The 53,765-nt window shown below is 43.2% G+C and overlaps 6 non-coding genes across 6 annotated transcripts; 2 read left to right on the plus strand and 4 right to left on the minus strand.

Annotated features, from left to right (window-relative positions):
- Positions 1 to 3,664: 3,664 nt before the first annotated feature.
- Positions 3,665 to 3,855, minus strand: LOC140285784 (U2 spliceosomal RNA). Its single transcript, XR_011910736.1, has one exon. It is a non-coding gene; the product is annotated as a U2 spliceosomal RNA (small nuclear RNA).
- Positions 3,856 to 4,171: 316 nt separating this feature from the next.
- Positions 4,172 to 4,285, minus strand: LOC140285819 (U5 spliceosomal RNA). Its single transcript, XR_011910767.1, has one exon. It is a non-coding gene; the product is annotated as a U5 spliceosomal RNA (small nuclear RNA).
- An 18,450-nt stretch (positions 4,286 to 22,735) lies between these two features.
- LOC140285813 (U5 spliceosomal RNA) lies at positions 22,736 to 22,849 on the plus strand. Its single transcript, XR_011910761.1, has one exon. It is a non-coding gene; the product is annotated as a U5 spliceosomal RNA (small nuclear RNA).
- A 308-nt stretch (positions 22,850 to 23,157) lies between these two features.
- LOC140285792 (U2 spliceosomal RNA) lies at positions 23,158 to 23,342 on the plus strand. Its single transcript, XR_011910743.1, has one exon. It is a non-coding gene; the product is annotated as a U2 spliceosomal RNA (small nuclear RNA).
- Positions 23,343 to 28,457: 5,115 nt separating this feature from the next.
- LOC140285788 (U2 spliceosomal RNA) lies at positions 28,458 to 28,641 on the minus strand. Its single transcript, XR_011910740.1, has one exon. It is a non-coding gene; the product is annotated as a U2 spliceosomal RNA (small nuclear RNA).
- Positions 28,642 to 28,949: 308 nt separating this feature from the next.
- On the minus strand, positions 28,950 to 29,063 carry LOC140285814 (U5 spliceosomal RNA). The gene has a single exon (XR_011910762.1). It is a non-coding gene; the product is annotated as a U5 spliceosomal RNA (small nuclear RNA).
- Between the last annotated feature and the right edge of the window lie 24,702 nt (positions 29,064 to 53,765).

Below are 53,765 nucleotides of genomic sequence, written 5' to 3' on the forward strand. Positions count from 1 at the left end.
ATGATGTATGGTTGGGCATTCACACCTTTTTTTTACCCATTTTTCAGGTATTATGGGTGGACATTCACACCTTCTTGCAGCTGAACACCTCCTCTCCCACTTATGATCATGTGTGGTTTGATTTTCGAAAATTTTCTTTCATGTTTTCTAGCAATTATTGATGGACATTTAGACCTTCTTGCAGCTGAACACAACCTCTCCCGATTTTGATTATGTATGGACCGGCATTTTTACCTTTTCTAACACATTTTTCAGCAATTATGGTTGGAGATTCACACCTACTCACAGCCGAACAACTCCGCTACCGCATTTGATGGTGTATAGTCGGGCATTCTCACCCTTTCTCATCAGCTTTTTGCAAATTATGATCTGACATTCACACCTACTTGCAGTCGAACAGCTCTGCTCCTGCTTTTGATTATGTATGGTTGGATATTCTAACCTTTTCTTAACTGCTTTTTACAAACTTTGGTTGGACGTTCACACCTTCTTGTAGCCGAACACATGCACTCCTGCTTTTGATGATGTATGGTTGGGCATTCGCACCTTTTTTTTACCCATTTTTCAGGTATTATGGGTGGACATTCACACCTTCTTGCAGCTGAACACCTCCTCTCCCACTTATGATCATGTGTGGTTTGATTTTCGAAAATTTTCTTTCATGTTTTCTAGCAATTATTGATGGACATTTAGACCGTCTTACAGCGGAACACCTCCTCTCCCGCTTATGATCATGTACGGTTTGATATTCGAAAATTTACTTTCTTGTTTTAAAGCAATTATTGATGGACATTCAAACCTTCTTTGGTGTATAGTCGGGCTTTCGAGCCTTTTCTTCCCGGTTTTTACAAACCATGGTCGGACTTTCACACCTTCTTGTAGCCGAACAACTGCGCTCCTGCTATTGATTGTGTACAGTCGGGTATTTTAACCTTTTCTTACCCGCTTTTTACCAACTATGGTCGGACATTCACACCGTCTTACAGCGGAACACCTCTGCTCCCGCTTTTGATGGTGTATAGTCGGGCATTCGAACCTTTTCTTACCCGCTTTTTACAAACTATGGTGGGACATTCAAACCTTCTTGTATCCGAAAACCTCCGCTCCCTCTTTTGATGGTGTATGTTCGGGTATTCAAACCTTTTCTTACCCGCTTTTTCCAAACTATGGTCGGCTATTCACAGCTTTCTCTCCACCATACTTGTATGGTTGGATATTCACACCCACTTGCATCCGAAGACCTCTGCCCCAAATTTTTTTGATATTTAGTCGGACATTCGCACCTTACCCGCTTTTGGCAAACTATGGCCTTCTTGCAGCCAAACACCTCTGATCTCGCATTTGATGATGTAAGGTTTGGCATTCAGACCTTGCTTCACCTGCTTTTCACCAAATATAGTCGGACATTCACACCTTCTTGCAGCCGAACACTTCCGCTCCACCTTTTAGTGTTCTATCACACCTTTTTTTCACCGCATTTTATACATTATGGTCGGAAATTTTGACATCTGCCTTACATGTAACAGATTAGCGGTTTAGCAGTTTTAATTTAGTTTGAGTGAAGGAATTCATTTTATAGCAAAATCCGAAATCGTGAAGAACTCATGAAAGTAAGCTTATTCTCGGATTCCTGAAACTTTAGATTTGCTATTTCTTTTACTGCAAAGTACAACGTTGGTTTTTTTGTTTAAATCTTTCAAGACATGGTAAATATGATTTTTATATATATAATAAATATATTTATTTCTGTTTACAATATATGACATGTAATAGAACTGAACCGGACCGGGGGACAAGGAAAGAAGAAGAAGAAGAAGAGGAAAGAAGAGAAAAACAGAACATACATCGCATACAACACAGCTGTGGATATAGATGACCTGAGACGACATGATAATACATCAACTGCTTAGCGACCATGCTACTGGACTAATGAATGTGGTTGTGTGTGTATGAGAACATGCAACACCCATGGCACAGGACCTACATGATAACCGTGCTTAGTTATGAGTGTATAAGCGTACAGGGCCACAATCCACAGCCCCCCCAAGCAATCAGAAGCAGGCAGAGAAGGCCACAAGACCCAGGCCACCAGCAGCCCCCACAGAGCACAGAACCCAGGAAGCCCACCGCAGGGGCAACCACGCATCCACCCAGAAGACTGCAGAGGAAGCCCCCGGAAAGAGCCCCCATAAGCATAGGGCAGAGGCCTTCCGGGAGCCAGGGGCAACAGCCCACCGACGTCGCCAGGCCCCAGCCGCCCAGACATGGGCCGTGTACTGGATCCGGGCCCCAGGAGCCCGAGCGCCCCCAAACCCCCCGGCAGAGGCCCCACCCAATACCCAGGAGGGCCAAGCGCCCCAGACAGCCACACAGTGGGTCAGTGCCTGCCCCAGCACCCCTGGCCAAGTGCCCTGGGAGTCAAGACGTGCCCACAGGTGGGTGAAGTCGCGAGCAGCGGAGAGAGGCCACGCCGCCCCCCCCATCGGGAGAAGCACAGGCAGGCCAGGCGACAGCAAGTCCAAGATCCAGGCCCAATCATTACCACACACACTTTCATGTCCCATACATCCACACGTCCTCCCTCCCTCGACTCCGCTGGGGTGTAGTGCAGCGGGCACACCAGGGGGCCAGCAGCCCCCCAGCCACCACAGACCCCAAACCAGCAGAACAATTAATTAATCCTCCTGGCCCCTCCCGCCCCGAGCAGCAACCAGGAAGCAGGGGTGTGCGAAGAAGACCCCTCCCCTCACCCTTCTGGCTCTTCAATATTTTCTAATAGTGAGCAATTAAAATTGAGGGGCAGCCAAACTTGTAGAACTGGGAGCGTGGCCCTCTGGGCAGCCTACATACCCAAAGAGCCCCGCCCACCAGATGCCACTCAGTGTAACCACCCCCCAAGACCTAATGTGTGTGTGTGAGTGTGTTTGATAAGTAGTAATGTCTAAGGTGTAATTAAAACAGGGGTGGGAACTGCAGAGGGCAACTACTGCAGAGTCCACTACACCCCACCGAACACACACGCCCCCAAAACCCTTCATGTGTGAGTGTGTGCTGTGTACAGGAGCCAGAAGGGAGAGGGGTATGGGGATATACACTGGGGGCAGCCAGGGACTGGCTGCAATAGGCATCCCCGCTACCAGGGAGCCAACACAGGACAGGAGGGCCTGATGTCCACCAGGCTCGGGGCCTGCAGCGACCATATTCTGGGAGCTACTGTACCCCCAGAAGGTACCCATCCCGCCCCACCCCACTCAACCCAACCCCACTCCGGAGGACCTCTACAAAAAACAAACAAACAACAACAAAAAACAAACAAACAAACCACCCGGTCACACCAGTCGCAGCAGCCCGGGCCTGAGACCCACCATCACCCAGGCCCCCCCAGGCCCCCCCTCAACAGGTGCGCTCTTGTGAAAAAGCAAACAGCGGCAGCAACAAAAACACAACGGGAACACCGTATTGAGGCTTTGTTCTGACCGCTCATTTGGTATGGCGTTTCTTTCAAGCAATTCTCCCGGTTAGCCCGCACTCGGCTCGCTCCCAGAGCCGTGTTAAAGTCTACTTCGCATTCACTCTCTTTTCTCCGCAGACTAAAAGAAAGTTTCATCTTGGGCTCCCTGAAACTTGCATCCTGCACCGCTGTTTGCTTTTTCACAAGAGTAGAGAAGAGCGCACCGTTCCCAGCGGCACTGCAGTACGGGGTCAATGCTTGGAGTGAACGGAGCAAGCTAATTTTTCAACTCCTATTGCTAAAAATCCATTTAATATGTAGTCCTCGTATAGAGGACATATCAGATATTAAACTGATAAGAACAGATACTACACTTGATCTTAGCCAAAAGGCCGAGAAGCGACAACTGTCCACTGGTTCACGTCCGAGGGCCCTTCCTGGCACAATGCGCACTTGTCCGCTAACACCCCTGTTCTTTTTATGGCCATAGGTGGCCAGAGTGTCACTTTGCACCTCCGCCCACCTGCTGCACTGAGCACTCTTCAGCCCTTTTAAATGGTATAACTTTGCACTCCCGCACGCTCCAGCAAGCACCATTCAAGCAACAACTTTGCACTCCAGCTTCGAACATCGGCACAGTCGCAACAAGTAAGGCGACTCTACTCAGAGAAGTCACTCTGCACAGTAACAAGATTTCTTTTGCACAGACAGAAAGGGCTTCACCCGCAAAGGTAAAGCCTGCCAAAAATAGAAACAACTCATTAGTGCTGCTCTCCACAGATGTCTTTAGTAAAAGGCGAAAGACTTGTACGTTATGAAGAGAAACCAGAGTACGATTATCCGTCACTGCGGGAGCAGGGCATCAGGCTAGTTGGCATAGCCACCTTCCCCATGGTGAGCTTTGCTTGGTTGAGACGCATGCCCCCCCCCCCCCCCCCCCCCCCCACCCCCCCACCCCCACACCCCCTTGCTCCTCGGCTGACCAAGTAGGAACAATCGGGCCCTATTCGATGGCTGCCTTGTCTTTTACTCTGTGCAAAAGACAAGGCAGCAACAAAAACACCACGGGAAAACCGTATTGAGGCTTTGTTCTGACCGCTCATTCGGTGTCGCGTTTCTTTCAAGCAATTCTCCCGGTTAGCCCACACTCGGCTCGCTCCCAGAGCCGTGTTAAAGTCTACTTCGCATTCACTCTCTTTTCTCAGCAGACTCTTGGGATTTTATCTATAAAATGAATTCCTTCACTCAAACTATGTTAAAACTGCTTTGTCCTTCATATTTACCATGTCTAGAAAGATTTAAACAAAAAAAAACAACGTTGTACTTTGCAGTAAAAGAAAGAGCAAATCTAAAGTTTCAGGAATCCGAGAATAAGCTTACTTTCATGAGTTCTTCACGATTCCGGATTTTGCTATAAAATGAATTCCTTCACTCAAACTAAATTAAAACTGCTAAACCGCTAATCTGTTACATGTAAGGCAGATGTCAAATTCACCGAAATAGGATCTAAGGGTATTCGGCCAATCGAGCTGTAGCAGCTTTGGTAAAAGAGTATAAGTTTAAGAGTTTGTGAATAAAGGTGTGCGCACACATAGTGAGCTGTAGGAAAATAGGCAGGGAGCAATGCCGGCTGGGGTATATGTTCTTGTATGTTGTCTGACTGTTTGATTTGAATGTGTTGTGTAAGTGTCCTGTTGAATGTTACATGTTTGGGCTTTGACACTTCACTGTGGTTGTTAACTGTGTGGTGTGTCCTGAAATGTTATAGGTTTGGGCTGTGTGACATGCTTAATGCTTGTCAGTAGCTACCCACTTATTCATATATAGCAACTGACAACATAAGAAGTCTGGACATACTTTGATAGTAGTTGTAGAAGTATCCTTATTGATAATAGATAAACTAATTCATAGTGATAGAACAGTAGATGAACAGGTGCCTGCACAGGTCTCACGAAAATAAAATGGGTGTATGATTGCTGACGGCAGAGCAATACTGCCAAACTTATGAGTTCTTGTGGCAAACTTGATTCAGTGTCTTGACGTGTATACGCTGTTTCGCTGACTTGATTGTCACAAGAAACAAAGTGTGTTTGATAAGATCCGACCATTTTATTACGGGAGGATCAGTATGTATGGATTCTGATGTGACTGATAAACCCATTCGTATCGTAAGCATAATCTAATACGTGAGACAACGCCCTGGCACACAATCAAAAAAAAAAGAGAGAGCGGTTTTGTGTCCCCACAGTCCATAATGTAGAAAAGAGAGAAAAAAAGCCTTTCTGATTTGGTGTGTGTAATCACAGTGCAGAGTGTAGAGAAAAGAGAGAAAAGAAAGCCGTTTTGGTGTCACGGGTGTTGTGACTTACACACACACATTTCTGAATTGAGAAAGGAAATTATTTTAGAGGAAGCACTAGAGTTTAGATCCCACATTTGTTGATAGGCATTCATTTATTTCTTCACTTCTGATGAAGTTTCAACAATAAACAACAAACTTTGTATTATGAGAAAGAACCAGACTCATTCTTCAGGAATCCGAAAATAAGCTCTATTTTACGAGTTATGCACGAATTCGGATTCTCCAATAAAACGAATTCCTTAACTCTAACCAAGTTAAGACTGCTTTGTCCTTCATATTTATTCATGTCTAATCAAGTTTCAACGATAAACAACGTTGTACTTTGTAGAATGAGAAAGAACTTCTTCAGCAATAAGCATCTCTCGACATATGACGAAATACAGATTTTGCTATAAAATTAATTCCTTCTATCAGCCTGACTTAAAACTGTTTGTCCTCCTTATTTATCCACTTCAAATCAAGTTTCAACAATTAAAAAAATTTTGTAGTTTGAGACAAAACAACTTCATCTTAAGCAATCAGTAGGGTAAGAAAGGGTAAGAAAAGGTGCAAATGCCAACCATCCATCCATCCATCCATCATCTGCCGCTTATCCGGGGGTCGGGTCGCGGGGGCAGCAGCTTGAGCAGAGAAACCCAGACGTCTCTGTCCCCGGCCACTTCCTCCAGCTCTTCCGGGGGGACCCCGAGGCGTTCCCAGGCCAGCCGAGAGACATAGTCTCTCCAGCGTGTCCTGGGTCTTCCCCGGGGTCTCCTCCCAGTGGGACGTGCCCGGAACACCTCCCCAGGGAGGCGCCCAGGGGGCATCCTAACCAGATGCCCGAGCCACCTCATCTGACTCCTCTCAATGCGGAGGAGCAGCGGTTCTACTCCGAGCCCCTCCCGGATGACTGAGCTTCTCACCCTATCTCTAAGGGAGAGCCCAGACACCCTGCGGAGGAAACCCATTTCGGCCGCTTGTATTCGCGATCTTGTTCTTTCGGTCACTACCCACAACTCGTGACCATAGGTGAGGATGGGAACGTAGATTGACCAGTAAGTAGAGAGCTTCGCCTTCTGGCTCAGCTCCCTCTTCACAACGACGGGTCGGTGCAGAGCCCGCAACACTGCAGACGCCGCACCGATCCGCCCGTCAATCTCCCGCTCCATTCGTCCCTCACTCGTGAACAAGACCCCGAGATACTTGAACTCCTCCACTTGGGGAAGGATCTCATTCCCGACCCGGAGAGAGCATTCCACCCTTTTCCGGCTGAGAACCATAGTCTCGGATTTGGAGGTGCTGATTCTCATCCCAGCCGCTTCACACTCGGCTGCGAATCGCTCCAGTGAGAGCTGAAGGTCACGGCCTGACGACGCTAACAGAACCACATCATCTGCAAAAATGCCAACCATACATCACTAAAAGGTGGAGCGGAAGTATTCGGCTGCAAGTAGGTGCGAATGCCTGACAATGTATGATTAAAAGAGGGAGCGGAGGTTTTCGGCTGCAAGGTCTGAATGTCCAACCATAATTTGTAAAAACTGGGGAAGAAAAGGCTCGAAAGCCCGACTATACACCATCAAAAGCGGGAGCGGAGGTGTTCGGCTGCAAGTAGGTGTGAATGTTCGACCATAATTTGTAAAAAGCGGGTAAGAAAAGGTTTGAATGCCCGACTATATATTAACCAAAGCAGGAGGAGAGGTCTTCGGATACGAGTGGGTGAGAATTTACAACCATAATCTATAAAATGCGGTGAAAAAAAAGGTGTGAATACCCCATAGAACACTAAAAGGTAGAGCGGAAGTGTTCGGCTGCAAGAAGGTGTGAATGTCTGACCATAGTTTGTAAAAAGCGGGTAAGAAAAGGTTCGAATGCCCGAACATACACCATCAAAGGAGGGAGCGGAGGTGTTCCGCTGTAAGAAGGTGTGAATGTCCGACCATAGTTGGCAAAAAGCAGGTAAGAAAAGGTTAAAATACCCGATTGTACACAATCAATAGCGGGAGCAGAGTTGTTCCACTACTAAAAGGTGTGAAAGTCCGACCATGGTTTGTAAAAAGCGGGTAAGAAAAGGTGTGAATGCCCGACAATGTATGATCAAAAGAGGGAGAGGAGGTTTTCGGCTGAAACAAGGTCTGAATGTCCATCCATATTTTGTAAAAATCTGGGAAGAAAAGGCTCGAAAGCCCGACTATACACCTTCAACAGCTGGAGCGGAGGTGTTCAGCTGCAAGAAGGTCTGAATGTCCATCAATAATTGCTAGAAAACATGGAAGAGAATTTTCAAATATCAAACCGCACATGATCATAAGCGGGAGAGGAGGTGTTCAAATGCAAGAAGGTGTGAATGTCCACCCATAATTACTGCAAAAATGGGTAAGAAAAGGTACGAATGCCCAACCATACATGATCCTAACAGGGAGCGGAGGTGTTTGGCTGCGACAAGGTGTGTATGTACACCCATAATTAATGAAAAGCGGGCAACAAGTAGGTTTGAATACCCATCATCAAAAGTAGGAGTGGATGTGTTCGGCTACAAGAAGGTTTGAATGTCTGACCATAGTTTGTAAAAAGCGGGTAAGAAAAGGTTCGAATGCCCGAACATACACCATCAAAGGAGGGAGCGGAGGTGTTCCGCTGTAAGAAGGTGTGAATGTCCAACCATAATTGGCAAAAAGCAGGTAAGAAAAGGTTAAAATACCCTATTGTACACAATCAATAGCGGGAGCAGAGTTGTTCCGCTACTAAAAGGTGTGAAAGTCCGACCATGAATTGTAAAAAGCGGGTAAGAAAAGGTGCGAATGCCCGACAATGTATGATCAAAAAAGGGAGCGGAGGTTTTCGGCTGAAAGAAGGTCTGAATGTCCATCCATAATTTGTAAAAATCGGGGAAGAAAAGGCTCGAAAGCCCGACTATACACCATCAACAGCTGGAGCGGAGGTGTTCAGCTGCAAGAAGGTCTGAATGTCCATCAATAATTGCTAGAAAACATGGAAGAGAATTTTCGAATATCAAACCGCACATGATCATAAGCGGGAGAGGAGGTGTTAAAATGCAAAAAGGTGTGAATATCCACCCATAATTACTGCAAAATGGGTAAGAAAAGGTACGAATGCCCAACCATACATCATCAAAAGCAGGAGTGGATGTGTTCGGCTACAAGAAGGTTTTAATGTCCGACCATAGTTTGTAAAAAACGGGTAGGAAAAGGTTTGAATGCCCGAACATACACCATCAAAAGAGGGAGCGGAGGTGTTCCACTGTAAGAAGGTGTGAATGTCTGACCATAGTTGGTAAAAAGCGGGTAAGAAAAGGTGAAAATACCCGACTGTACACAATCAATAGCGGGAGCGGAGTTGTTCGGCTACTAAAAGGTGTGAAAGTCCGACCCTGGTTTGTAAAAAGCGGGTAAGAGAAGGTGCGAATGCCCGACAATGTATGATCAAAAGAGGGAGCGGAGGTTTTCGGCTGCAAGAAGGTCTGAATGTCCAACAATAATTTTGTAAAAACCGGGGAAGAAAAGGCTCGAAAGCCCGACTATACATCATCAAAAGCGGGAGCGGAGGTGTTCAGCTGCAAGAAGGTCTGAATGTCCATCAATAATTGCTAGAAAAAATGAAAGAAAATTTTCGAATATCAAACCACACATCATCATAAGCGGGAGAGGAGGTGTTCAGCTGCAAGAAGGTGTGAATGTCCGACCATAGTTTGTAAAAAATGGGTAAGAAAAGGTGCGAATGCTCAACCATACATCATCAAAAGCAGGAGTGGATGTGTTCGGCTAAAAGAAGGTTTGAATGTCCGACCATAGTTCGTAAAATGCGGGTAAGAAAAGGTTCGAATGCCCGAACATACACCATCAAAAGAGGGAGCGGAGGTGTTCCGCTGTAAGACGGTGTGAATGTCCAACAATAGTTGGTATAAAGCGGCTAAGAAAAGGTTAAAATACCCGACTGTACACAATCAATAGCGGGAGCGGAGTTGTTCGGCTACAAGAAGGTGTGAAAGTCCGACCATGGTTTGTAAAAAGTGGGTAAGAAAAGGTTCGAATGCCCGAATATATACCATCAAAAGCGGAAGCGGAGGTGTTCGGCTGCAAGAAGGTGTGAATGTCCGACCAAAGTTTGTAAAAAGCAGTGAAGAAAAGTTTCGAATATCCAACCAAACATAATCAAAAGCGGGAGCGGAAGTGTTCGGCTGTGAGTAGGTGTGAATGTCAAACCATAATTGCTGAAAAATGTGTTAGAAAAGACTAGAATGCCGGACCATACATCATCAAAAGCGGGAAAAGTGGTGTTCGGCTGCAAGTAGGTGTGAATGTCCAGCCATAATTACTCACAAACCGGTAAGAAAAGGTAGTATTGCCAGACCATACATTATCAAAACAGGGAGCGGAGGTGGTTCAGCTGCAAGGTGTGAATGTCTGACTAAAGTTTATAAAAAGCGGGTAAGACAAGGTGCGAATGCCTGACAATGTATGATCAAATGAGGGAGCGGAGGTTTTCGGCTGCAAGGTCTGAATGTACAACCATAATTTGTAAAAACTGGGGAAGAAAAGGCTCGAAAGCCCGACTATACACCATCAAAAGCGGGAGCGGAGGTGTTCGGCTGCAAGTAGGTGTGAATGTTCGACCATAATTTGTAAAAAGCGGGTAAGAAAAGGTTTGAATGCCCGACTATATATTAACAAAAGCAGGAGGAGAGGTCTTCGGATAAGAGTGGGTGAGAATTTCCAACCATAATCAATAAAATGCGGTGAAAAAAAAGGTGTGAATACCCCATAGAACACTAAAAGGTGGAGCAGAAGTGTTTGGCTGCAAGAAGGTGTGACTGTTCGACTATATTTGGTGAAAAGCAGGTGAAGCAAGGTCTGAATGCCCAACCTTACATCATCAAAAACGAGATCAGAGGTGTTTGGCTGCAAGAAGGCCATAGTTTGCCAAAAGCGGGTAAGCTGCGAATGACCGACTAAATATCAACAAAAGTGGGGGCGGAGGTCTTCGGATGCAAGTGGGTTTGAATATCCCACCATACAAGTATGGTGGAGAGGAAGCTGTGAATGGCCGACCATAGTAAAAAGCGGGTGAGAAAAGGTGCGAATGTCCAATCATACATGATCAAAACAGGGAGCGGAGGTGTTTGGCTGCGACAAGGTGTGTATGTCCACCCATAATTAATGAAAAGCGGGCAACAAGTAGGTTTGAATACCCATCATCAAAAGCAGGAGTGGATGTGTTCGGCTACAAGAAGGTTTGAATGTCTGACCATAGTTTGTAAAAAGCGGGTAAGAAAAGGTTCGAGTGCCCGAACATACACCATCAAAAGAGGGAGCGGAGGTGTTCCGCTGTAAGACGGTGTGAATGTCCAACAATAGTTGGTAAAAAGCGGGTAAGAAAAGGTTAAAATACCCGACTGTACACAATCAATAGCGGGAGCGGAGTTGTTCGGCTACAAGAAGGTGTGAAAGTCCGACCATGGTTTGTAAAAAGCGGGTAAGAAAAGGTGCGAATGCCCGACAATGTATGATCAAAAGAGGGAGTGGAGGTTTTCGGCTGCAAGAAGGTCTGAATGTCCAACCATAATTTGTAAAAACCGGGGAAGAAAAGGCTCGAAAGCCCGACTATACACCATCAAAAGTGGGAGCGGAGGTGTTCAGCTTCAAGACGGTGTTCAGCTTCAAGACGGTCTGAATGTCCATCAATAATTGCTAGAAAACATGAAAGAAAATTTTCGAATATCAAACTGCACATGATCATAAGCAGGAGAGGAGGTGTTCAGCTGCAAGAAGGTGTGAATGTCTACCCATAATTACTGAAAAATGGGTAAGAAAAGGTGCGAATGCCTAACCATACATCATCAAAAGAGGGAGCGGAGGTGTTCCGCTGTAAGACGGTGTGAATGTCCGACCATAGATGGTAAAAAGCGGGTAAGAAAAGGTTAAATTACCCGACTGTACACAATCAAAAGAGGGAGCGGAGTTGTTCAGCTAAGAGAAGGTGTGAAAGTCCGACCTTGGTTTGTAAAAAGCGGGTAAGAAAAGGTTCGTATGCCCGAATATACACCATCAAAAGCGGAAGCGGAGGTGTTCGGCTGCAAGATATTGTGAACGTCCGACCAAAGTTTGTAAAAAGCAGTTAAGAAAAGGTTTGAATATCTAACCAAACATAAGAATGATTCTTTTCCGCTGTAGAATGCCCGACTATAGACCATCAAATGCGGGAGCGGAGTTGTTCGGCTGTGAGTAGGTGTGAATCTCCGACCATAATTGCTGAAGAATGTGTTAGAAAAGGTAAGAATGCTGGACCGAACATCATCAAAAGCGGTAGAGGTGGTGTTTGGCTGCAAAAAGGTGTGACTGTTCGACTAAAGTTTGTAAAAAGTGGGTAAGACAAGGTGCGAATGCCTGACAATGTATGATCAAAAGCGGGAGCGGAGGTGTTCAGCTGCAAGAAGGTCTACATGTCCATCAATAATTGCTAGAAAACATGAAAGAAACTTTTCGAAAATCAAACCGCACATGATCATAAGTGGGATAGGAGGTGTTCAGCTGCAAGGTGTGAATGTCCACCCATAATTCCTGAAAAATGGGCAAAAAAAAGGTGTGAATGCCCAACCATACATCATCAAAAGCAGGAGTGGAAGTGTTCGGCTACAAGAAGGTGTGAACGTCCAACCAAAATATGTAAAAAGCAGTTAAGAAAAGGTTCGAATATCCAACCAAACATAATCAAAAGCGGGAGCAGAGCTTTTCGACTGCAAGTAGGTGTGAATGTCAGATCATAATTTGCAAAAAGCTGATGAGAAAGGGTGAGAATGCCCGACTATACATCATCAAATGCGGGAGCGGAGTTGTTCGGCTGTGAGTAGGTGTGAATCTCCGACCATAATTGCTGAAAAATGTGTTAGAAAAGGTAAGAATGCCGGTCCATACATCATCAAAAGCGAGAGAGGTTGTGTTCGGCTGCAAGTAGGTGTGAATGTCCAGCTATAATTACTCACAAACGGGTAAGAAAAGGTAGTATTGCCAGACCATATATGATCAAAACAGGGAGCGGAGGTGGTTCAGCTGCAAGAAGGTTTGAATGTCCGACTAAAGTTTAAATATATTAAAGAAAGCGGGAGGAGAGGTCTTCGGATGAGAGTGGTTGAAAATTTCCGACCATGATGTATAAAATGCGGTGAAAAAAAGGTGTGATAGAACACTAAAAGATGGAGCGGAAGTGTTCGGCTGCAAGAAGGTGTGAATGTCCGACTATATTTGGTGAAAAGCAGGTGAAGCAAGGTCTGAATGCCCAACCTTACATCATCAAAAGCGAGATCAGAGGTGTTTGGCTGCAAGAAGGCCATAGTTTGCCAAAAGCGGGTAAGGTGCGAATGTCCGACTAAATATCAACAAAATTTGGGGCAGAGGTCTTCGGATGCAAGTGGGTGTGAATATCCAACCATACAAGTATGGTGGAGAGGAAGCTGTGAATAGCCGACCATAGTTTGGAAAAAGCGGGTAAGAAAAGGTTTGAATACCCGAACATACACCATCAAAGAGGGAGCGGAGGTGTTCCGCTGTAAGACGGTGTGAATGTCCGATCATAGTTGGTAAAAAGCGGTTAAGAAAAGGGTAAAATACCCGACTGTACACAATCAAAAGAGGGAGCGGAGTTGTTCGGCTAAGAGAAGGTGTGAAAGTCCGACCATGGTTTGTAAAAAGCGGGTAAGAAAAGGTTCGTATGCCCGAATATACACTATCAAAACCGGAAGCGTAGGTGTTCGGCTGCAAGAAGGTGTGAACGTCCGACCAAAGTTTGTAAAAAAGCAGTTAAGAAAAGGTTCGAATATCTAACCAAACATAATCAAAAGCGGGAGCAGAGCTGTTCGACTGCAAGTAGGTGTGAATGTCAGAGAATAATTTGCAAAAAGCTGATGAGAAAGGGTGAGAAATCCCGACTATACACCATCAAATGCGGGAGCGGAGTTGTTCGGCTGTGAGTAGGTGTGATTCTCCAACCATAATTGCTGAAAAATGTGTTAGAAAAGGTAAGAATGCCGGTCCATACATCATCAAAAGCGGGAGAGGTGGTGTTCGGCTGCAAGTAGGTGTGAATGTCCATTAATAATTGCTTTAAAACATGAAAGAAATTCGAATATCAAACCTTACATGATCATTAGCGGGAGAGGAGGTGTTCAGCTGCAAGAAGATGTGAATATCCACCCATAATTACTGAAAAATGGGTAGGAAAAGATGCGAATGTCCAACCATAAATCATCAAAAGCAGGAGTGGAGTTGTTCAGCTACAAGAAGGTATGAAAGTCCAACCATGGTTTGTAAAAAGCGGGTAAGAGAAGGTTCGAATACCCGAATATATACCATCAAAAGCGGAAGCCGGGGTGTTCGGCTGCAAGAACGTGTGAACGTCCGACCATAGTTTGTAAAAAGCAGTTAAGAAAAGGTTTGAATATCCAACCGAACATAATCAAAAGCGGGAGCAGAGTTGTTCGACTGCAAGTAGGTGTGAATGTCAGATCATAATTGCTGAAAAATGTGATAGAAAAGACTAGAATGCCGGACAATACATCATCAAAAGCGGGAGAGGTGGTTTTTCGGCTGCAAGTAGGTGTGAATGTCCAGCCATAATTACTCACAAACGGGGGAAGAAAAGGTAGTATTTCCAGACCACACATGATCAAAACAGGGAATGGAGGTGGTTCAGCTGCAAGGTGTGAATGTCTGACTAAAGTTTGTAAAAACCGTGTAAGACAAGGGGCGAATGCCCGACAATGTATGATCAAAAGAGGGAGCGGAGGTTTTCGGCTGCAAGGTCTGAATGTCCAACCATAATTTGTAAAAATCGGGGAAGAAAAGGCTCGAAAGCCCGACTATACACCATCAAAAGCGGGAGCAGAGGTGTTCAGGTGCAAGAAGGTCTGAATGTCCGACCAATAATTACTGAAAAATGGGTAAGAAAAGGTGCGAATGCCAAATCATACATCATCAAAAGCAGGAGCGGATGTGTTCGGCTACAAGAAGGTTTGAATGTCCAACCATAGTAAGTAATAGGTGGGTAAGAAAAGGCTCGAATGCCCAACTATACACCATCAAAAGCGGAAGCGGAGGTGTTCGGCTGCAAGACGGTGTGAACGTCCAACCAAAGTTTGTAAAAAGCATTAAGAAAAGGTTCGAATATCCAACCGAACATAATCAAAAGCGGGAGCAGAGCTGTTCGACTGCAAGTAGGTGTGAATATCAGATCATAATTTGCAAAAAGCTGATGAGAAAGGGTGAGAATGCCCGACTATACACTGTCAAATGTGGGAGCGGAGGTGTTCGTCTGTGAGTAGGTGTGAATGTCCGACCATAATTGCTGAAAAATGTGTTAGAAAAGGTAAGAATGCCGGACCATATATCATCAAAAGCGGGAGAGGTTGTGTTCGGCTGCAAGAAGGTGTGAATGTCCAGCCATAATTACTCACAAACGGGTAAGAAAAGGTACTATTGCCAGACCATATATGATCAAAACAGGGAGCGGAGGTGGTTCAGCTGCAAGAAGGTTTGAATGTCCGACTAAAGTTTGTAAAAAGCGGGTAAGACAAGGTGTGAATGCCCGACAATGTATGATCAAAAGAGGAGCGGAGGTTTTCGGCTGCAAGAAGGTCTGAATGTCCACCCATAATTACTGAAAAATGGGTAAGAAAAGGTGCGAAAGCCCAACCGCACATGATCATAAGTGGATGAGAAGGTGTTCGACTCCAAGTAGGTGTGAATGTAAGATCATAATTTGTAAAAAGCGGGTAAGAAAAGGTAAGAATGCCCAACCATAAATTATCAAAAGCGGCAGCAGAGTTTCGGCTGGTATTTATCAATGTCTAGATAGATTTCAACAAAAAACAACGTTGTACTTTGCAGTAAAAGAAAGTGCAAATCAAAAGTTTTAGGAATCCGAGAATAAGCTTATTTTCATGAGTTCTGCACGATTTTGGATTTTATGTATAAAATGAATTTCTTCACGCAAACTAAGTTAACACTGCTTTGTCCTTCATATGTATCCATTTCTACATATATTTCAAGCATAAACTTCCTCATATTACCCTGAATGAGAAAGAGCCACACTTGTGATTAAGCCATACCTCCCTTTTGAGGAGTTCTGCATGATTTGGGATTTTATCTATAAAATTAATTCCTTCACTCAAACTATGTTAAAACGGCTTTTACCTTCATATTTATCAATGTCTCGATAGATTTAAACAAAAAAACAACGTTGTACTTTGCAATAAAAGAAAGAGCAAATCAAAAGTTTTAGGAATCCGAGAATAAGCTTATTTTCATGAGTTCTGCACGATTTCGGATTTTATGTATAAAATGAATTCATTCACTCAAACCAAGTTAAAACTGCTTTTTCCTTCATATTTATCAATGTCTAGATCGACTTCAACAAAGAACAACATTGTATTTTGCAGTAGAAGAAAGAGCAAAACTGAAGGATCAGGAATCCGAGAATAAGCTTCTTTTCATACGTTCTGCATGATTTGGGATTTTATGTATAAAATGAATTCCTTCACTCAAACTAAGTTAACACTGCTTTGTCCTTCATATGTACCCATTTCTACATATATTTCAAGCATAAACTTCCTCATACTACCCTGAATGAGAAAGAACCACACTTGTGATTAAGCCATACGCCCCTTTTGAGGAGTTCTGCATGATTTGGGATTTTATCTATAAAATCAATTCCTTCACTCAAACTATGTTAAAACGGCTTTTACCTTCATATTTATCAATGTCTCGATAGATTTAAACAAAAAAACAACGTTGTACTTTGCAGTAAAAGAAAGAGCCAATCAAAAGTTTTAGGAATCCGAGAATAAGCTTATTTTCATGAGTTCTGCACGATTTCGGATTTTATGTATAAAATGAATTCATTCACTCAAACCAAGTTAAAACTGCCTTTTCCTTCATATTTATCAATGTCTAGATCGACTTCAACAAAGAACAACATTGTATTTTGCAGTAGAAGAAAGAGCAACACTGAAGGATCAGGAATCCGAGAATAAGCTTATTTTCTTATGGGCAAGTGGGAACTGCTTTGTCCTTCATATTTATCAATGTGTAGATGGATTTCAACTTCTTCTACTGCAAAGTCCAATGTTTTTCTTTGTAGAAGTCAATCTAGACATTGATGAATATGGGAGGACAAAGCAGTTTTAACTTGGTTAAAAACCATGGTCGGACTTTCACACCTTCTTGTAGCCGAACACCTCCGCTCCCGCTATTGATTGTGTACAGTCGGGTATTTTAACCTTTTCTTACCCGCTTTTTACCAACTATGGTCGGACATTCACACCGTCTTACATCGGAACACCTCCGCTCCTGCTTTTTATGGTGTATAGTCGGGCATTCGAACCTTTTCTTACCCGCTATTTACAAACTATGGTAGGACATTCAAACCTTCGTGTATCCGAAAACCTCCGCTCTCTCTTTTGATCATACATTGTCAGACATTCGCACCTTTTCTTACCCGCTTTTTACAAACCATGGTCGGACTGTCACACCTTCTTGTAGCCGAACACATCCGCTCCCGCTATTGATTGTGTACAGTCGGGTATTTTAACCTTTTCTTACCCGCTTTTTACCAAGTATGGTCGGACATTCACACCTTCGTACAGCGGAACACCTCCGCTCCCTCTTTTGATGGTGTATGTTCGGGCACTCGAACCTTTTCTTACCCGCTTTTTACAAACTATGGTCAGACATTCAAACCTGCTTGTAGCCGAACACATCCACTCCTGCTTTTGATGATGGGTATTCAAACCTACTTGTTGCCCGCTTTTCATTAATTATGGGTGGACATACACACCTTGTCGCAGCCAAACACCTCCGCTTCCTGTTTTGATCATGTATGATTGGACATTCGCACCTTTTCTCACCCGCTTTTTACTATGGTCGGCCATTCACAGCTTCCTCTCCACCATACTTGTATGGTGGGATATTCACACCCACTTGCATCCGAAGACCTCCGCCCCCACTTTTGTTGATATTTAGTCGGTCATTCGCAGCTTACCCGCTTTTGGCAAACTATGGCCTTCTTTCAGCCAAACACCTCTGATCTCGTTTTTGATGATGTAAGGTTGGGCATTCAGACCTTGCTTCACCTGCTTTTCACCAAATATAGTCGAACAGTCACACCTTCTTGCAGCCGAACACTTCTGCTCCACCTTTTAGTGTTCTATGGGGTATTCACACCTTTTTTTTCACCTTATTTTATTGATTATGGTTGGAAATTCTCACCCACTCTTATCCGAAGACCTCTCCTCCTGCTTTTGTTAATATATAGTCGGGTTTCAAACCTTTTCTTACCCGCTTTTTACAAATTATGGTCAAACATTCACACCTACTTGCAGCCGAACACCTCCGCTCCCGCTTTTGATGGTGTATAGTCGGGCTTTCGAGCCTTTTCTTCCCCGGTTTTTACAAATTATGGTTGTACATTCAGACCTTGCAGCCGAAAACCTCCGCTCCCTCATTTGATCATACATTGTCAGGCATTCGCACCTTGTCTTACCCGCTTTTTATAAACTTTAGTCAGACATTCACACCTTGCAGCTGAACCACCTCCGCTCCCTGTTTTGATAATGTATGGTCTGGCAATACTACCTTTTCTTACCGGTTTGTGAGTAATTATGGCTGGACATTCACTCCTACTTGCAGCCGAACACCACTTTTCCCACTTTTGATGATGTATGGTCAAGGATTCTAGTCTTTTCTAACACATTCTTCAGCAATTATGGTTTGATAACCTACTCACAGCCGAACACTTCCGCTCCCGCATTTGATGGTGTATAGTCGGGCATTCTCACCCTTTCTCATCAGCTTTTTGCAAATTATGATCTGACATTCACACCTACTTGCAGTCGAACAGCTCTGCTCCCGCTTTTGATTATGTTTGGTTGGATATTCGAAACTTTTCTTCACTGCTTTTTACAAACTTTGGTCGGACGTTCACACCTTCTTGCAGCCGAACACCTCAGCTTCCGCTTTTGATGGTATATATTCGGGCATTCGAACCTTTTCTTACCCGCTTTTTACAAACCATGGTCGGACTTTCACACCTTCTTGTAGCCGAACAACTCCGCTCCCTCTTTTGAAGGTGTATGTTCGGGCATTCGAACCTTTTCTTACCCGCATTTTACGAACTATGGTCGGACATTCATACCTTCTTTTAGCCGAACACATCCACTCCTGCTTTTGATGATGTATGGTTGAGCATTCGCACCTTTTCTTACCCATTTTTTACAAACTATGGTCGGACATTCACACCTTCTTGCAGCTGAACACCTCCTCTCCCGCTTATGATGATGTGTGGTTTGATATTCGAAAATTTTCTTTCATGTTTTCTAGCAATTATTGATGGACATTCAGACCTTCTTGCAGCTGAACACCTCCGCTCCCGCTTTTGATGATGTATAGTCGGGCTTTCGAGCCTTTTCTTCCCCGGTTTTTACAAAATTATTGTTGGACATTCAGACCTTCTTGCAGCTGAAAACCTCCGCTCCCTCTTTTGATCATACATTGTCGGGCATTCGCACCTTCTCTTACCCGCTTTTTACAAACCAGGGTCGGACTTTCACACCTTTTAGTAGCCGAACAACTCCGCTCCCGCTATTGATTGTGTACAGTCGGTATTTTCACCTTTTCTTACCCGCTTTTTACCAACTATGGTCAGACATTCACACCTTCTTACAGTGGAACACCTCCGCTCCCTCTTTTGATGGTGTATGTTCGGGCATTCGAACCTTTTCTAACCCGCTTTTTACAAACCAGGGTCGGACTTTCACACCTTTTAGTAGCGGAACAACTCTGCTCCCGCTACTGATTGTGTACAATAGGGTATTTTAACCTTTTCTTACCTGCCTTTTGCCAATTATGGTTGGACATTCACACCTTCTTACAGCGGAACACCTCCGCTCCCTCCTTTGATGGTGTATGTTCGGGCATTAGAACCTTTTCTTACCCGCTTTTTACAAACTATGGTCAGACATTCAAACCTTCTTGTAGCCGAACACATCCACTCCTGCTTTTGATGATGGGTATTCAAACCTACTTGTTGCCCGCTTTTCATTAATTATGGGTGGACATACACACCTTGTCGCAGCCAAACACCTCCGCTCCCTGTGAGGATCATGTATGGTTGGGCATTCGTACCTTTTCTTACCCATTTTGCAGTAATTATGGGTGGACATTCACACCTTCTTGCATTTGAACACCTCCTCTCCCGCTTATGATCATGTGCGGTTTGATATTCGAAAATTCTCTTCCATGTTTTCTAGCAATTATTGATGGACATTCAGACCTTCTTGCAGCTGAACACCTCCGCTCCAGCTGTTGATGGTGTATAGTCAGGCTTTCGAGCCTTTTCTTCCCAGATTTTTACAAAATATGGATGGACATTCAGACGTTGTTTCAGCCGAAAACCTCCGCTCCCTCTTTTGATCATACATTGTCGGGCATTCGCACCTTTTCTTACCCGCTTTTTACAAACCATGGTCGGACTTTCACACCTTTTAGTAGTGGAACAACTCTGCTCCCGCTATTGATTGTGTACAATCGGGTATTTTAACCTTTTCTTACCTGCTTTTTGCCAACTATGGTCGGACATTCACACCTTCTTACAGCGGAACACCTCCGCTCCCTCCTTTGATGGTGTATGTTCCGGCATTCGAACCTTTTCTTACCCGCTTTTTACAAACTATGGTCAGACATTCACACCTTCTTGCAGCCGAACACCTCCGATCCCGCTTTTGATGGTGTATAGTCGGGCTTTCGAGCCTTTTCTTCCCCGATTTTTACAAATTATGGTTGGACATTCAGACCTTGCAGCCGAAAACCTCCGCTCCCTCTTTTGATCATACATTGTCAGGCATTCGCACCTACTTGCAGCCGAATACTTCCGCTCCACCTTTTAGTGATGTATGGTTGGCATTTGCACCTTTTCTTACCCTTTCTTACCCTACTGATTGCTTAAGATTAAGTTGTTTTTTCTCAAACTACAACATTTTTTTAATTGTTGAAACTTGATTTGAAGTGGATAAATAAGGAGGACAAACAGTTTTAAGTCAGGCTGATAGAAGGAATTAATTTTATAGCAAAATCTGTATTTCGTCATATGTCGAGAGATGCTTATTGCTGAAGAAGTTCTTTCTCATTCTACAAAGTACAACGTTGTTTATCGTTGAAACTTGATTAGACATGAATAAATATGAAGGACAAAGCAGTCTTAACTTGGTTAGAGTTAAGGAATTCGTTTTATAGGAGAATCCGAATTCGTGCATAACTCGTAAAATAGAGCTTATTTTCGGATTCCTGAAGAATGAGTCTGGTTCTTTCTCATAATACAAAGTTTGTTGTTTATTGTTGAAACTTCATCAGAAGTGAAGAAATAAATGAATGCCTATCAACAAATGTGGGATCTAAACTCTAGTGCTTCCTCTAAAATAATTTCCTTTCTCAATTCAGAAATGTGTGTGTGTAAGTCACAACACCCGTGACACCAAAACGGCTTTCTTTTCTCTCTTTTCTCTACACTCTGCACTGTGAGCACACACACCAAATCAGAAAGGCTTTTTTCTCTCTTTTCTACATTATGGACTGTGGGGACACAAAACCGCTCTCTCTTTTTTTTTTTGATTGTGTGCCAGGGCGTTGTCTCACGTATTAGATTATGCTTACGATACGAATGGGTTTATCAGTCACATCAGAATCCATACATACTGATACTCCCGTAATAAAATGGTCGGATCTTATCAAACACACTTTGTTTCTTGTGACAATCAAGTCAGCGAAACAGCGTATACACGTCAAGACACTGAATCAAGTTTGCCACAAGAACTCATAAGTTTGGCAGTATTGCTCTGCCGTCAGCAATCATACACCCATTTTATTTTCGTGAGACATGTGCAGGCACCTGTTCATCTACTGTTCTATCACTATGAATTAGTTTATCTATTATCAATAAGGATACTTCTACAACTACTATCAAAGTATGTCCAGACTTCTTATGTTGTCAGTTGCTATATATGAATAAGTGGGTAGCTACTGACAAGCATTAAGCATGTCACACAGCCCAAACATATAACATTTCAGGACACACCACACAGTTAACAACCACATTGAAGTGTCAAAGCCCAAACATGTAACATTCAACAGGACACTTACACAACACATTCAAATCAAACAGTCAGACAACATACAAGAACATATACCCCAGCCGGCATTGCTCCCTGCCTATTTTCCTACAGCTCACTATGTGTGCGCACACCTTTATTCACAAACTCTTCAACTTATACTCTTTTACCAAAGCTGCTACAGCTCGATTGGCCGAATACCCTTAGATCCTATTTCGGTGAATTTGACATCTGCCTTACATGTAACAGATTAGCGGTTTAGCAGTTTTAATTTAGTTTGAGTGAAGGAATTCATTTTATAGCAAAATCCGAAATCGTGAAGAACTCATGAAAGTAAGCTTATTCTCGGATTCCTGAAACTTTAGATTTGCTCTTTCTTTTACTGCAAAGTACAACGTTGTTTTTTTTTGTTTAAATCTTTCTAGACATGGTAAATATGAAGGACAAAGCAGTTTTAACATAGTTTGAGTGAAGGAATTCATTTTATAGATAAAATCCCAAGAGTCTGCTGAGAAAAGAGAGTGAATGCGAAGTAGACTTTAACACGGCTCTGGGAGCGAGCCGAGTGTGGGCTAACCGGGAGAATTGCTTGAAAGAAACGCGACACCGAATGAGCGGTCAGAACAAAGCCTCAATACGGTGTTCCCGTGGTGTTTTTGTTGCTGCCTTGTCGATTGCACAGGGGCAAGCGTTTCAACCAAGCAACGCTCACCATCGGGAAGGTGGCTATGGCAACTAGCCTGATGCCCTGCTTCCGCAGTGACGGATAATCGTACTCTGGTTTCTCTTCATAACATACAAGTCTTTCGCCTTTTACTAAAGACTTTCGTGGAGAGCAGCACTAATGAGTTGTTTCTATTTTTGGCAGGCTTTACCTTTGCGGGTGAAGCCCTTTCTGTCTGTGCAAAAGAAATCTTGTTACTGTGCAGAGTGACTTCTCTGAGTAGAGTCGCCTTACTTGTTGCGATTGTGCCGATGTTCGAAGCTGGAGTGCAAAGTTGTTGCTTGAATGGTGCTTGCTGGAGCATGCGGGAGTGCAAAGTTATACCATTTAAAAGGGCTGAAGAGTGCTCAGTGCAGCGGGTGGGCGGAGGTGCAACGTGACACTCTGGCCACCTATGGCCATAAAAAGAACACTGCTACAAGTGCGCATTGTGCCAGCAAGGGCCCTCGGACCTCAAACAGTGGACAGTTATCGCTTCTCGGCCTTTTGGCTAAGATCAAGTGTAGTATCTGTTCTTATCAGTTTAATATGTCCTCTATACGAGGACTACATATTAAATGGATTTTTAAGAATAGGAGTTGAAAAAGAAGCTTTGCTCCGTTCACTCCAAGCATCGACCCAGTACTGCAGTGCCGCTGGGAACGGTGCGCTCTTCTCTGCTCTTGTGAAAAAGCAAACAGCGGTGCAGGATGGAAGTTTCAGGGAGCCCAAGATGAAACTTTCTTTTAATCTGCTGAGAAAAGAGAGTGAATGCGAAGTAGACTTTAACACAGCTCTGGGAGCGAGCCGAGTGTGGGCTAACCGGGAGAATTGCTTGAAAGAAACGCGACACCGAATGAGTGGTCAGAACAAAGCCTCAATACGGTGTTCCCGTGGTGTTTGTGGCTGCCTTGTCTTTTGCACAGAGTAAAAGACAAGGCAGCCATCGAATAGGGCCCGATTGTTCCTACTTGGTCAGCCGAGGAGCAAGTGGGGGGAGCAAGCGTCTCAACCAAGCAAATCTCACCAAGTAGGAACAATCGGGCCCTATTCGATGGCTGCAACACCTGAAAGAGATATTGATGCGAGACCCGATCAAAAGCTTTTTCAAAGTCTAAATTTAAGATGACAAGCCGGGTGTTTCTGTCTCTAGCGTAATCAATGATGTCTCGAATCAGTACGAGGCTGTCGGTGAGTTGTCTCTCTGAGATGGCACAAGCCTGGTCTGGGTGAATTACCTCCTCTAAAACAGAGGACATCCGTGTCGTTAAAACCTTGCTAAAAAGTTTACAGTCAAAGTTTAAAAGTGTGATGGGCCTCCAATTCTTTAGGTCAGTCTTATCATTTTTATCAGAAGTGAAGAAATAAATGAATGCCTATCAACAAATGTGGGATCTAAACTCTAGTGATTCCTCTAAAATAATTTCCTTTCTCAATTTAGAAATGTGTTAGAAAAGGTAAAAATGCCGGTCCATACATAATCAAAATCGGGAGAGGTGGTGTTCAGCTGCAAGAAGGTCTAAATGTCCATCAATAATTGCTAGAAAACATGAAAGAAACTTTTCGAAAATCAAACCGCACATGATCATAAGTGGGATAGGAGGTGTTCAGCTGCAAGGTGTGAATGTCCACCCATAATTCCTGAAAAATGGGCAAAAAAAAGGTGTGAATGCCCAACCATACATTATCAAAAGCAGGAGTGGAAGTGTTCGGCTACAAGAAGGTGTGAACGTCCAACCAAAATATGTAAAAAGCAGTTAAGAAAAAGTTCGAATATCCAACCAAACATAATCAAAAGCGGGAGCAGAGCTTTTCGACTGCAAGTAGGTGTGAATGTCAGATCATAATTTGCAAAAAGCTGATGAGAAAGGGTGAGAATGCCCGACTATACATCATCAAATGCGGGAGCGGAGTTGTTCGGCTGTGAGTAGGTGTGAATCTCCGACCATAATTGCTGAAAAATGTGTTAGAAAAGGTAAAAATGCCGGTCCATACATCATCAAAAGCGAGAGGGGTTGTGTTCGGCTGCAAGTAGGTGTGAATGTCCAGCCATAATTACTCACAAACGGGTAAGAAAAGGTAGTATTGCCAGACCATATATGATCAAAACAGGGAGCGGAACTAAAGTTCAAATATATTAACAAAAGCGGGAGGAGAGGTCTTCGGATGAGAGTGGTTGAAAATTTCCGACCATAATGTATAAAATGCGGTGAAAAAAAGGTGTGATAGAACACTAAAAGGTGGAGCGGAAGTGTTCGGCTGCAAGAAGGTGTGAATGTCCGACTATATTTGGTGAAAAGCAGGTGAAGCAAGGTCTGAATGCCAAACCTTACATCATCAAATGCGAGATCAGAGGTGTTTGGCTGCAAGAAGGCCATAGTTTGCCAAAATCGGGTAAGGTGCGAATGTCCGACTAATTATCAAAAAAATTTGGGGCAGAGGTCTTCGGATGCAAGTGGGTGTGAATATCCAACCATACAAGTATGGTGGAGAGGAAGCTGTGAATAGCCGACCATAGTTTGGAAAAAGCGGGTAAGAAAAGGTTTGAATACCCGAACATACACCATCAAAAGAGGGAGCGGAGGTGTTCCGCTGTACGAAGGTGTGAATGTCCGACCATAGTTGGTAAAAGGCGGGTAAGAAAAGGTTAAAATACCCGACTGTACACAATCAATAGCGGGAGCGGATGTGTTCGGCTACAAGAAGGTGTGAAAGTCCGACCATGGTTTGTAAAAAGCGGGTAAGAAAAGGTGCGAATGTCCGTTAATGTATGATCAAAAGAGAGAGCGGAGGTTTTCGGATACAAGAAGGTTTGAATGTCCCACCATAGTTTGTAAAAAGCGGGTAAGAAAAGGTTCGAATGCCCGACTATACACCATCAAAAGCGGGAGCGGAGGTGTTCCGCTGTAAGACGGTGTGAATGTCCGACCATAGTTGGTAAAAAGCGGGTAAGAAAAGGTTAAAATACCCGACTGTACACAATCAATAGCAGGAGTGGAGTTGTTCGGCTACAAGAAGGTGTGAAAGTCCGACCATGGTTTGTAAAAACCGGGAAGAAAAGGCTCGAAAGCCCGACTATACACCATCAAAAAGAAGGTTTGAATGTCCATCAATAATTGCTTTAAAACAAGAAAGTAAATTTTCGAATATCAAACCGTACATGATCATAAGCGGGAGAGGAGGTGTTCCGCTGTAAGACGGTGTGAATGTCCGACCATAGTTGGTAAAAAGCGGGTAAGAAAAGGTTAAAATACCCGACTGTACACAATCAATAGCGGGAGCGGAGTTGTTCGGCTACTAAAAGGTGTGAAAGTCCGACCCTGGTTTGTAAAAAGCGGGTAAGAAAAGGTTCGAATGCCCGAACATACACCATCAAAAGAGGGAGCGGAGGTGTTCCGCTGTAAGACGGTGTGAATGTCCGATCATAGTTGGTAAAAAGCGGGTAAGAAAAGGTTAAAATACCCGACTGTACACAATCAAAAGAGGGAGCGGAGTTGTTCAGCTAAGAGAAGGTGTGAAAGTCCGACCATGGTTTGTAAAAAGCGGGTAAGAAAAGGTTCGTATGCCCGAATATACACTATCAAAACCGGAAGTGTAGGTGTTCGGCTGCAAGAAGGTGTGAACGTCCGACCAAAGTTTGTAAAAAAGCAGTTAAGAAAAGGTTCCCCCACAGAGCACAGAACCCAGGAAGCCCACCGCAGGGGCAACCAGGCATCCACCCAGAAGTCTGCAGAGGAAGCCCCCGGAAAGAGCCCCCATAAGCATAGGGCAGAGGCCCTCCGGGAGCCAGGGGCAACAGCCCACCGACGTCGCCAGGCCCCAGCCGCCCAGACATGGGCCGTGCACTGGATCCGGGCCCCAGGAGCCCGAGCGCCCCCAAACCCCCCGGCAGAGGCCCCACCCAATACCCAGGAGGGCCAAGCGCCCCAGACAGCCACACAGTGGGTCAGTGCCTGCCCCAGCACCCCTGGCCAAGTGCCCTGGGAGTCAAGACGTGCCCACAGGTGGGTGAAGTCGCGAGCAGCGGAGAGAGGCCACGCCGCCCCCCCCCATCGGGAGAAGCACAGGCAGGCCAGGCGACAGCAAGTCCAAGATCCAGGCCCAATCATTACCACACACACTTTCATGTCCCATACATCTACACGTCCTCCCTCCCTCGACTCCGCTGGGGTGTAGTGCAGCGGGCACACCAGGGGGCCAGCAGCCCCCCAGCCACCACAGACCCCAAACCAGCAGAACAATTAATTAATCCTCCTGGCCCCTCCCGCCCCGAGCAGCAACCAGGAAGCAGGGGTGTGCGAAGAAGACCCCTCCCCTCACCCTTCTGGCTCTTCAATATTTTCTAATAGTGAGCAATTAAAATTGAGGGGCAGCCAAATTTGTAGAACTGGGAGCGTGGCCCTCTGGGCAGCCTACATACCCAAAGAGCCCCGCCCACCAGATGCCACTCAGTGTAACCACCCCCCAAGACCTAATGTGTGTGTGTGAGTGTGTTTGATAAGTAGTAATGTCTAAGGTGTAATTAAAACAGGGGTGGGAACTGCAGAGGGCAACTACTGCAGAGTCCACTACACCCCACCGAACACACACGCCCCCAAAACCCTTCATGTGTGAGTGTGTGCTGTGTACAGGAGCCAGAAGGGAGAGGGGTATGGGGATATACACTGGGGGCAGCCAGGGACTGGCTGCAATAGGCATCCCCGCTACCAGGGAGCCAACACAGGACAGGAGGGCCTGATGTCCACCAGGCCAGGGGCCTGCAGCGACCATATTCTGGGAGCTACTGTACCCCCAGAAGGTACCCATCCCGCCCCACCCCACTCAACCCAACCCCACTCCGGAGGACCTCTACAAAAAACAAACAAACAACAACAAAAAACAAACAAACAAACCACCCGGTCACACCAGTCGCAGCAGCCCGGGCCTGAGACCCACCATCACCCAGGCCCCCCCAGGCCCCCCCTCAACAGGTGCGCTCTTGTGAAAAAAAAAACAGCGGCAGCAACAAAAACACAACGGGAACACCGTATTGAGGCTTTGTTCTGACCGCTCATTTGGTATGGCGTTTCTTTCAAGCAATTCTCCCGGTTAGCCCGCACTCGGCTCGCTCCCAGAGCTGTGTTAAAGTCTACTGACCTAAAGAATTGGAGGCCCATCACACTTTTAAACTTTGACTGTAAACTTTTTAGCAAGGTTTTAACGACACGGATGTCCTCTGTTTTAGAGGAGGTAATTCACCCAGACCAGGCTTGTGCCATCTCAGAGAGACAACTCACCGACAGCCTCGTACTGATTCGAGACATCATTGATTACGCTAGAGACAGAAACACCCGGCTTGTCATCTTAAATTTAGACTTTGAAAAAGCTTTTGATCGGGTCTCGCATCAATATCTCTTTCAGGTGTTGCAGCCATCGAATAGGGCCCGATTGTTCCTACTTGGTGAGATTTGCTTGGTTGAGACGCTTGCTCCCCCCACTTGCTCCTCGGCTGACCAAGTAGGAACAATCGGGCCCTATTCGATGGCTGCCTTGTCTTTTACTCTGTGCAAAAGACAAGGCAGCCACAAACACCACGGGAACACCGTATTGAGGCTTTGTTCTGACCACTCATTCGGTGTCGCGTTTCTTTCAAGCAATTCTCCCGGTTAGCCCACACTCGGCTCGCTCCCAGAGCTGTGTTAAAGTCTACTTCGCATTCACTCTCTTTTCTCAGCAGATTAAAAGAAAGTTTCATCTTGGGCTCCCTGAAACTTGCATCCTGCACCGCTGTTTGCTTTTTCACAAGAGCAGAGAAGAGCGCACCGTTCCCAGCGGCACTGCAGTACTGGGTCAATGCTTGGAGTGAACGGAGCAAGCTTCTTTTTCAACTCCTATTCTTAAAAATCCATTTAATATGTAGTCCTCGTATAGAGGACATATTAAACTGATAAGAACAGATACTACACTTGATCTTAGCCAAAAGGCCGAGAAGCGATAACTGTCCACTGTTTCAGGTCCGAGGGCCCTTGCTGGCACAATGCGCACTTGTAGCAGTGTTCTTTTTATGGCCATAGGTGGCCAGAGTGTCACGTTGCACCTCCGCCCACCCGCTGCACTGAGCACTCTTCAGCCCTTTTAAATGGTATAACTTTGCACTCCCGCATGCTCCAGCAAGCACCATTCAAGCAACAACTTTGCACTCCAGCTTCGAACATCGGCACAATCGCAACAAGTAAGGCGACTCTACTCAGAGAAGTCACTCTGCACAGTAACAAGATTTCTTTTGCACAGACAGAAAGGGCTTCACCCGCAAAGGTAAAGCCTGCCAAAAATAGAAACAACTCATTAGTGCTGCTCTCCACGAAAGTCTTTAGTAAAAGGCGAAAGACTTGTATGTTATGAAGAGAAACCAGAGTACGATTATCCGTCACTGCGGGAGCAGGGCATCAGGCTAGTTGCCATAGCCACCTTCCCCATGGTGAGCGTTGCTTGGTTGAAACGCTTGCCCCTGTGCAATCGACAAGGCAGCAACAAAAACACCACGGGAACACCGTATTGAGGCTTTGTTCTGACCTCTCATTCGGTGTCGCGTTTCTTTCAAGCAATTCTCCCGGTTAGCCCACACTCGGCTCGCTCCCAGAGCCGTGTTAAAGTCTACTTCGCATTCACTCTCTTTTCTCAGCAGACTCTTGGGATTTTATCTATAAAATGAATTCCTTCACTCAAACTATGTTAAAACTGCTTTGTCCTTCATATTTACCATGTCTAGAAAGATTTAAACAAAAAAAAAACAACGTTGTACTTTGCAGAAAAAGAAAGAGCAAATCTAAAGTTTCAGGAATCCGAGAATAAGCTTCCTTTCATGAGTTCTTCACGATTTCGGATTTTGCTATAAAATGAATTCCTTCACTCAAACTAAATTAAAACTGCTAAACCGCTAATCTGTTACATGTAAGGCAGATGTCAAATTCACCGAAATAGGATCTAAGGGTATTCGGCCAATCGAGCTGTAGCAGCTTTGGTAAAAGAGTATAAGTTGAAGAGTTTGTGAATAAAGGTGTGCGCACACATAGTGAGCTGTAGGAAAATAGGCAGGGAGCAATGCCGGCTGGGGTATATGTTCTTGTATGTTGTCTGACTGTTTGATTTGAATGTGTTGTGTAAGTGTCCTGTTGAATGTTACATGTTTGGGCTTTGACACTTCACTGTGGTTGTTAACTGTGTGGTGTGTCCTGAAATGTTATATGTTTGGGCTGTGTGACATGCTTAATGCTTGTCAGTAGCTACCCACTTATTCATATATAGCAACTGACAACATAAGAAGTCTGGACATACTTTGATAGTAGTTGTAGAAGTATCCTTATTGATAATAGATAAACTAATTCATAGTGATAGAACAGTAGATGAACAGGTGCCTGCACATGTCTCACGAAAATAAAATGGGTGTATGATTGCTGACGGCAGAGCAATACTGCCAAACTTATGAGTTCTTGTGGCAAACTTGATTCAGTGTCTTGACGTGTATACGCTGTTTCGCTGACTTGATTGTCACAAGAAACAAAGTGTGTTTGATAAGATCCGACCATTTTATTACGGGAGGATCAGTATGTATGGATTCTGATGTGACTGATAAACCCATTCGTATCGTAAGCATAATCTAATACGTGAGACAACGCCCTGGCACACAATCAAAAAAAAAAGAGAGAGCGGTTTTGTGTCCCCACAGTCCATAATGTAGAAAAGAGAGAAAAAAGCCTTTCTGATTTGGTGTGTGTGCTCACAGTGCAGAGTGTAGAGAAAAGAGAGAAAAGAAAGTCGTTTTGGTGTCACGGGTGTTGTGACTTACACACACACATTTCTGAATTGAGAAAGGAAATTATTTTAGAGGAAGCACTAGAGTTTAGATCCCACATTTGTTGATAGGCATTCATTTATTTCTTCACTTCTGATGAAGTTTCAACAATAACCAACAAACTTTGTAGAATGAGAAAGAACTTCTTCAGCAATAAGCATCTCTCGACATATGACGAAATACAGATTTTGCTATAAAATTAATTCCTTCTATCAGCCTGACTTAAAACTGTTTGTCCTCCTTATTTATCCACTTCAAATCAAGTTTCAACAATTAAAAAAATGTTGTAGTTTGAGAAAAAACAACTTCATCTTAAGCAATCAGTAGGGTAAGAAAGGGTAAGAAAAGGTGCAAATGCCAACCATACATCACTAAAAGGTGGAGCGGAAGTATTCGGCTGCAAGTAGGTGCGAATGCCTGACAATGTATGATCAAAAGAGGGAGCGGAGGTTTTCGGCTGCAAGGTCTGAATGTCCAACCATAATTTGTAAAAACCGGGGAAGAAAAGGCTCGAAAGCCCGACTATACACCATCAAAAGCGGGAGCGGAGGTGTTCGGCTGCAAGTAGGTGTGAATGTTCGACCATAATTTGTAAAAAGCGGGTAAGAAAAGGTTCGAATGCCCGACTATATATTAACCAAAGCAGGAGGAGAGGTCTTCGGATACGAGTGGGTGAGAATTTACAACCATAATCTATAAAATGTGGTGAAAAAAAAGGTGTGAATACCCCATAGAACACTAAAAGGTAGAGCGGAAGTGTTCGGCTGCAAGAAGGTGTGACTGTCTGACCATAGTTTGTAAAAAGCGGGTAAGAAAAGGTTCGAATGCCCGAACATACACCATCAAAGGAGGGAGCGGAGGTGTTCCGCTGTAAGAAGGTGTGAATGTCCGACCATAGTTGGCAAAAAGCAGGTAAGAAAAGGTTAAAATACCCGATTGTACACAATCAATAGCGGGAGCAGAGTTGTTCCGCTACTAAAAGGTGTGAAAGTCCGACCATGGTTTGTAAAAAGCGGGTAAGAAAAGGTGTGAATGCCCGACAATGTATGATCAAAAGAGGGAGAGGAGGTTTTCGGCTGAAACAAGGTCTGAATGTCCATCCATATTTTGTAAAAATCTGGGAAGAAAAGGCTCAAAAGCCCGACTATACACCATCAACAGCTGGAGCGGAGGTGTTCAGCTGCAAGAAGGTCTGAATGTCCATCAATAATTGCTAGAAAACATGGAAGAGAATTTTCGAATATCAAACCGCACATGATCATAAGCGGGAGAGGAGGTGTTCAAATGCAAGAAGGTGTGAATGTCCACCCATAATTACTGCAAAATGGGTAAGAAAAGGTACGAATGCCCAACCATACATGATCCTAACAGGGAGCGGAGGTGTTTGGCTGCGACAAGGTGTGTATGTACACCCATAATTAATGAAAAGCGGGCAACAAGTAGGTTTGAATACCCATCATCAAAAGCAGGAGTGGATGTGTTCGGCTACAAGAAGGTTTGAATGTCTGACCATAGTTTGTAAAAAGCGGGTCAGAAAAGGTTCGAATGCCCGAACATACACCATCAAAGGAGGGAGCGGAGGTGTTCCGCTGTAAGAAGGTGTGAATGTCCAACCATAATTGGCAAAAAGCAGGTAAGAAAAGGTTAAAATACCCTATTGTACACAATCAATAGCGGGAGCAGAGTTGTTCCGCTACTAAAAGGTGTGAAAGTCCGACCATGAATTGTAAAAAGCGGGTAAGAAAAGGTGTGAATGCCCGACAATGTATGATCAAAAGAGGGAGAGGAGGTTTTCGGCTGAAACAAGGTCTGAATGTCCATCCATATTTTGTAAAAATCTGGGAAGAAAAGGCTCAAAAGCCCGACTATACACCATCAACAGCTGGAGCGGAGGTGTTCAGCTGCAAGAAGGTCTGAATGTCCATCAATAATTGCTAGAAAACATGGAAGAGAATTTTCGAATATCAAACCGCACATGATCATAAGCGGGAGAGGAGGTGTTCAAATGCAAGAAGGTGTGAATGTCCACCCATAATTACTGCAAAATGGGTAAGAAAAGGTACGAATGCCCAACCATACATGATCCTAACAGGGAGCGGAGGTGTTTGGCTGCGACAAGGTGTGTATGTACACCCATAATTAATGAAAAGCGGGCAACAAGTAGGTTTGAATACCCATCATCAAAAGCAGGAGTGGATGTGTTCGGCTACAAGAAGGTTTGAATGTCTGACCATAGTTTGTAAAAAGCGGGTCAGAAAAGGTTCGAATGCCCGAACATACACCATCAAAGGAGGGAGCGGAGGTGTTCCGCTGTAAGAAGGTGTGAATGTCCAACCATAATTGGCAAAAAGCAGGTAAGAAAAGGTTAAAATACCCTATTGTACACAATCAATAGCGGGAGCAGAGTTGTTCCGCTACTAAAAGGTGTGAAAGTCCGACCATGAATTGTAAAAAGCGGGTAAGAAAAGGTGCGAATGCCCGACAATGTATGATCAAAAAAGGGAGCGGAGGTTTTCGGCTGAAAGAAGGTCTGAATGTCCATCCATAATTTGTAAAAATCGGGGAAGAAAAGGCTCGAAAGCCCGACTATACATCATCAAAAGCGGGAGCGGAGGTGTTCAGCTGCAAGAAGGTCTGAATGTCCATCAATAATTGCTAGAAAAAATGAAAGAAAATTTTCGAATATCAAACCACACATCATCATAAGCGGGAGAGGAGGTGTTCAGCTGCAAGAAGGTGTGAATGTCCGACCATAGTTTGTAAAAAATGGGTAAGAAAAGGTGCGAATGCTCAACCATACATCATCAAAAGCAGGAGTGGATGTGTTCGGCTAAAAGAAGGTTTGAATGTCCGACCATAGTTCGTAAAATGCGGGTAAGAAAAGGTTCGAATGCCCGAACATACACCATCAAAAGAGGGAGCGGAGGTATTCCGCTGTAAGACGGTGTGAATGTCCAACAATAGTTGGTATAAAGCGGGTAAGAAAAGGTTAAAATACCCGACTGTACACAATCAAAAGCGGAAGCGGAGGTGTTCGGCTGCAAGAAGGTGTGAATGTCCGACCAAAGTTTGTAAAAAGCAGTGAAGAAAAGTTTCGAATATCCAACCAAACATAATCAAAAGCGGGAGCGGAAGTGTTCGGCTGTGAGTAGGTGTGAATGTCAAACCATAATTGCTGAAAAATGTGTTAGAAAAGACTAGAATGCCGGACCATACATCATCAAAAGCTGGAAAAGTGGTGTTCGGCTGCAAGTAGGTGTGAATGTCCAGCCATAATTACTCACAAACCGGTAAGAAAAGGTAGTATTGCCAGACCATACATTATCAAAACAGGGAGCGGAGGTGGTTCAGCTGCAAGGTGTGAATGTCTGACTAAAGTTTATAAAAAGCGGGTAAGACAAGGTGCGAATGCCTGACAATGTATGATCAAATGAGGGAGCGGAGGTTTTCGGCTGCAAGAAGGTCTGAATGTCCAACAATAATTTTCTAAAAACCGGGGAAGAAAAGGCTCGAAAGCCCGACTATACATCATCAAAAGCGGGAGCGGAGGTGTTCAGCTGCAAGAAGGTCTGAATGTCCATCAATAATTGCTAGAAAAAATTAAAGAAAATTTTCGAATATCAAACCACACATCATCATAAGCGGGAGAGGAGGTGTTCAGCTGCAAGAAGGTGTGAATGTCCGACCATAGTTTGTAAAAAATGGGTAAGAAAAGGTGCGAATGCTCAACCATACATCATCAAAAGCAAGAGTGGATGTGTTCGGCTAAAAGAAGGTTTGAATGTCCGACCATAGTTCGTAAAATGCGGGTAAGAAAAGGTTTGAATGCCCGAACATACACCATCAAAAGAGGGAGCGGAGGTGTTCCGCTGTAAGACGGTGTGAATGTCCAACAATAGTTGGTATAAAGCGGGTAAGAAAAGGTTAAAATACCCGACTGTACACAATCAATAGCGGGAGCGGAGTTGTTCGGCTACAAGAAGGTGTGAAAGTCCGACCATGGTTTGTAAAAAGCGGGTAAGAAAAGGTTCGAATGCCCGAATATATACCATCAAAAGCGGAAGCGGAGGTGTTCGGCTGCAAGAAGGTGTGAATGTCCGACCAAAGTTTGTAAAAAGCAGTGAAGAAAAGTTTCGAATATCCAACCAAACATAATCAAAAGCGGGAGCGGAAGTGTTCGGCTGTGAGTAGGTGTGAATGTCAAACCATAATTGCTGAAAAATGTGTTAGAAAAGACTAGAATGCCGGACCATACATCATCAAAAGCTGGAAAAGTGGTGTTCGGCTGCAAGTAGGTGTGAATGTCCAGCCATAATTACTCACAAACCGGTAAGAAAAGGTAGTATTGCCAGACCATACATTATCAAAACAGGGATCGGAGGTGGTTCAGCTGCAAGGTGTGAATGTCTGACTAAAGTTTATAAAAAGCGGGTAAGACAAGGTGCGAATGCCTGACAATGTATGATCAAATGAGGGAGCGGAGGTTTTCGGCTGCAAGGTCTGAATGTACAACCATAATTTGGAAAAACCGGGGAAGAAAAGGCTCGAAAGCCCGACTATACACCATCAAAAGCGGGAGCGGAGGTGCTCGGCTGCAAGTAGGTGTGAATGTTCGACCATAATTTGTAAAAAGTGGGTAAGACAAGGTGCGAATGCCTGACAATGTATGATCAAAAGCGGGAGCGGAGGTGTTCAGCTGCAAGAAGGTCTACATGTCCATCAATAATTGCTAGAAAACATGAAAGAAACTTTTCGAAAATCAAACCGCACATGATCATAAGTGGGATAGGAGGTGTTCAGCTGCAAGGTGTGAATGTCCACCCATAATTCCTGAAAAATGGGCAAAAAAAAGTTGTGAATGCCCAACCATACATCATCAAAAGCAGGAGTGGAAGTGTTTGGCTACAAGAAGGTGTGAACGTCCAACCAAAATATGTAAAAAGAAGTTAAGAAAAGGTTCGAATATCCAACCAAACATAATCAAAAGCGGGAGCAGAGCTGTTCGACTGCAAGTAGGTGTGAATGTCAGATCATAATTTGCAAAAAGCTGATGAGAAAGGGTGAGAATGCCCGACTATACATCATCAAATGCGGGAGCGGAGTTGTTCGGCTGTGAGTAGGTGTGAATGTCCAGCCATAATTACTCACAAACGGGTAAGAAAAGGTAGTATTGCCAGACCATATATGATCAAAACAGGGAGCGGAGGTGGTTCAGCTGCAAGAAGGTTTGAATGCCCGACTAAAGTTCAAATATATTAACAAAAGCGGGAGGAGAGGTCTTCGGATGAGAGTGGTTGAAAATTTCCAACCATAATGTATAAAATGCGGTGAAAAAAAGGTGTGATAGAACACTAAAAGGTGGAGCGGAAGTGTTCGGCTGCAAGAAGGTGTGAATGTCCGACTATATTTGGTGAAAAGCAGGTGAAGCAAGGTCTGAATGCCCAACCTTACATCATCAAAAGCAAGATCAGAGTTGTTAGGCTGCAAGAAGGCCATAGTTTGCCAAAAGCGGGTAAGGTGCGAATGTCCGACTAAATATCAACAAAATTTGGGGCGGAGGTTTTCGGATGCAAGTGGTTGTGAATATCCCACCATACAAGTATGGTGGAGAGGAAGCTGTGAATAGCCGACCATAGTTTGGAAAAAGCGTGTAAGAAAAGGTTTGAATGCCCGAACATACACCATCAAAAGAGGGAGCGGAGGTGTTCCGCTGTACGAAGGTGTGAATGTCCGACCATACTTGGTAAAAAGCGCGTAAGAAAAGGTTAAAATACCCGACTGTACACAATCAATAGCGGGAGCGGATGTGTTCGGCTACAAGAAGGTGTGACAGTCCGACCATGGTTTGTAAAAAGCGGGTAAGAAAAGGTGCGAATGTCCGACAATGTATGATCAAAAGAGAGAGCGGAGGTTTTCGGATACACGAAGGTTTGAATGTCCTACCATAGTTTGTAAAAAGCGGGTAAGAAAAGGTTCGAATGCCCGACTATACACCATAAAAAGCGGGAGCGGAGGTGTTCCGCTGTAAGACGGTGTGAATGTCCGACCATAGTTGGTAAAAAGCGGGTAAGAAAAGGTTAAAATACCCGACTGTACACAATCAATAGCGGGAGCGGAGTTGTTCGGCTACAAGAAGGTGTGAAAGTCCAACCATGGTTTGTAAAAAGCAGTTAAGAAAAGGCTCGAATATCCAACCAAACATAATCAAAAGCGGGAGCAGAGCTGTTCGACTGCAAGTAGGTGTGAATGTCCAGCCACAATTACTCACAAACGGGGGAAGAAAAGGTAGTATTGCCAGACCATACATGATCAAAACAGGGAGCGGAGGTTCAGCTGCAAGGTGTTAATGTCTGACTATAGTTTGTAAAAAGCGGGTAAGACAAGGTGCGAATGCCCAACAATGTATGATCAAAAGAGAGAGCGGAGGTGTTCGGCTGCAAGGTCTGAACGTCCAACCATAATTTGTAAAAACCGGGTAAGAAAAGGCTCGAAAGCCCGACTATACATCATCAAAAGCGGGAGCGGAGGTGTTCAGCTGCAAGAAGGTGTGAATGTTCGACTAAAGTTTGTAAAAAGCTGGTAAGACAAGGAGCGATGTCCCGACATTGTATGATCAAAAGCGGGAGCGGAGGTGTCCAGCTGTGAGTAGGTGTGAATGTCCGACCATAATTGCTGAAAAATGTGTTAGAAAAGGTAAGAATACTGGACCATACATCATCAAAAGCGGGAGAGGTGGTGTTCGGATGCAAGAAGGTGTGAACGTCCGACCAAAGTTTGTAAAAAGCAGTGAAAAGCGAGAAAAAGCATTTCGTGAGTTCTGCATGATTTGGGATTTTGCTTATAAAATGCATTACTTCACTCAAACTGTTAAAACTGATTTGTCCTTCATATTTACCATGTCTAGAAATATTTAAACAAAAAAACAACGTTGTACTTTGCAGTAAAAGAAAGAGCAAATCTAAAGTTTCAGGAATCCGAGTATAAGCCTGCTTTCATGAGTTCTGCACGATTTCGGATTTTGCTATAAAATGAATTGCTTTGCTCAAACCAAGTTAAAACTGCTTTGTCCTTCCATATTCATCAATGTCTAGATCGACTTCAACAAAGAAAAACATTGGACTTTGCAGTAGAAGAAGTTGAAATCCATCTACACATTGATTAATATGAAGGACAAAGCAGTTCCCACTTGCCCATAAGAAAATAAGCTTATTCTCGGATTCCTGATCCTTCAGTGTTGCTCTTTCTTCTACTGCAAAATACAATGTTGTTCTTTGTTGAAGTCGATCTAGACATTGATAAATATGAAGGAAAAAGCAGTTTTAACTTGGTTTGAGTGAATTAATTCATTTTATACATAAAATCCGAAATCGTGCAGAACTCATGAAAATAAGCTTATTCTCGGATTCCTAAAACTTTTGATTGGCTCTTTCTTTTACTGCAAAGTACAACGTTGTTTTTTTTTGTTTAAATATATCGAGACATTGATAAATATGAAGGTAAAAGCCGTTTTAACATAGTTTGAGTGAAGGAATTGATTTTATAGATAAAATCCCAAATCATGCAGAACTCCTCAAAAGGGGCGTATGGCTTAATCACAAGTGTGGTTCTTTCTCATTCGGGGTAGTATGAGGAAGTTTATGCTTGAAATATATGTAGAAATGGGTACATATGAAGGACAAAGCAGTGTTAACTTAGTTTGAGTGAAGGAATTCATTTTATACATAAAATCCCAAATCATGCAGAACGTATGAAAAGAAGCTTATTCTCGGATTCCTGATCCTTCAGTTTTGCTCTTTCTTCTACTGCAAAATACAATGTTGTTCTTTGTTGAAGTCGATCTAGACATTGATAAATATGAAGGAAAAAGCAGTTTTAACTTGGTTTGAGTGAATGAATTCATTTTATACATAAAATCCGAAATCGTGCAGAACTCATGAAAATAAGCTTATTGTCGGATTCCTAAAACTTTTGATTTGCTCTTTCTTTTATTGCAAAGTACAACGTTGTTTTTTTGTTTAAATCTATCGAGACATTGATATATATGAAGGTAAAAGCCGTTTTAACATAGTTTGAGTGAAGGAATTAATTTTATAGATAAAATCCCAAATCATGCAGAACTCCTCAAAAGGGAGGTATGGCTTAATCACAAGTGTGGCTCTTTCTCATTCAGGGTAATATGAGGAAGTTTATGCTTGAAATATATGTAGAAATGGGTACATATGAAGGACAAAGCAGTGTTAACTTAGTTTGCGTGAAGAAATTCATTTTATACATAAAATCCGAAATCGTGCAGAACTCATGAAAATAAGCTTATTCTCGGATTCCTAAAACTTTTGATTTGCACTTTCTTTTACTGCAAAGAAAAACGTTGTTTTTTGTTGAAATCTATCTAGACATTGATTACATTCACACCTACTTGCAGTCGAACACCTTCTCATCCACTTATGATCATGTGCGGTTGGGCTTTCGCACCTTTTCTTACCCATTTTTCAGTAATTATGGGTGGACATTCAGACCTTCTTGCAGCCGAAAACCTCCGCTCCTCTTTTGATCATACATTGTCGGGCATTCACACCTTGTCTTACCCGCTTTTTACAAACTTTAGTTGGACATTCAAACCTTCTTGCAGCTGAACCACCTCCGCTCCCTGTTTTGATCATATATGGTCTGGCAATAGTACCTTTTCTTACCCGTTTGTGAGTAATTATGGCTGGACATTCACACCTTCTTGCAGCCGAACACAACCTCTCCCGCTTTTGATGATATATGGTCCGGCCTTCTTACCTTTTCTAACACATTTTTCAGCAATTATGGTCGGACATTCACACCTATTCTCACCCTTTCTCATCAGCTTTTTGCAAATTATGATCTGATATTCACACCTACTTGAAGTCGAACAGCTCTGCTCCCGCTTTTGATTATGTTTGGTTGGATATTCGAACATTTTCTTAATGCTTTTTACAAACTTTGGTCGGACGTTCACACCGTCTTGCAGCCGAACACCTCCGCTTCCGCTTTTGATGGTGTATAGTCGGGCATTCGAGCCTTTTCTTACCCACCTATTACTTACTATGGTTGGACATTCAAACCTTCTTGTAGCCGAACACATCCGCTCCTGCTTTTGATGATGTATGATTTGGCATTTGCACCTTTTCTTACCCATTTTTCAGTAATTATTGGTCGGACATTCAGACCTTCTTGCACCTGAACACCTCTGCTCCCGCTTTTGATGGTGTATAGTCGGGCTTTCGAGCCTTTTCTTCCCCGATTTTTACAAATTATGGTTGGACATTCAGACCTTGCAGCCGAAAACCTCCGCTCCCTCTTTTGATCATACATTGTCGGGCATTCGCCCCTTGTCTTACACGTTTTTTACAAACTTTAGTCAGACATTCACACCTTGCAGCTGAACCACCTCCATTCCCTGTTTTGATCATGTGTGGTCTGGAAATACTACCTTTTCTTCCCCCGTTTGTGAGTAATTATGGCTGGACATTCACACCTACTTGCAGCCGAAAAACCACCTCTCCCGCTTTTGATGATGTATTGTCCGGCATTCTAGTCTTTTCTATCACATTTTTCAGCAATTATGATCTGACATTCACACCTACTTGCAGTCGAACAGCTCTGCTCCCGCTTTTGATTATGTTCGGTTGGATATTCAAACCTTTTCTTAACTGCTTTTTACAAACTTTGGTCGGACGTTCACACCTTCTTGCAGCCGAACACCCCCGCTTCCGCTTTTGATGGTATATATTCGGGTATTCGAACCTTCTCTTACCCGCTTTTTACAAACCATGGTTGGACTTTCATACCTTCTTGTAGCTGAACAACTCCACTCCTGCTTTTGATGATTTATGGTTGGACATTTGCATCTTTTCCTACCCATTTTTCAGTAATTATAGGTGGATATTCACATCTTCTTGCAGCTGAACACCTCCTCTCCCGCTAATGATCATGTAAGGTTTGATATTCGAAAATTTTCTTTCATGTTTTAAAGCAATTATTAATGGACATTCACACCTACTTGCAGCCGAACACCACCTCTCCCGCTTTTGATGATGTATGGACCGGCATTCTTACCTTTTCTAACACATTTTTCAGCAATTATGGTTGGAGAATCACACCTACTCACAGCCGAACAACTCCGCTACCGCATTTGATGGTGTATAGTCGGGATTTCTCACCCTTTCTCATCAGCTTTTTGCAAATTATTCTCTGACATTCACACCTACTTGCAGTCGAACAGCTCTGCTCCCGCTTTTGATTATGTTTGGTTAGATATTCGAACCTTTTCTTAACTGCTTTTTTACAAACTTTGGTCGGACGTTCACACCTTCTTGCAGCCGAACACCTACACCTCCGGTTTTGATAGTGTATATTAGGGCATACGAACCTTTTCTTACCCGCTTTTTACAAACCATGGTTGGACTTTCACACCTTCTCTTAGCTGAACAACTCCGCTCCCTCTTTTGATTGTGTACAGTCGGGTATTTTAACCTTTTCTTACCCGCTTTTTACCAACTATGATCGGACATTCACACCGTCTTACAGCGGAACACCTCCGCTCCCTCTTTTGATGGTGTATGTTTGGGCATTCGAACCTTTTCTTACCCGCTTTTTACAAACCAGGGTCGGACTTTCACACCTTTTAGTAGCCGAACAACTCCGCTCCCGCTATTGATTGTGTACAGTCGGGTATTTTAACCTTTTCTTACCCGCTTTTTACCAACTATGGTCGGACATTCACACCGTCTTACAGCGGAACACCTCCTCTCCCGCTTATGATCATGTACGGTTTGATATTCGAAAATTTACTTTCTTGTTTTAAAGCAATTATTGATGGACATTCAAACCTTCTTTTTGATGGTGTATAGTCGGGCTTTCGAGCCTTTTCTTCCCGGTTTTTACAAACCATGGTCGGACTTTCACACCTTCTTGTAGCCGAACAACTCCGCTCCTGCTATTGATTGTGTACAGTGGGGTATTTTAACCTTTTCTTACCCGCTTTTTACCAACTATGGTCGGACATTCACACCGTCTTACAGCGGAACACCTCTGCTCCCGCTTTTGATGGTGTATAGTCGGGCATTCGAACCTTTTCTTACCCGCTTTTTACAAACTATGGTGGGACATTCAAACCTTCTTGTATCCGAAAACCTCCGCTCTCTCTTTTGATCATACATTGTCGGACATTCGCACCTTTTCTTACCCGCTTTTTACAAACCATGGTCGGACTTTCACACCTTCTTGTAGCCGAACACATCCGCTCCCGCTATTGATTGTGTACAGTCGGGTATTTTAACCTTTTCTTACCCGCTTTTTACCAACTATGGTCGGACATTCACACCTTCGTACAGCGGAACACCTCCGCTCCCTCTTTTGATGGTGTATGTTCGGGTATTCAAACCTTTTCTTACCCGCTTTTTCCAAACTATGGTCGGCTATTCACAGCTTCCTCTCCACCATACTTGTATGGTTGGATATTCACACCCACTTGCATCCGAAGACCTCTGCCCCAAATTTTTTTGATATTTAGTCGGACATTCGCACCTTACCCGCTTTTGGCAAACTATGGCCTTCTTGCGGCCAAACACCTCTGATCTCGCATTTGATGATGTAAGGTTTGGCATCCAGACCTTGCTTCACCTGCTTTTCACCAAATATAGTCGGACATTCACACCTTCTTGCAGCCGAACACTTCCGCTCCACCTTTTAGTGTTCTATCACACCTTTTTTTCACCGCATTTTATACATTATGGTCGGAAATTTTCAACCACTCTCATCCGAAGACCTCTCCTCCCGCTTTCTTTAATATATTTGAACTTTAGTCGGACATTCAAACCTTCTTGCAGCTGAACCACCTCCGCTCCCTGTTTTGATCATATATGGTCTGGCAATACTACCTTTTCTTACCCGTTTGTGAGTAATTATGGTCGGAGATTCACACCTACTCACAGCCGAACAACTCCGCTCCCGCATTTGATGATGTATAGTCGGGCATTCTCACCCTTTCTCATCAGCTTTTTGCAAATTATGATCTGACATTCACACCTACTTGCAGTCGAACAGCTCTGCTCCCGCTTTTGATTATGTTTGGTTGGATATTCGAACCTTTTCTTAACTTCTTTTTACATATTTTGGTTGGACGTTCACACCTTCTTGTAGACGAACACTTCCACTCCTGCTTTTGATGATGTATGGTTGGGCATTCACACCTTTTTTTTGCCCATTTTTTAGGAATTATGGGTGGACATTCACACCTTGCAGCTGAACACCTCCTATCCCACTTATGATCATGTGCGGTTTGATTTTCGAAAAGTTTCTTTCATGTTTTCTAGCAATTATTGATGGACATGTAGACCTTCTTGCAGCTGAACACCTCCGCTCCCGCTTTTGATCATACATTGTCAGGCATTCGCACCTTGTCTTACCCACTTTTTACAAACTTTAGTCGAACAGTCACACCTACTTGCAGCCGAACACAACCTCTCTCGCTTTTGATGATGTATGGACCGGCATTCTTACCTTTTCTAACACATTTTTCAGCAATTATGGTCGGAGATTCACACCTACTCACAGCCGAACAACTCCGCTCCCGCATTTGAAGGTGTATAGTCGGGCATTCTCACCTTTTCTCATCAGCTTTTTGCAAATTATGATCTGACATTCACACCTACTTCCAGTCGAACAGCTCTGCTCCCGCTTTTGATTATGTTTGGTTGGATATTCGAACCTTTTCTTAACTTCGTTTTACATATTTTGGTTGGACGTTCACACCTTCTTGTTGCCGAACACTTCCACTCCTGCTTTTGATGATGTATGGTTGGGCATTCACACATTTTTTTTGCCCATTTTTTAGGAATTATGGGTGGACATTCACACCTTGCAGCTGAACACCTCCTCTCCCACTTATGATCATGTGTGGTTTGATTTTCGAAAATTTTCTTTCATGTTTTCTAGCAATTATTGATGGACATTTAGACCTTCTTGCAGCTGAACACCACCTCTCCCGATTTCGATGATGTATGGACCGGCATTTTTACCTTTTCTAACACATTTTTCAGCAATTATGGTTGGAGATTCACACCTACTCACAGCCGAACAACTCCGCTACCGCATTTAATGGTGTATAGTCGGGCATTCTCACCCTTTCTCATCAGCTTTTTGCAAATTATGATCTGACATTCACACCTACTTGCAGTCGAACAGCTCTGCTCCCGCTTTTGATTATGTATGGTTGGATATTCGAACCTTTTCTTAACTGCTTTTTACAAACTTTGGTTGGATGTTCACACCTTCTTGTAGCCGAACACATGCACTCCTGCTTTTGATGATGTATGGTTGGGCATTTGCACCTTTTTTTTTACCCATTTTTCAGGTATTATGGGTGGACATTCACACCTTCTTGCAGCTGAACACCTCCTCTCCCACTTATGATCATGTGTGGTTTGATTTTCGAAAATTTTCTTTCATGTTTTCTAGCAATTATTGATGGACATTTAGACCTTCTTGCAGCTGAACAGGCTTTGTGCACATGTCTCATGAAAATAAAATGGGTGTATGATTGCTGACGGCAGTGCAATACTGCCAAACTTATGAGTTCTTGTGGCAAACTTGATTCAGTGTCTTGACGTGTATACGCTGTTTCGCTGACTTGTCACAAGAAACAAAGTGTGTTTGATAAGATCCGACCATTTTATTACGGGAGGATCAGTATGTATGGATTCTGATGTGACTGATAAACCCATTCGTATCTTAAGCATAATCTAATACGTGAGACAACGCCCTGGCACACAATAAAAAAAAAAATAGAGAGAGAGCGGTTTTGTGTCCCCACAGTCCATAATGTAGAAAAGAGAGAAAAAAGCCTTTCTGATTTGGTGTGTGTGCTCACAGTGCAGAGTGTAGAGAAAAGAGAGAAAAGAAAGCCGTTTTGGTGTCACGGGTGTTGTGACTTACACACACACATTTCTGAATTGAGAAAGGAAATTATTTTAGAGAAAGCACTAGAGTTTAGATCCCACATTTGTTGATAGGCATTCATTTAATTTTTCTTTTAATCAGTTTTAAAGTGAATACTAACTGAGAAATGAAAAAGGTGAAGAGTTTAGAAGCTTGGTTCAAGAGCAAAACTTGGTTTATGATCAGCTGAGTCTCTAAACAGAACAGCAAAGGGCTTCATCGAACATTTAAAAAAGATTCAGATTGTTAGAATATCCAGAATTTATAGGAATGGTGGTGATTACTCTTATTTTCTAGAATGGAAATAACTGCACCATGTCTGTTTTATGAATTTAAGGGGCTAAAAAGTTTTGTTCTCGTTTTTCTATGATTAACCGAATGTATATGAGAGTCCAAACAGACAGAAGGGTTACGGCCGAGCGCTGGACCTTCCAAAAAAGATGAGACAGGCTGGACCTGTGCCATACTAGTTAAGACCGGCCTGTGGATAACAGGTTCTTTAAACTCTCACACACACAAACTCACACACGTTCGCACACATACACCCATACACACACACATTCTTGAACTTGCTGCAAGATTAAACATTTGCATTAACTGACTCCAGCAACTCTGAGTCTCATTGAGAGACTTTTCTCAACAATTGGGTCCTCAAACCAGATCTCAACGTTTTTTCCGCTTTCCAGGGTCGGAGCTGAAACCGTGCACGGGGGAGTCCAGTACTCCTAATGAAAGACCCCCTGCTGAATTGCGGTAATTAGGGGCCAGTGTCCACTGAAAGGGGGAAACAGGGACGAGATCGTACTTTTGAATCAATGGCCAGAAGCCATTGGCAGTGCAGGCATCAACAATAATGGTGTTATTTCACCCATTAACACTTAAGGTACCTCATGCAGTGGCTGTGATATGGTTACTTAACAAAATATCTTTACCAGACATCTCTCCTACATAACAGTTCTTCTTTCACAGCCACACCTTGTTGTCGAGAGATGTGCTACACTTAATCCATCCACACTGCTACCTACCCCACAGATGGAAAGCCTCATGATTGCATGTCAGAAATAACCATCAGTGTTTTACCCAGGCCAGACTTAACTGATATACGTTATGAAAATGCAGAAATAACTATATTTATTCAACAGGTCAAGCAAAAAACCCTGATGGCACAAATGCTACAGGATTTGCAGTAGTAACAGAAACTGAAGTTTTCTTAAAACAACCACTACCAAAAAATTACTCTGTTCAAGCAGTCGAATTGGTAGCTTTAACTGAAGCTTGTAAATTAAATAACAAAAAGGTTGTTAACGTTTACACTGACAGTCAGTATGCCTTCTCAACTGTACATGTGTTAACACAGCATTGGAAAAACAGGTATGTTGACATCCACAGCTAAATGTATAAACTACAAATATTTTAGCATTATTAGATGTTATTCAATTGCCATCTACAATAGACTCGTATGAATGACCGGAAGGAAAACCATACTGCCAAAGAATTTGTTTAAATATGCTGCAGTATTGAGCCACGGACCATGTCATGTCTCAACAGGAGGGATGGAAGCAATAATGAACAAGGTTTTTACAGCATATGGTTTTTAGAATAAATAAATGAATAAAGTTTTGTCTAGCAGGTCAAATATGTGCAAAATACATTCCACAGGGCAATCTAAGACCAAAACGAAGATAATTCCCTAAGCCAGTGTATCTTTTTCAACATATTTGTTTGGATTTCATTATTTCATTATTGTGTAGATTTCATTGAACTAAATTAATGTTAAGGGAAACGATTCTGCTCAGTGACAACAGAGGTTTTTACCAAATGGTCTGAAATATTTCCATGTGCACAAGCAGATGCACTCTCAGTAGCAAAATCACGCGTAAAATAACTCATTTCTAGATTTGAAATTCCTGAAAAGATCTTCAGTGATAATTTGACACACTTTGTAAACTATGTCATCTCACTGATGGCAAAGAACTTAAAATAGATCTTAGAAACCACTGTGATATAGAAGGTTTCGCTAACACATTGGAATTGTTTTACTATTTACATATGCATGTGCAGTGAAGAATTGCTTGCTGCTGATAAATGCAAAGAAGAACAGCTTACACATAGATGCTCACATATAGGCTGCTGAATGCAATGAAGACCTGCTTATCCAGTAAAGTTCAATGTCAATGTGTAATATTCAATTAGGATTTGCAAAACAGTGAAGTTAAACAATGAATGGGTCCATAGTCGGTATGAGAAGACTACAGGAATATTTACCTGGGTGTACGTTCAAACAGAGATGAGAAAATTGCGATAAATTATTGTTTGTTTGTTTGTTAGTATGTATATGAATGTTATGTGTATAAACTGTGTTGAGTTGTAGTTACTCAGTAGTGTCTCAGTGAAACAACCGACGGGGGAAGCCTTGCGGTGACAACAAAAGCAGTGTTTTACTGATCAGTCAAGTTGCTCCAGTGTACTCCATACAAACTGGTTGGCTACTGAAGGGATAGAAAATGGGGAATACTTGTTTTAAAGCAAACAAGGAATTAGATGGGAAAAATACATGTTTTAACGGGACCCAGACAATATTATATAGATGTCGCCACTGAAGTAAAGAACATTTACGTGGGATGGTGTGAGGGTCCTCGTTTGGCTGACGTTCGCCGATATGCTCGCCATGCTCAGAACCAAGTTGAGACGCGTAAGACAACCAAAAGGGACAAGTGTGAAAAGGAGCTGCATTTGGCAACCATGACCATGTATTACGCAGTTGGTGTAAACAGAGGACGAGGCCGAAGTCGAAGACGTGGACGTGTGGGAGAGGAGGTCGAAATGGGCCACGCCAGAGCTATGATCCGAATATTTGTTTTTACTGTGGCCAGACTGGACACTGGAAGAAGGACTGTCCACAGCTAAAAAGTGATGAAATTGGGCAAAAGGCTGACTGAGGGTGGGAGGCAGGTTCTGGACGTCACGCGGCAGCGGAGCCTTCACTAATGGGTGATAGCACAAACACACTCACACATTTTTCCTGCTCTGTGTAGTGAAGCAACGCTTGCCGACTGTGATTCACGTAGTAAAGTTTTGCATGCTATTTCCGTCCTAGAGCAAAGATATTTCTTTCAGAATATAGGAACTTATGTTCATCAGTAGTGACGTCAGGGGAGTTTGATTGTCCTCCAAAGTTAAGTGGAAACCACGTTTACTGTATGTCTGCATCAGGCCAGGTTGTGAAGGAGAAAATGACAATGCCCATTGCGTGTTGTCACTCCCGATGAGCTCTCCTTCAAACACTCATTTTTGTTATCAGAGTTGTGTCCCATTCACCTGATGGGCTGTGATCTCATGTGTAAATTAGGCATTATTTTAACTTCTACACCAGAGGGTGTTAAGGTTATGTTACAGCCTGACAAAGTTTTCACAGCAGTGCAGTTTGATTCATCGGCACTTACATATGCTTATGAGTGGAAACTTCCCAGCTCTCCTTTTTCACAACAACTAGTGGAAGAAGCAAAAGCGTTAGTTTCACCCCTTTCTGATTTCATGCAACCTACTGATTTGCACTGCACATCACACATTTCTTCGGGGCCTGACAATGACTATGAGAAGAAGTGAAAAAATATGTGCGCCTACTTTATTGGCTGTGTCGCTCACTCCAGAGCACTTCGATTTTTTTAATGTTTGTGGTACTCGCCCTCACATTTCCTTGGCCAAACATACACACTGGCAGTGACAAGGTGTGGGAGAGTTTGTTGCTACATGTCAGAAAGAAATGGAGTGGACCGTTTCACCTGCTGATCCAAATTTGATGTTTTCTGAACGATTGTCAGCATACAAAAAAACATTTTTGAGTACAATGCATTGTCAAAGAACTGTGGACTTAATTCCTACCACAGAATCACATTTTGAAGCATGTTTTTTATCTGAAACAGATTTGTCTTTGATACCCATGTTGGCTGAAGTGCCCAATGATCTTTGGGCTAAGAGCAAATATGATGTGGGGTTGATAAAAGGCTGTGAACCAGTAATTGTCACCCCTAAATCAGACTTTTGTCCATGTAAAAAACAATACCCTTTTAAGCCTGAAGCAATTAAAGGGATTAAACCTGTTTTTCAATCTTTTCAGAAAACAGGCGTTATTGTTCCTTTTGAAAATTCACCTGTGCTTACTCCATTGTTTCCTGTTAAAAAGATTAAAGATGCTGGCCAGCCAGATGAATGGCGTTTTGTACAGGACCTCCAAGCGGTGAATGCTGCAGTTCAGCCACATGCTCCTACTGTGCCCAACCCACACACTATTTTGTCTCAAATTACATCAGATGCACAGTTTTTCTCAGTGGTTGACTTGTCGCCAGTGCACCCTGATAGCCCATTTTGGTTTGCTTTTTAGTTTGAAGGGAGATCTTGGACTTTTACCCGGTTATGCCAGGGGTACTGTGAAAGTCCCACTATTTACAATGCTGCCCTCAAAGCTAGTCTGGATTAACTTCAATCAACCACAGGCTCTGCTCTTTTGCAGTATGTGGATGACATCCTTTTATGTGGTCCATCTAAACAACAGTGTGAAAAAGACAGTGAATCTGTTGAAACATCTTCCTTCTTATGGCCATAAAGCCAGCCTTTCTAAGTTACAGTTTGTACAGGACGAAGTCACCTTTTTGGGTCATGTGATTTTTAAGGATGGGCGCTCACTTTCTCCTAAACGTGTTGCTGCAGTTCAGATCATTCCTAAACCGGTTACTAAAAAACAGCTTATGTCATTCTTAGGTATAACATCTTACTGCAGGAACTTTATTCCTAACTACTCTTTTCTCGAAGCTCTCTTAGGTGCTCTTATCCATGGTAAAGGCAGCTGCAGTTCTGACATGCAGCTCCAGCCTTTAGTCAGCTTAAGCTGGCTCTTCAAACAGCACCAACACTTGGCATTCCAGATCCTCATAAACCTTTCATACAGGCAGTTGATGAGAAGCATGGTTGTATGACATCTGTTCTTATGCAGGAACATGGGGCAGGCAAAGGCCAGTGGCTCATTTCTCAGCAAAACTGGACTCTGTGACTGCAGGCCTGCCTGGTTGTCTTCGTGCTGTTGCAGCTGCAGAGAAAGCTGTCCTGGCCTCCCAAGATATTGTGGGCTACGCTAATTTGACTGTTTTGGTTCCTCATGCTGTTGCCTTTATTCTTCTCGAGCAGAAAACTTCACATCTTTCAACTGCTCGTTGGCTCAGATACACCTCTGTGATATGCCAAATGTCACTGTTAAACGTTGTACTGTTCTGAATCCTGCTACTTTGCTTCCGACTCCTGAGGATGGGGAGCCTCATGACTGTGAAGCTGTTTTGGAACAAGTTTGTACACCCCGACCTGATCTTTTAGAGACTCCTCTTCCAAACTCTGACATGATTCTTTTTGTAGATGGATCAGCTTTGCGTGATCCAGCCACAGGTACTAACTGTGTTTGGTTTGCAGTATGTTCTTCACATGACACTTTGTTGTCTGGTTCTCTTCCTAAACATTTCTCTGCTCAAACTACTGAGCTTATTGCACTTACTGAAGCTTGTAAGTTGGCAGCTGGTAAGTCTGTCACTATTTACACAGATTCCAGATATGCTTTTGGTGTTGTTCATGACTTTGGTGCGCTGTGGAAACACAGGCATTTCCTTAAATCAGATGGTAAAACTATTCTGAACTCCAAGCAGGTTTCTGATCTTCTTGATGCGATCCTTTTGCCTACAGCAATCTCGGTCTGTAAGTGTACGGCTCACACTAACTCAGACGATCCTGTTGCTTGTGGCAATGCCAGAGCTGATGCTGCAGCTAAGCAAGCAGCTAATTTTTTTCCTGTTTTCGCTTCCCTCTCTTTGCAGGCAGAAGACTCCCTCACAGATCTCCATGCTTTGCAAACTTTTGCCTCTGCAGATGAAATTTGGTCCTCTGGACGCATTTGGTCCTCTGTGGGTGCAACTCATACGGATGGTGTTTGGATGGGACCTGATGGTAAACCCTGTCTACCTAAACATTTTTTTCCTCATTTTTCAAAATTGACACATGGGTTGGACCATGTGTCAAAAGGGGGGATGCTGAATGCACTCACTGCTCAGTGGTTCACAAAAGGGTTCAGTTCATATGCGCAAAAATACTGTCAGTCATGTATGGTTTGTGCCACACATAATGTAGGAAAGGCATTACACACATCGCAAGTTGCACACCCTCCACCAGAGAAACCTTTTGAACATTTGATGATGGATTTTGTTGAACTCACACCAGCTGAAGGAAAGAAATATGCACTAGTAATAGTGGACGTGTTTAGTAAATGGGTTGAAGTTTTCCTTGCAAAACATGCAAACAGTAATGCAGTGACTAAAGCACTGCTAAACAGAAATCATTCCTAGATGGGGCATTCCAGAGAAGATCAGCAGTGATAATGGCACACATTTTGTAAACACTGCATTGACTGAGGTTGGTAAATTCCTGGGAATAACCTTGCGCACACATTGTGCTTATCATCCACAGAGTGGAGGTGCTGTGGAAAGAGAAAATGGTACATTAAAGTCCAAGTTAGCCAAATGTTGTGAAGAAACAGGTCTGCCATGGACAAAAGTATTACCTATTGTGCTTACCTACATGAGAATGAGAATCAGAGCTCAAGTGAATCTCAGCCCATTTGAAATTTTATTTGGCAGACCTCCTAACCTGGGATTGGGACCTGTAACCAGACCCCTCCCTTCCACAACTGTTTGTGATGATGCTATGTTGTCTTACTGTCGAAACCTTTCCACTGTTCTATCTCAAGTTTCACAGACAGTAAAAGCAGCCCTTCCAGCCACAGAAAACACACCACTCCAACCAGATGACAGGTGGTGAAGGAACTTCGCAGGAAACATTGGAAGTCCAAACGTTGGCAAGGCCCGTTCCAGGTGCTACTGGTCACTCATACAGCTGTTAAAGTTGCAGAGAGAGCAACCTGGATTCATGCCAGTCACTGTAAGAAGGTACCAGAACCAGTAGATGACTTCCACCCTGACATACATCAGCCTAACCAACACGCCCGGAAGGACAAAGATAAGAGTCAGCAGTAAAAGCTGTACTCCACCGGTGTGTTAAGTGCTAGTAACCTCTGACACCGAAGATTGAAACATCCTTACTGAGACCTGCGATGAAGATGATCATACACATGCTGTGAACCATGGAAGAAACTGTTTGTTGTTTGTATTTTCTTATTTGTAACCAGCATGTGCACATTGTATCTTGATTTCACAGGAAGCAATAATACAGGGCTGCTGTATTTTTCCCTGTGTGAAAGGCCTCATTGTATGTATCTCACCAAATGATTCAAATGACTCAAAGAACTTTTTTGCTTTCAAAATTTTTCCTCTAGTGACGCTGACTTAGAGAGGGATGAAGATAATCATATTTAATTGTTCATGTTTTGATTGTTTATCATTGGACCCTTTATCACTATGATGCCTGCATTTTAAACTCACGTTGTGTGCAAATGCAGGCTGATGTTTTACAGATAAAGTTATTATTTTCCTTGTTTCTTTTGGGTTGATTAATATAATGGTATTATTATAATCAAAAGGGAGGAATGTAATGGAAAATAATTCTTATATGCATTGTATTGAGTGTTACTGTGTATAACCTGCAAATGACCGAGCTGCAAGGTACCACCCTGCCCTGTTTTCTTAAATTCCTCTTTACAATGGTGGGCTTGTTATTATGAGATAGCTGCACTTTAGGGGGGACAGGGTTAGGCTGGTATTTACGAGTGTGTCTGGGTAACCTCAACTAATGGTTGGGGAGGAAAGTTAGAAGAACAATCAATTATACCCAAAAACAGATGACGTGATGAGTGGGCAATATAACTGTGTGTTTTTGCTTCAGTGGTCAGAGCAACTCTGTATTCTGTACTGTGTTGTTCTCTCTTGCAAGATATTATTATTAAAGCCTCTTATCTCCTCAAAAGAAAATAACTGACTCCCCAAGTGCAAGTGTCAGGACAAATGATCAAACTTCTCCAAGCTTCAGTCTGCAGAGAGGTACAAGACAGGGTTGCCCACTTTCGCCCTCACTTTTTGCTATTTTCATCGAACCTTTAGCAGCTGCTATCAGACAAGATAGAAATATTAAAGGCATCCAACCCCAAAATATTGAGCATAAAATAAGTCTTTATGCTGATGATGTATTACTTTTCCTTCAGAACTCACAGACGTCTCTCACTCACACGATCACACTCATAAATAAATTCTCAGCACTTTCTGACTACTCTATCAATTGGTCTAAGACCACAGTTCTGCCCATTAACTATAGGGACCAGAATATACCTTCGATCACTTTACAGTCAGGAAATATTAGATATTTAGGCATAAACATTTCCTCCAGGCTCTCAGGGCTAACAAAGCTAATTTATGTGCAATTATTAAAGACAGTAGAGGACGATCTCTCTCGTTTGAAGTCCTTACCTATATCACTTATGGGGAGAGTTACAACCATTAAAATGATGATACTACCAAAAGTTAACTATTTGTTCTCAATGATCCCCATAAAACCATCTGCTACTTGGTTTAAGTCACTAGGTTCATGCATCTCCAAATTTCTGTGGAAAAACAAACCACCACGTATTAGTTTAAAAACCCTACAGAAGACCAAGGACAGTGGTGGATTAGATTTACCTAATTTTCAGCACTATTCCTTAGCCAATAGGTTACAGTATATATCAAAATGGTTTAAACCTAGCCCAATAGATGAACCATGGATAAATATAGAACAAGCATTGTGTGATAATCTGGAAATCTCTGACCTGCCACTTATTAGTCAAAACGTAAAAAATCACAAATGTTTCAAAAGCATTAACATCAGCACCTCTCTGACAGCCTGGTAGGAATTTCTTAAAATAACAAAGTCTTCACTTGTCCCGTGTAAGCTTACACCCATCTGGAACAATCCTGACATCCTGCAAAACAAAAAAATGCTAAACTTTACTCTGTGGAAGATCAAAGGAATCAAACATCTGGAACATATAATCCAAAATGGACATTTTATTTCATTTGATGAGCTCATATCACAACATGAGATAGGCAGCAATAAATTCCTAGAATATCAACAACTTAAGTCTATAATAACAAAGAAATATATCCTCCACCAACCAGACTTACAACTCCTGATTAGGGTAGTAGAATTTCTAAGCATCTGCACCTCAAAACTACTATCAAAAATATATAAATTATTGTCTAAGATAGATGACACAATGTCTCTACCGTCCTCAAAATGGGAGGCAGATTTATCCATCAGTTCTAGTCATAGCTTCTGGCCACA

The sequence above is a fragment of the Leuresthes tenuis genome, unplaced genomic scaffold, assembly GCF_036924035.1.
Source record: "Leuresthes tenuis unplaced genomic scaffold, fLeuTen1.0.hap1 SCAF_57, whole genome shotgun sequence".
Lineage (NCBI taxonomy): Eukaryota > Metazoa > Chordata > Actinopteri > Atheriniformes > Atherinopsidae > Leuresthes > Leuresthes tenuis.